Here is a 71,787-nt window from a genome sequence, read left to right on the forward strand (position 1 = left end):
AGCCCGCAACCCGGGCATGTGCCCTGACTGGGAATCGAACCTTGATATCCTGGATCCTAGATCAGCGCTCAACCACTGAGCCTTGCCTGGCCAGGCGAGACTTTATTTTTTAAATACCTTTTTAGGTGGGGAGTGGGGTGGGGAGAGATTACTCAAAGAACTTAGATGCATATATGCTAGACCTATGGACACAGACAATAGTGTGGAGAAGGCCTGGGGGGCCGGGGGGTGGATGCCGGGTAGAGGGGATCAATGGGGGGAAATGGGGGCATCTGTAATACTTTCAACAATAAATTTTTTAAAAAAATGAAAATAAATGCTTTTCTGCTTATCTGTTAATTTACTAGTACGAGTTGCCTAGTTCCAATTCCATACTTGATGTAACATTCCAAATACTGCTTGGAAATGTGACCATTTTAAAAATTTGGACACTCTTTCTTTTCGCATTTGCTGACTCAAGATACAGCTGCCTTTTCAAGCATTGCTAGAAGCTGGCCTGCCAGCCCTCCTGGATTTTCTCTCCCAATTGGTGAAAATTATAGGCCTGAAACTAATTAAAGAAGAAATTGAAACATAGCTAATTCCTTCTATGTCCCTATCCATAAACAAAAGGGACAAGGAAGAAGAAGATATTTACATGATTTAAAATATGATTATTACACTAAAAATAATTAGATCCTATCATTTGGATGCCACCTCTCAGGTAAAATTGTTTGAAACATGGAACTGTTGTAGCCCTTCCCTAGAGAAGTTCCCGTATTTGAGACAAGATGTCCCTCCAACCACTCAGCTGGTCTATGGCCCAAAAGAAAACAAACATTCCCTGTACAATGTTCTAAAAGACCCAAGGAAGGGCTGAGAATAGAGCTGTGGGATTGTGACTGTCATGGCTTTCTGCTCTGGACAGAATAGCTAAGTGACCAAACAAGCAGAGAAAGAGAGACCACAGGTCAAGGGAGGCCCCCCAGCAGTAAGTGAGGGTTTGCTCTTTTGTTACTACTAGTGAGCCAAATTTACTTCAAGGGATTTCCCTACTTCACTTTCCCGACCTGTTGCTAAAGAATGTTGGGTTCCTCATTATTTCCAGATTTAACTCTTCTGTCCTCAGGACAGTGTCACATCTTACATGAGGCTTTCCTTATTGTCTTCTGCAGGCAGTGGCCAGCTTTTGACATGATCTAAGGCCATGGTTGAAAGATGTAAGAATCTCCACGGTGTTCTATAAAATCCATTGGCCAGATTGCCCAAAGAAGTTTTCCCTCCATCCCTCTTGGTTCACTATGTGTAGGAAGTCTTCAGCTGTATGAGTGACTTGTTTATTAAAGCCAAGTCTCCAAACCTACAAGTTGCATTAGGCAGGAAGCCACTCGAAAATGATGTGTGTTCTAAAGAACTATACATGTATTTTTAATTCAGCCATAAATACCGAAGACTTGAAACTATATCTACATATGACTTTCATTGTTATTAGAAAAAACCTACCGTCTTTTTGGCTTTCAAACATAATCTGAATTCTCTCAAGTTTTATCTGCAGAGCTTCAGTATAATAATGCTATTGCTCTGTATTAGGGTACTCCAGGGAAAGAGACTAATAAGAGAATATTTACATATAAAGGGATTTACTATAAGGAATTGGCGTATACAATTATGGAGGCTGACAAGTCTAAAAGCTACAGACCTGATATCCCAGTTAAAGTCCCAAGGCTGGCAGGCTGGAAAAAGCTGATACTTCAGTCCAAAGGCCATCAGGCAGGAGGATTCTTGCTTACACAACACGGGGTCAACTGTTTTACTCTTTTTAGGCCTTCAGCTGATTGGATGAGACCCACCCAAACTGCAGAGAGCAATCAGCTTTACTCAGACTACTGAGTAAGCTCATCCAAATACACCCTCAAAGAAACAACCAGAATAACATTTGACCAAATATCTGGGTAGCCCAGTCAAGTTGACGCATAAAATTAACCATCCCATGGCCCTAGCCGGTTTGGCTCAGTGGTTAGAGCATTGGCCCGCAGACTGAAGGGTCCTGGGGTCAAGGGCACGGACCTCGGTTGCAGGTTCGATCCCAGTCGGGGCCCGTGCAGGAGGCAACCTATTGATGTCTGTCTGTCTGTCTCTCTCTCCCCCGCCCTTCCACTCTCTCTGAAAAGCAATGGAAAAATATCCTCAGGTGAGGATTCAAAAACAAACAGAAACAAAATAAAACTATCACATGCACGGAATAGTACTTTAGGTGCTCTTCTGGTACCTTTTCTTCACATTTTAGTTTGATTCATACCCAAGGTGCATCTGATTAGGAATTAGTGCGGGACAGAGGCCAAAGCAGACAGGGGGAGGAGGGAGAGGAGGCAGGCTTTTTAGGATTTATCACGACATGAGGAGGGTGGCACTGGGTACCAATGTCTGCTTTAGTATTCAGTTCTTCCCTCAGATATGTGAGAGTGCGTGCTTCTTACACTATCTTGGAAATAAAGCAAACAGTTCTTCCCATTTTACATTTGAGGGGACAAATGTCTCTAAATTTGACTGTCTGAAAGGCAGCTGGTTGAATCTGTAATAAAGCCAAGACGTAACTGCAAGTCGTTTAATTCCCCATCTTCATTCTGTCCCTTAGGTTTCCGGGGAGCATTTAACCTGGAAAACCTGTTTTAGAAAATAAGCTCAGAGAGTTAGAGAAATGGAGCTGACCCCTTTTGGGTTCAAAACTCTTGATTTGTGTTAGATCTTGAGACCGTGTTCATGTGTGGAATAGAGAGTGTGTGTAATTAAAATTGGAGCCAAAGTAAATGCAGTTTGGAGAGCATGCAGTATAGAAATATCGTAAGATGCTTAACTGACAAGTTCCACTTACCTTAGCATGTCACCAAAATTCAGTGACCGTCATTTAATTTTGAATATCAGCTCTCTTGTTTCCAAGTACAGGGAGTGTTGCCATAGACCAAGTATTCTGAGCAGTTCACATAGGTTATTTTTATTTTCCCAATGGCGCTATGATATATATAACTAAGGAAACTGAGGCGCAAAAAATCAAGGCTACTCAAGGTGAGACAGCTACCAAGTGGCAAAACTGATTTTAAAGCTTAAGTAGTGTGACCCCAGAAACTGAGCCCTTTACTACGATACACTGCCTCCCATTTTGTCTGTGTGTGTTTTAGTGGTGGCATCCTTGAAGTTTTTCCATATAACAATTTTTCAGTATGGTGGAAACAAAGAGTAATTTATTAAATGGGCATACAGGTATTCTAATACCTTATAATAATTTTAAAAAATTCTTTTTAATACTCACCCAAGGAGTGAGGGTATTTTTTCCATTGATTTTTAAAGAGTAGAAGGGGGGGGTAGGGAGAAAAGAAAGAAACATCGATGAGAAAGAGACACATTAATTGGTTGCCTCCCACAAGTGGCCCGACTGGGGGCGGGGATGGAACCTGCAAGAAAGAAAGATTTCTTAAAGGGAAATAGGACTAGATACGAATTGAGGAAGAGGTGGGATAAGATTAAGGGTTGGGAAGAAAGGGAGTTTCGAATTCTTACAGAAGTTTGAGAAGTCGCCAGTAGGCCAAAGGGCTCATACTGCAGGGTGGTGAGAAATGAGATTAGAAAGATTGACAGATTGTATAGGTCACTGGTTAATTATGCCACTGGTAGTGGCATACCTACCATGTGCCAGGTAGTCTATTACATGCATGGATGAAGGCCTGGAGAAAAGAAGGTTCCTGCCCATGAATGGCAGTCCAGAAGGGAGTCGGCTAGGGAGGGCCGAGTCTACTTCTTTTAGGGATGGAGGACTGGAGGGAGGTCAAGAAAAGCCTCCTGAAGATAGGGGACTTCCACTGGGTAAGTGTCGCCAACTTGGAGGACTACAAGAGGAAATAAATGCATCTTAGACAGTAGACAGAGGAAAGTAAATAAAGGCATGGGGTCATGCAGTAAATAGCTGAGTTTGCTCAGAGAACAGTGGATGTTCACACAACTAGCTGGAGATGCCAGGGGGTGGAAGAGGGGACTGTGAGAAAATAAGGTTGGAAATTGGGCCAAATCAAGGAGAGCTCCACCCTGGTCAGGAAGCTCAGTTGGTGAGAGCATCATCCCAATATACCACAGTGGTGGGTTTGATCCCTGGTCAGGGCACATACAAGAATCAACCAATGAGGCCTGGGGCTGGGTGGCTCAGTTGGTTGGAGCATTGTCCTGTACACCAAAAGGTTGCAGGTTCCATTTCCAGTCAGGGAACATACCTAGGTTTTGAGTTTGGGGGCCCTTATGAGAGGCAACCGATCAATGTTTCTCTCTCACATTGATGTTTCTCTCTCTCTTTTCCTCTCTCTCTAAAGTCAATAAAAACATATTTTCAGCTAAGCATTAAAAAAAAAAGATTTAACCGATGGATGCATAAGCGAGTGGAACAACAAATCAATGTTTCTCTCTCTCTTTCAAATCAATACATTAAAAAAAAAGGAGAGCCCCCATAGGCCATGCTGAGGCGTGACCTTGTAATGGAGAACTATTAAAGGGTTTAATTTTTTAAAGTTTTTCTCTTATTGAAAAATACATATACATTATTATCTTTTAAAAATAGCTTTAAAACAGCTGAATTTCATTATTTTATAGTTGTGGAGGTCAGAGGTCCAAAATGGATCTCACTGGGCTAACATCACGATGTTGGCAGGGCTGCCCTCCTTTCTAGAGGCTACAGAGAAGAATCATTTTTTTTATCTTTTCTAGCAGGGAGAAGCCACCCACATCTCTTAATGCATGGCCCCCTTCTGCCATCTTCAAAGCAAGTAATGGCTGGTCAAGACTTTCTTACCACTCTAACCTTTTCTGCCCCCCCCCCACACTTCCACTTTTAAGGACCCTTGTCATTATTTTGGGCCCACTGAGATAATCCAGGTTAATTTCCCCATATCAAGATCAGCTTATTAGCAACCTTAATTCCTCCTCCCATATTCACAGGTTCCAGGGCTTAGGTCTTCGACTTCTTTGGGGGGGAGGGGTCGTTACTGTGCCTGCCACAGGTGGGAAAAGTAAGGATTAGTGGGGTTAAGGAGCTTGCCCAGAGTCACATAACTAGTTGGTAGTAGGGCCAAAACATTATTTTTTTTAATTCAAATAATAGACATTTAAAAAATATTTTATTCTTTCCATCACCTAATATATTTTTTAGCAGACAGAATTCCTTGAGTATTCTTGAGGTTTTTCTCTACACATGCAGTCCCAACTATACACCCTCTTTGTTTAAAAAAGGCTCATATATATGGCTTCCTGCAATTTGCTTTTTTCTTTTCAATGTAACTTAGATATCTCCTCATGTATGAACATGTAGTCCTACCTCATCCCTCACCCGAGGATATGTTTTTTAAATTATTATTATTGATTTTAGAGAAAGAGAAAGGGGGAGGGAGAGAGAGAGAGAGAGAGATTGATATGAGATAGAAACATCAATCAGTTGCCTCCCATACTTGACCTGACCAGAGATCAAACCTGCAACCTTTTGGTGTATGGGAGGATGCTCCAACCAACTGAGCCACCCAGCCAGGGCTACTTCATTCCTTTTAATTACTGCATAAGATTGTATGGATGTGTTATAATTTATGCAACCAACTATCTATTAATGGACGTTAGGATTATTTCTTTTTCTCTCACAAATAATGTCACAAGCTACCATCTTTATATGTATATTTGTACACTTACGGGAAAACTTCTTTAGGAACTCCTAGAGGTGAGTCAAAAAGTATACACACTTTAAGTTTAAATATAATACCAAATTTCCCACCAAAATATTTATACCAATATACTATACTCCCACCAATTGGGCCTGAGGAACCAGTTTACCCATATGGTTAGCAAAACTGTTTTTAACCTTTACCAATCCAAGAACTAAAACATTTTTTTAATTTTTTCTTTCGGCCCTGGCCGGTTTGCCTCAGTGGTTAAAGCGTCAGGCTGAAGGGTCTCAGGTTGAATTCTGGTCAAGGTCATGCACCTTGGTTGCAGGTTCCATTGGGGCACGTGTGGGAAGCAACCAATCAATGTGTCTCTCTCACACTGATGTTTTTCTGTCTCCCCTCACCCCTCACTCTCTCTGAAAAACAATGGAAAAACTATCCTCCTGTGAGGATTAAAAAAAAATTTTTTTCTTTTGTTATGAGTGAGTGTACTTTTAAATGTATGTCAATTTCATTTGTTCTGTTAGTCATCTATTTGTATCCTATGTCTGTTTTTATTTTGTCTTTTTCTTAAAGATTTTGTAAAAGCTCTTTTTATATTAAGGATATTAACCTTTTGTCATACATATTGAAATGTTTTTCCCAGTTACGGACAGATTTTAAGCAGAGTGATATTAGATTTCTGTTTGAGAAATCTATCTGCTAGCAGCTTAAATACTAGTATAAAGCATTTAGACTTTATTGTGGAAGCTGTACAAGGTATTGAGCACCGTGCTTCAGGAAGGCAGTACTGTCTGTTGTAACTACTACAGATTACAAAAAAAAAAAAATGGAGAGAAAAAAAGCTGTTAGAGTAGTTTAAGCAGGAATGGTGACAGTGGAAATGGCAAATGAAAAGTCAATTTGAGAAATGCAATGAAGAAAGAATCATGAGGTTTCCACGATAAAGACTAACAGTGAGACGTGGAGGTGGAATCAATAGCACCAAGAATTTGAGCTCAGGTGATTAAAAAGACACTGCTGACAGAAATGGGGGAGTCGGGAGAAGAATGAAGACGGGGAGATGATTTGTTTGGCACAGATAAGTGGAGCTTGAGGCATCCCCGTGGAGATGTCTGTGAGGAACTCAGAAAGAGGCTCAGAGGCTGGCGGTAGCTGTGGCCACACGCCTGTCCTGGGTAGCGCTGGAATGGGTCAATCTCCCAGAAATGATCAGGACACAGTAAAGAAAGAGTGACACCGCCTTGGACATTCACAGTGCTGCAAGATGATTATCGTTCTCACTCTCGCCTTTTCTCCACTGCGAGCTGCGGGCAGTCTTGGTGATCTCTGTTCCCAGGGCTTAACAGTAGTTGTGTTCTGTGGGAGGAATAAACCAGCTGCTGGACGACCGTGAAGTGAAGACAAGGTGATCCACTCTACCGCCAAGAGTGCTTCACAGTGTACGAGCTACTTTCACAAGTGAGCCCATTTTTTTCTTATTATGCCAACCCCTGTAATTATTTCCATCTTACAGATGAAGGAGCTGAGGCGCAGGACTTTGAAATTTGCCGAAGGTCACCTAGGTAGTAAATCATGGTGTTCAGAGGAAAACAGTCTTGATTACAAGTTCAGGGCTCTTTTTGTTATAGCTTGGGGCTTCTCCTGTCAGCAGTGTTCACGGCACAGTATTTGTCGGTAGTTCAGATGCATAAGGCTGTGTCCCCTTCAGTGTTACAAGGGCAAGTTTTCTATAGATTTTACTGGTATCAACAAAACAGCAAATGTTGAGAAAAACACCAAGTATTAGTATTTTGTGGGGGTTCCTTCAATTTAAACTAGATGTCAAGCCCTGGCTAGTGTGGCTCAGTTAGCTGAGTGTTGTCCCGGGCACCAAGAGGTCCATGATTTGATTCCTGGTCAGTGTCACATGCCTGGGTTGTGGGCTCCATGCCTGCTGGGGACATGCGGGAGGCAGAAGAAACATTTGAGGGAGAACGAGTGGAAGAGGCAGAAGATAACTTTAATGCTTCGCTGGTGTACTGGGCTAGTCTCTTCCCTTAGAATACCCACAGTTTACCAGGGAGACTTTCCGGGGGCCGCTGTGGGCGGTGGGTTGGTTTGTTTGTGGTGCACATCTTCAGTTGGTTATTAACAGGCTGCCTGCGGCAGGGATTAAAGTCTACTCTACCTTGGTGGGGTAAACCTTCGCTGTTCCTGTGGGATCCTGAGCTCTGCCTCTGAGAGTTAAGGCATCCAACAAACGTTCATGGCTTTTAATGGGGTGACCCGAGTTACCCTAAGTTATTTGACTTGAGTCCTGAGCCAGCCCCACCCATCTCTACCCAGGGATCAGGTCATCTTTTAAAAATTGAATTTAACAACTTTAAGTGCTCACATACTGTTTATTGTGTGACCGAGGCTGTCCTAAACGTTTTTCATATACCAATTTGTTTAATCCCAATAACCCTATAAGTATTATGGACCCTATTTTACGCATGGGAAAACTGAGGCGCAGAGCGGTAAAGTTATACAACTATTAAGCAGTGGGCCTGAATTTCAAACCAGCCCCTCGTGGCCCCCGAGGTCACGCTCCTACTCATTAGGCCCCCGCAGCAACGTCCGCGATCGCGACGTTAATGACCCTGAAGTGGACCTCAAGGTCCAGAATGGAGAATGGAAATTGGGGGTGAAGTTTTTCCTTAGGATCCAGCCCTTCTGCTCCAGCAGCGGGGTTGGCCCCTGAGGGCTAAATGCTAAAGCCAGGAGACGGGGCTTATGGGTTTAAGGTCAAATTTTTTTGAATCTATGAAATTTCCCTCCAATTCTGAAGCAGCCCTTTAGTGACGAATCAGCTGCTTATCCCATAGGTTTTACTCTCAGCGTAGCTTCTAGATGATCAAGCAGGCGAAATAAAAGGTAATTAAACGAACACTAAAGGACATTATCTGCTATATAAATCTCCTTTTCTCGTCGGCCCAAGATGCGACCCAAGACGAATCTGCAACTCTGGAGTGGAAACCGGGCGGCGGGCTGCGCAGCGACCATTTTTGTTTTGCGGCCGTGCGCTCTCAGAGCATCTTGACTAACAGGACCCAGTGGGGGAGGCGGGGCCTATCAAACGACGGGGCGGGGCCTAGGGGGGACGTGATAATTCAAACGGACTAATGAGCTCGGCGTACCTGGCAAAAGCTGCCAATGACCGGGCGTTTGGGGGCGGAGTCCACAAGTCCTAGTGGGTTTGGTTGCACGGCGGCTTTGGCGCATTTTCGGCTGGTTTGATTCATCCATTTTGAAGAGACGGGGGAGCGGGGGGTTCGTCTGATTACGGGTCTCTGAACCGAGGAGCGGCGTTGTTCGAGAAGCCAGCAGCTCCGGGTTCTGCGGTATCGGCCCCCTCGGCCAAAGTTGGGGGGGGTGGGGCGCCGAGCGCGCGGGGTGGGGGGGGTCCTGGTCTTTGGCTTCTCAACTCGGTCCTGATTCGACAGCGAACATGTCTCGGCCTGTCAGGTCAGTGCGGAGTCTGAGGCCTGGAGCGGGTTGGAGAGGTGGGGGGGCGGGGGTGAATGGTGAAGGAGTGGGGGACACGGGCCTGGAGTCTGCTCTCCCCCGTGCCACCCGTGGCCTCCTCTTTTTCGGGGCCCGCGCGCGCCCTTGAGCGTGGGGGGCCTTGCTGGCGCGCAGTGCTGCGTGGGGGTGGCGGCCGTGCGCCCATGCGCGCTCCTCCCCGCCCGCTCCGCTGCAGGGCTCCGGGCTGCTCCGCTGCCTCCCCCACCCGCCGCACTGGAGCGGGCGGGGTGTTCCCTGAACCGCCAGAGGCCCGAGGGGGAGGGGTGTGAAGTCAGTGCCCCCACCCAGGCCCCACCTCCTCGGGCCGGCCCCTCGGAGTTCCCCGGGAGACATCAGCGGACCCGGGCTTGGGGCCCCCACCTAAAGTGAGGACGAGCGAAGACACCCGTATTGCCCCTTCCCCGTCTCTGCTTGCGTGGGGGGGCAGGGGGGACTCGGCTCTCTTTCTCCAGCAGACTGGGGTGTTCCACTCCGAGGAGGAGGGCAGCACTGTCAGTCCCGCCTCCGTTCTCCGGGGTCGCTGTGGGGCCCCGCCTCCCAGATCGGGCGTGGGCGGGGCCCGTCCTTTCCCCCTCTGGCCAAAGTGAGTTGGGAACTGGTCCCTGGGAAATGACTGCTGCCTCTGCCCCAACTCGGGGTCCTGAGTGGGTTGAAGCCCCCGAGGTCGCCCTTTCCCTCAGACTAGAAACGTCCTTCCTCGGGGAAATGTCCTTCCTCCGGGAGGTGCGGGTTAACAGCACGACCCAAATCCCGTGTGGTTCTCGTTCCCGCTAGCTCTACTCTCATGGGCGTGCACGTCTCGATGTTTTTGTAACCCCCTCTTTACCCCGAATAACTTTAATAATAAAGGGGTTATGTTCAGTTAACCATTAGACTTATTCTGAGAATTTCAACAAGTTTGCTGTTCCCCCGCGGACGGTGGAATCTTCCTTTGCCGTCCTCCTGGCTATTGTACGGAATGTGCCATTTCTGGAGGGGTGTGGCTTAATCCAGTCTGTTGAGGCCTTAAAAAGGAGAGCTGTTGCAAATAAATTCTGCTTTTCATGTGATGTCCATGACGTTTTCGATGTTAGGAATTGGTTACTTTGCATAGTGTCTTCTGGGTAAATAGGTAAAGGTATAGTTTTAAAATGTTAACAGTTGTTGCTTCCTCTTCTTCCTTCCAAGTGTTGTGAGAAACGGAAGTGTTTTGACCTAGAGCTCTAAAGAGGGGTTTGGAACCCCGGAAAGGGTTTCGTTCCACACTGTTCTATTTCCTGACTAGACCATCCGTCTCCAACTGGTGGTGGTATAGGACTGCACACCCTGCGCTCGGGTGGCGAGTTCTAACTCCCTGACTGCTTTTCTGCCTTCTAATTTCAACCCGCATCTCTGATAACACCATCGCCACGGGGAAGAATTTTGCTGACGTTTTGCAAGGAGTTTGAATAGCTATTTCAGGTTATATATACATACTTGTTTTGGCATAAAAATTGACCGATGTATCCCATCAGTTTATGTAGAATATTTTCTTTAGGATCAGGTAAAATAGACAGTATCAAATATTCCTTTCATTTGAATTGGATCTTCTGCCAGTAAATTACTGTGTGATGAAATTGGACTATTTTTCTCTGCTTTTTAACTTGTTTACTAGGTTTTGATGACTTTAATGTGACTTTCTTATACTCATATGCCAGAATTTGTGTTTCCAGATTTAGATTCTGGAACACGAACAGAACTTTATTTTACTTGAAAACTGGGTTTTTAATATCACCAGGTGGAGACAAATATATTAAGCACATTCTATAAGTTTTTTTGGAGACATTGGGATTTCTGCACTTTTTTCTTGCTCAGTATGTTGTTAAAATAATTTTAACTCTGTTTATTTGCTCCTAATTGATGAATGAAGTTAATATATTGTGGGCTTCTTTTGGTCACTTTAAAATTATTTCAAAGCAACTTGGTTTTTTATTATATATTTTAGTGATAAAGTCTCTTTGTAACTACTTTTAAAGTCTTTAATATACTCATGACCAATAATAAAGCAGAAATAATTAAACTTGAGTTTGGTGGTTTGTTAAATTTACAATTAAAAAAGTCCTCTTAGGGAAGTGCTTTTACTTCAAGGTGTAATTGAAGATCTATGTACCTGAGGGCATTTAACAAAAAAATTAATAGTTGACATTGATATCAGAAATATCAACCTTGTTTAAAAACAAACCAAAAAAATTTATTTTGGAAAATAATAGTATCAGCTTTTGGAATATGTTTCTTCACTTAGGCCTATGTGTACTTTTGAAGTGTTTCAGGTTTTCAGAATACTGTAAATACTATTCATTTTTATTTTAATATTAACCTAAGCATTTAAAGAAGATTTAGAAATGGCTGCTTGACACCAGTTTTCAAATGAAGGGAATAATAAGCTATAGCAAGGTTTTCCACAGATACATGTAATTTACAGTATTATTATCCTTACCTTTTACAGTATCTGACTCATGTAAATGAGAGCTTTAATATTTTAGGCCTTGGATTCAAATTTATAGCATAAAGTTACAGCCTTGGAGCTAGAAGAAATTTAGGCAAATTCATTTTTTAAGGGACTTAATGGGAACCTGAGCAAATGAAGTGCCTTGTATCGTACACTAGTAGATTCCAGATTGGGTCTATAACCTAGATTTCCCACTCAGTCTTGCTCATCCCCACTCTCCCCCTTTCTGTACAATAATCGCTTTACTACCTTCCTGATAAGTATTGATGTTATTGTAGTGTATGGGACTTTTAACTTTTCAGAGTGCTTTCATGACTCTTAACCTTGTGAGGGAGGAAGAAAAATGCTGTTGTAAAAGATGAGAAAGTTTAGAGAGATTCACCGACTTGCCCAAACTAGAAACCAGGTTTCTTGAAATTCACCTTGGTATGTTCTCCAGAGATCTTCCTCTCTTCCCAAATTGTAAATGATCCACGTCATTCACACCAATTTATTTGCTCCTTTCTTTGTGGGGTAAGTGTGTTTGATACCTTGTCCTTTTTTTTTTTAAATTGATTTTTAGAGAGAGAGAAGCATCGATCGGCTGCATGTACCCCTACTGGGGATGGAACCTGCAGCCTAGGTATACGCCCTGACTGGGAATCAAACCCGCCACCTTTTGGTGTATGGGATGACGCTCTAACCAACTGAGCCACGCCAGCCAGGACAATATCTTGTCTTGTTTTGTTTAGTACTTGAGACTGCCGGAAACCTTTAACATTGAAAGTTTATATGTGAGAGCATAGGCTCTTACATGTTGATATAAAATTACTTTTATTTTTTGCCATGTTTATAATTATGTTGAGAATTAACAGCTTTCCCATGATCCCAGATTGCTTTCTTTTCCAAGAAAATTTTATTTGAGATGTGTATAGATTTTAAAAGTTGATATTCTCTCACCAGAAAATTAGTTTCAAAAAGTCTTCAGTTAAAGGGAAAACTTGGAAAGCTGAAAGTTCCCAATAGCTTGGGATTTATGATATCATGTATGCATAGGAAGACATTAAAAATTTAGTATTCTAGTAAATGTGGTTGAGACTGGTCCCTTATATCTCTCCCTATTCTCTGCTTCTAGGTTGGGGATAGATTTTTTGTTAACCTTGGATCTGTACATTTTATTACTACTTACATGTCACTTTCCTCTAAGAAGACGTAAACTCTTCTGTAGACTTTACTTTCAAAGATTCTCACATAACTTGCAAAGCCTGAATAAGAGGGAGAGTTAATTTTATAACACTTAAGTGTTCAACATTTCTCAACATATATGTAGTTAATTAAGCTGAAAATTATAATACAGTGTTAAATTGTGGTTTTTAGAGTGGTTTACTGAAAATACAGAGTCACTTTGCTAGAGGTTTTCACTTACCTTGTTTATCCTTATTGCAACCCTGTAAGGTAGGGTTTTTAAAAATTCCTATGTAACAGATAATGAAATAAGCTTAAAGAATATGTTACTTGGGTCATAGACCTACTAAAGCAGGGCCAAGATTTGAACCCACATTTTCTGAATGCAAACCTGGTGTTCTTTCCATGGTACCAGTCTTTTCCTTCCTAGTATTTGGCATGGAGATGGTCAGATATTTTTAAATTTAGTAATCTCTTCAGTGGTGAGTACATTCCACACACATAGGTTTTTTGTTCTTTATAGAAAATATTTTATGGAAAATGTGGCCCAGTGTTGTGTTTTTTGTTTGTTTTTTATTTTTAGAGAGAGGGAAAAACATTGGTGTGAGAGTAAAACATTGATCGGCTACCTCCTGCATGCCCCCTACTGGAGATCGAGCCTGCAACCAGGCATGTGCCCTGACCATGATTCAAACCTGCGACCTTTTGGTGCATGGGACAAGAAGCACCCAACTAACTGAGCCACACCAGCCAGGGCCTAAATGTTTTAAATAGGAGTTTTATTCAACTCAGTATTTCAGATAATTTTCAGAGATACTTCTTAATTTAAAAATTTTCTAAACTAGAAAGAACTTCAGAAATTAAGTTCACTTCCTTCAATTTATTATTGATGACTTTGAAGCCAAAAGAATTAAAGTGTAGACATAATAGCAAATTTGGATTTAGACTGCATGAATTTTAGCTGTTCTCCTTTCTATTAGATTTACATTTACTGATAATTGAATCAACATAGAATGTATTACAGGTAAACAATCCCTAGTTTGAAACCATTGGGGCCATATATGTTTGGAAGTTGAAATTTCTGCAAAATTTTTAAAAAGGTGACAGGGTGCCTATACTGTATTAATGTACCATCACCAGCGAGTCTGGGGTAGTGCTCCTATCAAACACATTACTTTGTAGTAACACTTGGGAATTTTCACACATGCACGCAAAATTAGGAAGCCCCTCATTGTTTAGGTCAAGTCAGTTTTACCACCATATAAGTTATGAAACAACTACAGGGTGCTTATACTGTATTAATGTACCATCACCAGCAAGTCTGGAGTAGTGCTTCTATCAAACATTACTTTGTAGTAAAACTTAGGAATTTTCATGCATGCACACAAAACTAAGAAGCCCCTCATTGTTTTGGTCAAGTCAGTTTACCACCATATAAGTTATGAAAAACTAGGTTTTCAAAACTTTGAATTTCTAAATTGTGCATAAGAGATTTTGGTCCTTTAACAGAAGTCCCTTTCTTAACCTTCGGTTTTAGAAAAATAAAATGTTGAAACTCAGTGGAGCTATCACTTACTAAGCAACTCTTTAAACCAAAATATTCTGCCAGGTATGTTACACATACTTCAAAATCTTGGAACAACTCTTTAGGCAGTGTATATATTATCCCCATTTCATATGTGAGGTAGCTGAGGCTTGGCTAAATTAAGTGACAGGTCCAGTTAGCCTAGCTATCAAGAGGTAAAGCAGTAATTCAAATCCAAGTGTGGCCAACCGAAAGCCAGTATGATCTTTCCTCTGAGACACTGCCATGCATGAGTCATTACTCTTTCTCATGATAGTAGCGCACTTTGCTGTCTCTGGAGAGGGTTACAGTTCATAATAGGACTTTTGTTGGGAAGACCAACTTAAAGTGAGCTTGGGGAAGGGGAGGGTAGTGGAGAAAAGGACAATTTTTGGAAGGAATGGGAGAATATGTGAAGGGATTAAAGGAAGATACTTCAATGTAGAGGGAAAAGCAGTGAAGTGTAGTGTGAGGCTTTGTGGGAAATGTGAATGTTAAATAAGTAGCATTGCTTTAAGTGTGTACATTTTATAGTTACAAGGACATTTCCCCATGGCTAAAGTGAATAGATTCCAAATCCACCTAAAGGTTACTACAAGAAAATTAATGGATTTGTTTTATATATAAATATAGATACAAAAATGCCAAACAGGATATTAGCTAACTGAATACAATGTGTATTAAAGTATATATGATTGATTAGGATTTGTCCCAGGAATAAAACTTAAAATATATCACTGTTTCGTCATAAAAAGACTAAAAGACAAAAACCACGGCATTTGAAAAGGTTCAACACCTATAACACTCATTAGTACATTACAGTTAGAAGGAAATTAAGATAAGTGGAGTTGATTGAACTTGACAAAAGTTACAAGCTAAGGTAAGTTGTTGCATTTTTAGTGTTTCAATTAGCAAGGAAACTATTTCGGGAAGGAAGGTAACTTGGCACAGCAAAAGTAAACCAGCCTCTGCTTAGGTTTATATAATGGAGATGGTGAACTCCATTTGAATAATAGTACCTTGCATTTACAAAGTGTTTTATAATTTTAAAGCTTTGTCTTGTGGGTTTCGTTCAGCTCTAAAAATTAGTTTAAAAGAGAAAGTAATTTCAAATAAAGGAAGATTGGTTTTATTTACTTATTCATTTATATATTTGGTCTGTTATTTCCAGAAATATAAAACAAGGCCACCATATTGTATAACTCCGGGACATCGTCCGTATCTGTATTATAGTCCGTGGGAATGGTGCCCCTCTGGAGTTAATAAGATTTAGAGTCTGCACAGCCAGATGGGTTGTATTACAAACTTGGTTACTTGAATTTAGTAACAATGAAGTTACTGAGCATGCTGTGAAGTGTTACTTATATGCATTTTTAAAAATCCTTAACTGCAAACTCTAGATGAAGTATCTTTTTAGATTGTTGAGACTAGAGATAGTCTTAATTTAGGCAACTGCTATATTGTACACAATAGAAGAAAACATTTACTACTTGACCACTTGGATCAAACTGGGGCATCAACTACTATATAAATAGCCATCATTATACGCCTTCGAAATACTTAGGTGAAGAGACCCCAGGTTGCCAAAAAAGTGTTTCAACTAGATATAACGTTTTCAGGTGCTTTTAGTGTGTATTTGTTTTTTGAATTGTGCACCTGTTCAGTTATTGCTAAGCAAGGGTTTCTTCTGTCAAGACAAAATGACCTAGAAGATGAACTACTTGAGAAACTAAAAATTAACTTGATGGAGAAAAATCCACCCTGCTTGTCATTGGGTCAGGATAATAGACACAGCTCTCTGAATTCCACAGGCATGCTGCATCTATAAAGATTTATAATGATTCTCTAAAATCAAAGACTATCAAACTTGGCCTATTGAAGTATCAATAAGAATGAAACATCACACGTTTGTCAGAAAGAGCTAAGTCCTTCTGACATGGAGAACCAGCCTCAATTTACAACCTCAGAGGTTCAGAGGAGGGGTTGCTGGACACAAATTTCACATCTACCTCTGCCAAGAAATAGGATGAGAGGTCCACTTTGCAGTTCAGACGTAATGTTGACCCATTTACACACAGTCCTATTGTCCTATTGAGCCTATCAAAGCACTGCTTCATATAAATTTCACCTAAATTCTACTTTTCCCCAGATCATGTTATTTTTCCTTTTTGGTGAGATGCTCCACACTTCTGATGAGTCATCACCTTCACTGTAATGAGTCAATAAACGACGTAGAGCTACATATTTGTCCCTGGGGGTAGGGTTAAGCCACTGGGGAGACATCGTCTCTACTACAGACAGGACTCTTGGTAATGTGCACGTCTGAGACCCCTTCAGTTTGGTCTGCTTGAGGTTTCTCTGTCCCTAATTGCATAGGGTTTACAATAAACTTCTGTGGGCAAAAATCTCGCCCATTTTATTTATATAATTCTTGGTCTTCTACTCACTAAAATTTGTGATTTAAAGTATTTTCCTATATGGAGAGAATTTAAATATTTTGCGAATAAGGAGTGAGTGCCACACAAGAGTTAGTATTTATTCATCTGGACTAAAACATTAGCATGTTGATAAAAAAGATTTAGTAGGGGATTTTGACAGTTACCTAATCGATGTGCCTCGATCATCATTCACAACTCCTTCACTCTGTTCCCTTTTCTGCAGAAAATAGGAACTTGATTTTTCCATTTGAAAAACTTTAAGAAACTCTTTCCTGTAATTTTTTTTGCTTGTTTTACTTTTTGCCTTCTTATATCTTGTGGCTTTTAAAATTTTATGTTTAATTATAAGCAGCAGAAATATGAGTTGCAGTGAGAACAATATATCTTAGCCAAGAGGAACTTAAAACTCAAGATAAATGAAGCATTTGTAATAAATTACCCTGAATTTAGTTCAAGTATCCTAGCTTTTATGAACTAATATTCTTATATTCTCAGAAAATCTGGCATACAAATAATCTTTTGAGGGATAGAAGAATGAAGAAAGGTAAATGTCCTAAGTTTTAAAGGGGAAAATATTTAATATGCAGAAACTGTAATGACATCAGTTCTATAGGGTTGATAGATTTGTGTGAATGTTTAGAAGTTTTGAGAGGCAGCAAATAATCAACAGTGCCCTGTAGGGTGTAGAGTTTGAAAGTTGACTTTACCACTTTGAAGCTTGTGCTGTAGTCAAGTTACTTAGCCTTTCTTAGATTTAGATTCTTCAGATAAGATAAAATTAATGTTAGTTAGCTCCTCAGGAGATTATTGTGAGACTTAAATGAGAATTTTTTATTAAAGTTTATTTAAAAAGTTACAGAGGTAGTAGAAGTGAGCCAGATGGGCTGCGTAGGCTCAGGAAATAAGTTATAGGGGCAGAATAAGGGCGGGGGCCCTTGGAGCATAGGAGAGAAGCAAAGGTAACAGGCCTGGAGGTGAGAAGAGGTGGAAAGGACAGGTTCGGGTGTGCACCCGTGAGGAAGAGTGCTCTTAAATGAGAATTTAGGTGAAGTATCTGGCACATAGTAACTGCTGTTGATAAAAATCAGCTTGGATTCACAAAAAAACAAGTCTCATCAGTATTTTTTATAATCTTGGTTTTCAGGGATATCTCAAGCATTTGATTCAAATTTTGTTTTTACCACACATGTAATTGAGCATGTTTCTTTAATGCAGGTCTTTCAAAACTTGAACTTGTTAGAAGAGGTGATCTGACCAGGAAACCTTTAGAAAACCTACCTTTACAGAGCACAAGTTGGAAAATTCTGTAATGAGAAAAATTTTTTAATTTTAAGTAAGACAAATTTATGGTCTTAAAATTATTCTTTTAATGAGCTGTGTTTCATTTTTGTAGTTCCTGGGAATATTTTGTTTGAACAAAAAAGGTTTACTTCTAAAAAGTTTTAACTATCATTGATTTAAACCATCTAATTTGCTTTTTAAAAAATTTATTAGTGTAAAAGAATACTGTTAAAAACTGGGTTTCTCTTTCAACAGGAATTTTGACAGAGCTTCACATGAGGTCCTTGTGGGGAAAATGAAGAAATGTGGGCAGAATGGTAGTTCGCTGTGATGGACTTGTGCCTCAGTAGCCATATCCAGAGAAGGCTGATTAACAGATTGATATCAACCTGGAAGAATATTTCCACTCCTGCCTTAAAAGGCTTGTGCTGATTAAGTTTGCCGATAATAAATGAATTTAAGAAAGATAAAAAATATGTTGAAGTATCAGTATACAAAAAGGTTTTAGATTTTGGGGAAAGGAGGCTTTAAGTAATTGCAATAACCAGTCCATTGTGTTATTTAACAGTCCAAAAGGCAACTGAGATCTTGGGTTGCATTAGTACAAATGTAGAGTCAAATAGGAAGAGTAAGGTCATTATTCTGATCTCCCCCCCCCACCTCTTAAAAGCCCTATTGTTATATTTAGATTGGGGCACTGCTTCATGGACTGTAATAAATCTGAGGTGGTGTGGAGGAAAGCAGCTAGATCGTGAAGATGCTCAAAATACGTTGTAAGGAAGAGTTAAAAGGAACTCTAGTATTTAGCTTTGAAGAAAAAAGTGGAAACTGTTATATAAATTTTAGGGGCTGCTCTCTGGATTAAGGGTTAGATTTAGGCCATGGTACTCCTAGGAGGTAGACAAGATAGAATCGGCGAGTGGACTTCAGAGGCAGATTTTACCTCATTGAGAAGAACTGTTAAATTATTGGAGTTTTCTTAGAATAGGCTGCCTTGGGTGATCAGGAGAGGTTCTCAGTCATTCCCTTTTTGATAGGATAAGCTCTGGGTAAGGCTGGATTCAGTTGTCTAAAGTCTAATGGCCAAGTACATATAATACACATAGTATCATTATCACATCACCCTACCACCAACACGCCCCCCCATAACGCGCCACCAAACTTCGATAGATTTTGTGTTTAAGCTTGAAAAAGTGATCTTTTAGAAAGATAGGAGCCCTGCCTAGCCAGTGTGGCCCAGTGGTTGAGCATCCATCTATGAACCAGGAGGTCACAGTTTGACTTCCTGTCAGGGCACATGCTGGGATTTGGGGCTCTATCCCCAATGGGGGAGGTGTGCAGGAGGCAGCTGATCAATGACTCACTCAGCATTGATGTTTCTATCTCTCTCCTTTCCTCTCGCCGAAATAAATTTAAAAAAAAAAAAAAAGGATATGAAACCTACTCCTGGCTGGTGTGGTTCAGTGGTTAGAGTGTCAGCCTGTACATCGGTATTTCTCTTTCTCTCTCCCCACCCTGCCTCCCTCCCACTCTCTCTGAAAAGCAATGGAAAAAATATATTCTCAGGTGAGGATTAACAAAAACAACAACAAGAGACAAATCTAAATAGGAAAAGTTTTTCTTTTGTGGCTATGGATCAATAACGAGTAGTTTTTTGTAAAGAGATTTTGGGAATCTTTTGCAGTCCACTGTTTAGTCTAAAGCAGTGGCTCTCAAACTTTTTTGATGAGGTTCCAGTAAGAAATTAATTTGACATCACAATTTGCTACACACAAGTACACAAACACCTAAAATAAGTTTCAGGAACTTATCATTATTTAGGTACAGTTTTCTCTGATATTTTCTATTTTCCCTTTCTCTGAAAATGCTGGTTATACACCAGTAAGTTGATGTCAGGACCCAGTAGTGGGTTGTGACCTATAGATTAAAAAACATTGTTCTAGCCCTGGCTGTGTAGCTCAGTTGGTTAGAGCGTTGTCCCCAAACCTCAAGGTTGGGGGTTCAGTTGCCGGTCAGGGCACATACAAGAAGCAACCAACAAAATGCATAAATAAGTGGAACAAGTCAATGCCCCCCCCCCCCACCTTTCTCTCTAAAATCAGTTTTAAAAATATTAAAAAACATTGTTCTACAGGGTCTCCTTCATCTGATGAAATGAGATTTTTACCACTTAGGTGACTGGTGAAAAGATCTATGCTGGCTATTTGGGGTTTCTGAAAACTCAGATGTCACATGCACTTTAAGTACATAATAAGAAACTTGTAAACTCTATAAAATTAGCAAGGTGGGTTGGTTCTTCCCTGCATTGACCAGAACAGTATAAGTTCTTCAGGGTGAAAAAGCTTGATTGAGCTAGATAAAGTAGTAGATTGTCTAAAACTCTCTGATTTGCTTAGAGAAAATGGTTTTGTGTTCTTTAAGTGGTATAAAGCTTACGGTTTTTAAAAGTTCTCCTCACCTGGAGCTTGCTAGTTATCTTTCTCCATATTTTGATGTGCAGGTTTATTATAAAGTAGAACCGGATTATGGGGTTTTAGTTGTTTTCTCATCTAAGTTAGTGATCCTTTCCTTCAGAATGTTGGCTTTACATTTCAGGAATATCATGTTTTGGTCTCACCCATCTGCTGCTATAAGAAAGAAAAAGCATTTGGAGGGTAGACTTATCAGTATTTAGTAGAAAGAAGTTGATTGTCCTTGCTGGTGTGGCTCAGTTGGTTGGAGAGGCCTCCCATACACCAGAAGGTGGTGGTTTGATTCCTGGTCAGGGTCCTGGTCAGGGCACATACCCAGGTTGTGGGCACCTGCGAGAGGCAACCAATCTCCCTCCCTCTCTTTCTCTCAATTCAAATTTTTTTAAAAAGAAGATGATTAAGAATGGAAGAAAAAAATCCTGTTGCTTCAGATTGCTTGAGTTATCAATGTTTGGTGCTCAAAACAGATCTTTTAGTGTTCTGCTTCCACCTTTACCTTTCTTTTTTGCATCTTAGACTCATATAAAAGTTGGGCCTTCTCATCTCAGTCCTCTGGTGATCATCTAGGAGTTGTTTCATTGTGACCAAAGTGCACTTAGAATCTAAATAGATTATATCAGCTTTTAAAGTAAGAGTAGGCACATAATTGACATTTTAGTGTTCCTATATTTTGTATTTAAACATTTATTTTCCTTACAGGGTTACAATTCTGTTCTCTAGTGCAAACTTTTAGACTTGTTTAGATGGAACTCCAGTTGATATGAGTGATAGAAATCTATCTAACTTGTATAGTGGCTTTAAAATAGCTACTACTGCTACTTTTTCTGGCCTTAGTGGTTACTTGAAAACTTTACCATAAAGTTGGAAATAATAATATAACAACAGGGCATTTTAGTATTGCTTTTTACCCGAGAATACTTTTTCCATTGATTCTTAGAGTGGAAGGGAGAGAGAGAAACATTGATGTGAGAGAGACATACCGATCGTTGCCTCCCGAAGGTGCCTTGACCGGGGCTGGAGGTCAAACCCACAACCCAGGCATGAGACCCCTCGGGGTGCTGGCCAATGCTCTAACCACTGAGCACACCAAGCAGGGCTGGTATTGCATTTTAGTGAAATGACCCACAGACCCTTTAAGACAGTCTCTAAATGGTACCAGAACCATGGTTTAAAACATTGTGACTTATGTTCAGATAATTAAGAGTGTTACTTACAAGAGTTCAAGATTGCAGTGATATTCTGGGTAGAACAAGTTAGTGCTTACAAGTAATAATAGCTGCTATTTATTGGGTAGTTGTGTACCTGGCACTCACAACAATCTTGAGAGATAGGTATTGTTATTTCTATTTTACAGGTGAGAAAACTGAAATTCAGTGAGGGGAGGTAAATTGCTCAAGGACATAGAACTAACTAGTAAGTGGCAGAGTCAGGATTTAAGCCCAGTTCAAAAATCTGTATTTTTAACCTTTATTCTATATTGAAATCTTGTTTTGTTCTCCCAGTTCTAGTTGTTGATGCTCATTTTACTGAAGAGTTGGCTTAGCTTTGGCATTTAATTTGTGGTATTTTAAGGAAGTAGGAATGTTTCTTTGTTTTCAGCTATAGAAGTAAAACTTTCTATGCCCTTAGACTTAAATATTTTCTCTTAAGGATTTTGCTTCTTTCCCAGTATATCTTGTCTGTTTCCAGTTTACATAGGAATAAGTTCATCAGAAATACGTTTCAACACTAAATAAGGTAAATCTCAAAGTAGTGGAAATAGTATGTTGTTTGGAATAACAGCCTTAGAGGGCAGGAAATGAACCAAACTATTATTATAAATCATTATACGTAATGACTTATGTGAATGAACCTTGTTATCACAAATTTTTTAAGTTATGGGTGGATACATTTTTTTACTACTCGTGAAACAAGGTTGCCTCTATATTCATATTTTGCTTTACTCAGGTTTTAGAGTTTTTGTGATAAATGTAAGATAATTCTGGCCATTTTTACATCTTTGAAAGTTAAAATATTTAGTGTTTCAAAGGAAGGAATGGTGTTCTAATTTGATTTTGAAAAATTTAAATTTGTGTATATGTCAGTATAGTCTATGTGGCATTTTTATAGTTCTTGTTGAAAACTAGGATAGAAAAATATATACTAAATAGTTGCCTTTTAAAATTTCTTAGATTTAAAGTAACAAGTTTTTTTTTTAATTTTAATTTTTTTTATATGCCTTTATTGATTTCAGAGAGAAGGGAGAGAGAGAGAGAAGTAGAAACATCAGTGACGAGAGAGTCGTCATTGATTGGCTGCCTCCTGCATGCCCCATCTGGGGATCCAGCCCGCAACCCAGGCACATACCCTGACCGGGAATCAAACTGTGATCTTCTGGATCCTAGGCTGATGCTCAGCCGCTGAGCCACGCCCAGCCGGGCTAAAGTAACAAATTCTTTCATATGGAAGAAACAAGATTTTCTTTCCTCATTAAGGGCAGTGGTAATTAAATGTCTGATAGGGTGAAAACTCCAGTGGCACATACATCCTCTCTGCTGATACCCTTTCTACCCTAATCCTTTGCAGATGCCAAGTCCATTCACTCATCAAATGCATCTCTTGACTTTGGTGTTCCAAGTGAAGGAGAGACACCCCTGTCCTCAAGAAGTTCACATTTAATAGAGAAGACAGACATTTAGTAGATTATATAGTATCAAAGGATTAAAGGTGTTGAAGTGAGGTGGAATCTATTATGAGTGGGAGTAATATGAACAGCATTCTAGGCCAAGGAGCAGCATAACAATAAGAAACAACATGATTGGATGAATTACAAAGTTCCTGGGTTGTTTGATTGTTAACTGGCAAGAGATAAGACTTTAAGAAGATGGGATTTATCCTCTAACATAGCTTATAAAATTAGGTTTCTAGCAAATCTCTTAAATTTGGCCCTAAGAGCAAAAAGTTCAGAAAACATTTGAGTGCCTACTTTTTACTTGCTGTGTACCAGAAATGTGGGTATAAGATATGGTTGTTACCTTCAGGAAGCTCAGATTAGTGATGAAAAAAGTGGTACAGCGATGTGTGTTAAGATATGTTGCATGCAAAATAGTTGACCATTTACAATTAAAAAAAAAGACATCTTTTTCATTAAACTTTAATAATGTTTAATTTCTAGAATAGCATCTTAGATCTGGCAGCAACTTAGGTCGTTAATTTCAACAGAGAAGGATCTGAGGCCCAGAGAAATTGAGTGATTTGCTTAAAGTTCTAGAACCAGGACCCAGGATTCTTACTAACAAAGATTCTCTACTTATTACTATATAATTCCTTTCTGGAGTGTTCCCCAGTGATACACTAAGAAACTATCACTCTCAAACTGTTAGAAAGTTATTTATGTTGAATCCACACTTAATCGGATAACCAAAGTTTACTACTACTATCATTTCAAATCCCTAAAGTAGCTAGCATGTTTTCCCTTATTCAAGTTTAAAATCTAATTTATTCCGTTGTTCTTCACCATTCTAGTTTGCATCCTTTATATAGTCTCATGGGACATATTTATTGATTTATGGTACCCAGAAATTGTACCGATATTTGAGTTAGGATCCCACCAGCATGGATAAACTGGAATAATTATGCCTGCAATTTCAGAAACTGTTCATTAATTATTAGTGATTAAGATTTAAAGTTCCCTCTTCTGGATACTTTCCTTTCCCTGGTTCCATGTCCCGTAGTCCTTGATCCTAAATAATGCAGAAAATGGTCATCTTGCATTATTATCATAATACTGTTTCTCATGGCAAGTATCATTTAAAATCACTATTTGCCAGGCCGGTGTGGCTCCGTGGTTGAGGGTCAACCCATGAGCCAAAAAGTCACTGGTTTGATTCCTAGTCAGGGCACATCCCCAGATTGCAGGCTCGATCCCCAGTAGAGGGGGCATGCAGGAGGCAGCCTATTAGTGTTTCCCTCTTATCGATGTTTCTCTCTCTCTCTCCCTCTCTCTCTCTCTCTCTCTCTCTCTCTCTCTCTCTCTCTCTCTCTCCCTCTCCTCTCTGTCTAAAAATCAGTAAAAACATTTTAAAAATTATTTTAAAATCAAATCACTATTTTGTTTGAATGTGGAAGGCATTTGATTACCAGCCCCCCTCCCAATAGTTTGTTTTTAGAAAGAAAAAAGTTATTTTTTGTTTTAAAATAACATTTACCATCCTAATCATTTTTAAGTGTACAGTTCAGTAATGTTAAATAAATTCACATTGTTTTGCACCCAACCTCCAGAACTCTCCTTTTGCAAAATTAAAACTATGCATGCCATTAACTCCCCATTCCTCCCTACCCCAACTCCTGGCATCCACCATTCTACTTTCTATGAATTTGACTACTCTAGATACAGCATATGAGTGAACTTAACTGTCATATTTTTTAAATTAACTTTTCTAATAGAATGATGGTATCTTTGATATATAAACTCAGCTTATAACAAAGCTGAACTACTAATAGCCTGCTGTTGACCGGAACCCTTACCAATAGAATAAGCAGCTGATTAACACATTTGTATGTTACATGTATTATAATACTGTATTAATGCAATAAAGTAAGCTAGAGAAAAATGTTATTAAGAAAATAGGAGGAGAAAATACATTTACAGTACTGTACTATATTTATTGGTGCTCTAAGTTTATATCATCTGTTTACAAGATGAAAAAAATGTTATAAGTGGACCCATGCATTTCAAACACATGTTGTTCAAGATTCAACTGTAATTGGAGCATATTTTTATTTTACTTTATTTATTTTTAAATATATCTTTATTTCAGAGAGAGAGAGAGAGAGAAACATCAGTGATGAGAGAGTCACTGATCGGCTGCCTCCTGCAGGCCTCCAACCAGGGATCGAGCCCGTAACCCGGGCATGTGCCCTGACTGGGATCCTAGATCGATGCTCAACCAGTGAGCCACGCTCGGCCGGACTGGAGCATATTTTTAAATCTTGCATCTTGACTCATTGAGGCAATAAATTGAGAAGATAATTTATTGTTGGTAGACTAAAGAAAAACAGAAGGCAAAATTCCTTAAGAGCCTTTTCTCTCTACAGCCAAGGGTGTGTCTATACCCTCTTCAACATTGCTCTAAATACGTTCTCAGAATTCATTCGTACACCTATCATTTTTGTATGTTGTATAGAAGTGGTACTTGTGCTTGAATTCTGGCCTTACTATCTTTGAATTTAAGTGATGTTTTTATCTTTATTATAAAACCAGGAATATCCTTCTGCTCAGGTTTAAGTAGAATTGGTGGCTTGTTTCTCTTAATCCTTTCAGTTCACTTGTTCAGTATCATTTTGTTACTTCCCATCTAAGGCTCTTTTGAAAGCCAGGCTATCTGGATACTTACGTGGAAGCTTTTATACAGGGTGGGACAAAAGTAGGTTTACAGTCGTTTGTATGGCAAATAATACAATAATAATAAATAATACAAGAACAACCTTTCCCATACTCAGAACTGTAAACCTATTTTTTAAAAATTTATCTTTATCATTGAAAGTATTACTGATGTCCCTTTTCCCCCCTCAGTTACCCTCTCCACCCTGAATCTGCCCCACCCCCCCCCAGGCCTTCACCACGCTTTTGTTCTAATTCTGTTTATGAGAAAGAAATGTGTGTTGTAACATCTTAGAAATCACATTTTTATGATCTTAATTAGAATCTTTTCTTTCTACAGAAATAGGAAGGTTGTCGATTATTCACAGTTTCAAGAATCTGATGATGCTGGTAAGTTTTGTGATTTCAATAGATTACAAATTGGACCCTACTAGTGGAAGAATCTCCAGCTTATTTATTTTTTATAATGCTTTGGAATAAGTTTTATTTTTAATTTTATGTATGTAAATTACATCAAGGTCTGTGTCACCCAAAACAAATGTTGAACTTGCATGGATTTTAACTTTTCCTTAGTAAATCATTGATACAAACATTTGAATAATTTTTTCCTTACTTGGTTTTGGAGACCAGAGTTTACATGTGCAATAATTCTGATGCAGTGTTTATTAGTTAATATATCTACTCCTATAATCATGGTTTAAACTTGTACCTTTTAATAGGGAGTATTTTAATTTTTTGCGTAATAAAGTAACTAAGATGACAGTGTTTGTGAAACAACTTCGATTTGTGAACTGACTCATAGAATGAGTAGTGTATCTTAAATCTTAGCCATAACTGGTTTTTTTTAGAATATGATGTTTTTAATCTCATTTTCCAGATGCATTTACTACTTTTTCCTTTTTTTAATCTAATTTTATTTTATAAAGATAATATGTGCACTTTGGGAAAACTTAGAAAATGTAGAAATATATAAGCAAGAGTAAAAACAAAACAAAGCACATAATCCAACCTCCCAGAGGGAATACTAACATTTATTAAATGCTTGCTAAATGTAATCCCCAGAACAATCCTGTTAAAATAGGATGTGTATTATTATTTCCATTTTGCAGATAAAGAAACTGAAGCAAAGATATTACTCAAGATTTCTTAGCCAGAAAATGGTCATTTTCAACATTTTATTGAAAAAGTTTTTGAGTTTTTTCCCCCCCTTTTAAAAATCTAGTTGAAGTCTTGTAGGATTTTTGGGTTCTGTCCTTCTCCCACCCCACCCCTACTTATGAGTATCTTTCTCATGTTATTTAGAAGTTATTTGAAAAATTCCTTTTAATGGTTGTACGATATTCAATAATGGAATTTATAATGATCCGACCATTTAATAATTGCTGAAGCTTCATGTATAATTGTGTAGTAAACAGTTTTGGAAAAAATCACCTTTTAAGGTGGGGTAATTTTCTTCAGTTTAATAGGGCTTTTGAAATTGGAGTTATTTTGCATAAATAAGTGGAACAACAAACTGATGTTTCTCCTCCTCTCCCTTTCCTCCTCTCTCAAATCAATTCTTAAAAAAGAAAGAAATTGGAAATATTTTTCTTAAGTGCCAGAGTATACCATACTTAATACTTTAAAGGTAATTTACTTGATAACAGAAATTGTATTAGGATTGTAGAATTTTACATTCTAAAAATGCATATGCCCATATTACTATAATAGTTTTAAAATAGATATGAAGATGTGGAACCATGGGAAAATCTGTAATAAATTAAAAGGGTAGGATATAAAATGATAAGAGATATTTGGCTGTGAATATGTTAAAATATACACATGAGGACTAGAGGTTAATATGCAGAAGTGGAAATGATTAAGTTAAGGTAGCAGGACTGGAAAAGGAGAATTTACTTTTTTTAATGAAAAAAAATTATTTGGAAAATCCTGTTCCTCATCATTTAAATAGCATGAGACATAATTATCTCAGAAAATCCAGTGGTAATTTCTACATGTACAATTCATGATATAGTTTATTGATTTTTGAAAAATGTTGTGTAGATGAAGATTACGGAAGAGATTCGGGCCCTCCAGCTAAGAAAATTCGATCATCTCCACGAGAAGCTAAAAATAAGAGGCGATCTGGAAAGAATTCACAGGAAGATAGGTGAGAGGCATTGTTAATTTGTTCCTGCTGCCACTGTCAACCACTCTGAGATGAGGGTAATTTCTGATCTCCAAGTTAGAATCTTCATTTCTTTTGCGAAGGCTCTTGTGGTTCAGTTAAAGTTGTTTTTGCATATTTCATCCTAACTTGGGCAGGCTGTCTGAGTCTAGACTTTGGCCTCGTAAAGGTCATGAGGCTTCCTTGGACTCAACCTGGAGTCCACGGTGATCTCCGAGAGTGCCTTTGTTGCTACCTCAAACCTCTGAATGTAGCCAAAAGGTTGTTTAAGTATGCAGTTTGTTACCTGAGGTTAGTATTGACATTCTCATTGTAGTAATTGCAAAGTATGAGTGACCTTTCACATTCAGTCACAAATCACTTGTAGAATGATAACTAAAGCTTATAGAATTTTACGTGTATAGTCTACCTAGTTTTATCTCCTATAATCAGTTCTCCTTTGTTTAGATAACTTACTCATTTGGAGCAGTTTCCCTTCCCTTAGTTTTATAAAGAGTTCAGATGAGTTGTAATTTTAACTAAAGTTGCCACATGAGACCAGTATATTGTAGCTTTCTCCTCTGTTCTTACAGGTAGGCACATACATTCTCATATTCAATGTGGCAAGATCTCCTTGATGATGGCAATGATAGTACTACCATTTATGATTGTTATGTGCTGGTCTCTATTATGTGCTAATTTATATTTCTTATTTTCACAACACCTCTATTAGAGAGAGCAATATTAACTTAAAGGAGTTCTGTGATTTGTCCAAGGTTACCTGGCAAATGGACCAACAGGTTTTGAAACCATGGTTATTGGGCTATACCACTTCCCAACAATACTATTAAGCATGAGCAGTTCAAAGACATGAAATAATATTTCTTACTAGTTCTTCAAAGATATTTACCGTCAAACACTAAAGTCATTACAATAAAGCTACAGGCAGAAGTCCTTTCATTCTGAATTTACAGGATGCTAAATTTGCAGAAATAACAATACTAAATACATACATTTACCTAGTAATTTATGTTTGCTTATATTGCTAACATCTAATATTTTCTTTTCTGGAGAATTTCAGAGATGTGATTTTGAGGAAAAATAAGAATTATACTGTGGAGGAGCAAATCTTCCATAGTTTCATAGTATATATCTCTAATTTGGTTTTTATATAGCAGCCCAGCTTAGAATTATCATTTAATATTAATTATATTTCTCCTAGGAATGAGCTTTTTTTGTAGCCTATTACAATGTCTCCTTGATGTAATTAAATCTAGCCTAATATTGTCCTCGTTAGTCATTTGGTTTTAGTATTGTCTCCAGAGTGTCAGAGTGGTTGAAATAAATACAGCTTTTATTGCCATTTGTACTACTTGTATGTTTATTCCCTCAGACCGTATTATGTTGATTTTTCCATTGGTCTCTACTTAAAGTTTAGCTTTTACTTGGCTTTGCTGTAATGGGACTCAAGGATTAATGGTTTCTACAAACTCAATAATAAAAGAACTAGAGAAAAATGATATAATTCTTCATCATTGTCATACACTTGTGACTTAAATGCTTATTTTGCATAAAAACACTTCTGTAGAACAGTCACAGATTTCAGAATTACAGTGTTTCTTGGGTTAGATTGCTTAGTAAAGAATTGTTTGTTTTTTTCTTTGCTTAGGAATCTTGGGTTCAGTAGTTTGTCATTTGAGTGTGGTCTAGATTATGGGAAATAGCAAAAGAGATTTACAAGACCTTCTGTTTAAGAAAGGAAAGCTATGAAGATAGTTTTTATGTATGACTGGGTTTTTTTGTTTGTTTGTCAGAATTTCTCACGGAATCATAAAATTTTAGCACAGAAGAGTACCAAGTGATTTTCCTAAGATCATAAAACAAATTAATGACAAGGACAGGACACTGGAACCCAGATTCCTGAGTTAAAATTTGTGAGGAGATAAAATGTATGTCTTTGTGACTTTAAAAAACATTGTTTTATAAACCTTTTCATTGAACTTTTTTTTTTAATACTCATCCGAGGATATGTTTTTATTGATTTGAGAGAGAGGAGGGGGAGAGAGAGAGAGCACGAAACGTTGATATGAGAGAAACAGTGAGGTACATAGATCAGTTGCTTCCTGTCTGTGCCCCAACCAGGATCAAACCCACAACCTTTTGGTATATAGGACAACGTCTAACCAACGGAGCCACCTGGCCAGGGCTCATTGAACTTTGAAATTCCTTATTTTATTTTGCAGTGATATTGAGCTGATTTTTATTTTCTCTAGGATACAAGGCAGGTCTGTGTGCTCATGTTTCTGATGTATAGAAATATTGGAGGCAAAAAATACTTAGTTAATATTTTTATTTTGTTTTAGATAAATATTTAGGCATATTGTAATTTATATAACTGAATTCCAATTTTCTTTAATAATTATATTTAGTGGTTTTTTGCACCTGTATTTGGTGCTGTCCATTTATTTGCCTACTTTACCACCATTGGCACATCTTATAATTGTATTTTTATATTCTGCCTCTAACAACAAAGAATTTTTTTTATTAAATGTTTTTGTGAACTAGGCCTTTTCTGTAGGTGAGAAATTTTCAGCCTGTGTTGAGATGCTGCCTTTTTTCCCTTTGAGTTTTTGGAAACACTATTTTCCAAAAGTAGATAAAAATTGTGCTTATTCACCAGCATCCCTGTAAAGTAGGTAAATAATGGAAACAACTTCACTCCTCAGCATTGTTTAAATTTCATATATATAGGAGGTTTTCTTTAGTATTCTTCAGTCAGGTATCAGAGATCTACATTCACTTAGATTTTGATCTAATAACGTAAATTTTTTTATTCCTTCCCCTTACAGTGAAGACTCAGAAGAAAAAGATGTGAAGACCAAGAAGGATGATTCTCACTCAGCAGGTAATAAACAATATTTCTCTTGTGCACTTATTTAGTGGACATTTTAGTAAGTGGTTTTATAGTAATGCCTGGCACTGTTATAAATACTGGCATTACAAAGATGTTTCTGTCTTTGTAGAGCTCATAGTGATTTTCAATCCTGGTGGCTTACTACATTCATTTGTGAAGGTTTTCTTGTTTTTAATATTTTTTTAATTCATTTTTAGAAAGAGAGGGAGGGAGAGGGAGAGAGAGAAACATCGGTGTGAGAGTGAAACATTGATTGGCTGCCTCCTGCACACTCCACACTGGGGATGGAGCTCGCAACCCGGGCATGTGCCCTGACTAGGAATCAAACTGGCAACCGTTCAGTGCACCAGATGACGCCCAACCAAATGAGCCACACCGCCAGGGCAGTTTGTTGTTGTTGTTTTTAACATACTTTTGCTCCTTCCCACCTCAGTATTTCTGAAATAGATCTAGGTGGGATATTAGGGGTTTGTTTTTAAAAAGTGTTTATAGGTTATTCTCATGCATAGTCAAGATTGAAAATCATTTATATGAATAAAAGACATCACACTCAGTAGAGTAACGTATAATACTAAGCGAAATAGAGGCATAGAAAGGGGGAGTGAATAACTCTCGGTTGAAATGCAAATAAAGGTTAGTTATCCTTTGAAACAGTAGACACAAGGAAAGTCTTTTCTGTAAGAATTTTAACTTAAAAGAATTGATGGGCCCGGCCGGGCGTGGCTCAGTGGTTGAGCATCGACCTAGGATCCAGGAGATTGGGGTTCAATTCCCGGTCAGGGCACATGCCCGGGTTGCAGGCTAGGCAGCCGATCAGTGACTCTCTCATCATTGATGTTTCTATCTCTCTCTCTGAAATCAATAAAGATATGTTTAAAAAAAAAAGAATTGATGAGAACACTCAATGGCCGAATAAAATATTAAATCTTGATTACTTATTGTTGTTAGTTTTTTTGTTTGTTTATTTTTTTAATATAACCCATCTCAGAATTAAGAGTTTATTCCACATTTTTCCAAACCACTTTAGTTTTGACCTGTAGTCCCCTACATTTGCCTTCCTGGACCTCCCTTTAAATGATACTGCTGTGAGGGTAGACAAAGTTCCACTGAATTCACTCCACTGAGCTGTTTTGCTTTAATACTTTTCAAGTGTGCCATCTGACTGCCTAAGTTGAGAAGAGATGATATTAACTGTAATGATATTACAGTCTAGTGATGTTATGGTAATATAATGGGCACTTTTATTCATCTGCCTTGTATACCTTAATTTGAATCTCTTCCATTTATTAATTTACTGAGCACTTGAAGATGAATAACTTTGTATTAGTGTTAAGCATAGCTCCTTCCAGGTGGGTTTAGTTTTGAGTTTACCAAAGTCAGCTTTGTTCCCTGTGTCTCTTTGTCTCTAGATGAAGTTTTTGGCAGTGAAAGTGATAACTTGAACACTGACCAAGGCAAGGCTAAAAGGACTATGAGTGTTTCCAGAAGGGTAACAGCTTAACCTTAACAGAATAAGGGAGTCTCAAAGTCTAGGAAAAGGGTTGTAGGTAGAGACTAATAGAAATATACCTTGATCTAGAGCCAGTAGGCTGGCAGCCTGCCCTTTAACTGGATTTAGTCACAGACACAACTATGTGTTGAAATTTTCAAAAATTGCCTATATATGTGAAAGCAGTTTAAAATATTTTTTGATTGATTTTAGAGGAAGAAGAGAGGGAGGGGGAGGGGGGGAACATTGATTTATTGTTTCACTTATTTATGCATTCATTGGTAGATCCTTGTATGTGCTCTGACCAAAATTGAACCCGAAACCTTGGTGTATCAGGACGATACTCTAAGCAACTGAGCATTCTGGCCAGGGCTGAAAGCAGTTTTTTAAATAAACTTGTGTTAAGATCTAATTGGTCTAATATGTGTTTTAAAGATGGCCACACCTCACTCATTCAAAAGGATAGTAGTTTGGCATTATTTTTGGGCCTACGTGTTTTGTTTTGTATCTCACAATAAATATGATTGGAAGACAGCCTTCCCCTTTTCCATTTAAAAATATTTAACTTTAGTTTCTAAAAACTGTGAACATAGATTTGAATGTAATGGAGGATTTTAGGGCAAAACAATTATGTAAGTTTAAAGTATGCTATAGGAAGCATGTGTTTAAACCTAAATTCAGCTTTATTTTTACTTAAAACTACATGTGTAAGTTATTTTACATGTAATAGTGAGGTACATAATCTTATTCAAGTTCAGTTTTTGAATTTTAGCTCTTTTGTAGGAATTTTTAAAGATAGACTTATCCTTTTTGAATGAAATGAAGCATGGCCACTGCAGTGGCTTTTCTAGGTGGTTGTCAAATACACACAACTCTTAGATCAGTGCACCCTAACTTTGATATTGCAGAGGACAGTGAAGATGAAAAAGAAGATCATAAAAATGTGCGCCAGCAACGGCAGGCAGCCTCTAAAGCAGCTTCGAAGCAGAGAGAGATGCTCCTGGAGGATGCGGGCAGCGAGGAGGAGCCCGAGGAGGAGGACGAGGCTCCCTTCCCGGAGAGTACGTGAGGCGGTGGCCGCCCGGGTTCCTGGGGCGTGTCGGGGGTGCTGGGTGCTACAGACAGCCCCTCACGGACTCACCGTGAGGAGGAATGGCCGCCTCGACATCTGTTCATATTGTAATAGGTTCAGAGATTGTCACGCCCGGGCTGTCCATCATTTGTACTCCAATACTTAAACAATTGTCAGAATAACAGCTGCATGGCAGGCGTTGTGATTAAGATTTGTATTTTGGCCTGTGGAGAAGGGTATAGACCTCCTCCCCTGACAAAAAGTGTTAATAACAGAATTCACATGTTTCACAGATTACTCAGATTAATTAGTTACATGTATGATTGCTTTGTATGTAGTTTTCTTGTTTCATCATTGGTAGTTGGACCAAGCACACCAAGTCGATTCAGTTTCGTTTTCCTGGTCTCACCAGTACTGTATGGGATGATATAACTACCAAAAGTTACTTGATGGCTTCAATTTTTATTCAGATTAAATTTTATCCCTTCCTGTTTTCATTCTACTCTTCAAACGAGTCAGTCATGTAACCTCATGTGCGTGCTAAACCCATTTTACAGGTGGGGCCAGTGAGCACTCCGACCAAACTGGTAGTATATCTGCAAATAGAAGCCAAGAGTGTTTGACTCACAGATCCCATCGTCCAGTCATTCTTAGCGCTCTCTCCCTTTGTTCACTTGGAAGGATGTGTACATTAAGTTGGACGTTGAAATTCTTCTTTCCTCTCAGAAGATTCCGGCAGCGATGAAGACTTTCTAATGGAAGACGATGATGATAGTGACTACGGCAGTTCTAAAAAGAAAAATAAAAAGATGGTTAAGAAGCCCAAACCCGAGAGAAAAGAAAAGAAAATGCCCAAACCAAGGCTAAAGGCTACAGGTGAGCTGCAGAATGAAATGACACCTACAGTGTTCCATTTAAGTCCTGCGTTCTAATCCCCTCACCACTCTCTGCTCGTGGAATAAAACCACTCTTGACCACGTGCATTTATTTTTCCTGAGGCATTGTGGTTTCTGGCAGATACTCCTAATCAGAGCTAGTTTGTCATTAAACCGGAAAGCTAGATTTGCTTTTTAAAAAAATACAACAGCCCGGCCAGGCGTGGCTCAGCGGTTGAGCGTCGACCTAGGATCCAGGCGATTGAGGTTCTATTCCCAGTCAGGGCACATGACCGGGTTGCGGACTCGATCCCCAGTCGGGGCATGTAGGAGGCAGCTGATGAGTGACTCTCTCATCATTGATGTTTCTATCTCTCTCCCTCTTCTTTCCTCTCTCTGAAATCAATAAAGATATATTTTTAAAAATAAATAAACAAAAAAACAAATACACACATGCCCAGCTGGGCGTGGCTCATCGGTTGAGCATCGGCCTACGATCCAGGAGACTGGGGTTCGATTCCCAGTCAGGGCACATGCCCCCGTTGCAGGCTCGATCAATGACTCATCATTGATGTTTCTTGCTCTCTCTCCCTCTCTCTGAAATCAATAAAGGTATATTTAAAAAAATAAATAAATAATAAAAAAAACAAACATTTTGTTGAGAATATGAATATGAGGGTTTTTTATTTTTATTTTATTTTTTTAATCATCACCCAAGGGCATGCTTAGAGGAAGGAGGAAGGGCAAGAGAGAGACACAAACATCGATGTGAGAGAGAAACATCAATCAGTTGCCTTCCGCCCGCTACATGACCAGGGGTCCAACCCACACCCCAGGCACGTGCCCCCAGGAGTGGAACCCACAGCCCTTTGGTGCACAGCATGGCATTTGACCAGCGGAGCCACTCCGGCGGCTAGATTTGCGTTTTTATCCTGACAAATGGAGCTGGTGCTTGTTAAACCTTCTATTCACCACTTCTCACTGTTGGGATTCCTGGAACTGTCAAAGTTATTTGATGGCTTCAGTTTCTGCTCAGGTTGTCATATCATAGTCTTCTGCTTCTTACCCCACTTTTTACACAAAAACACCATTTAGTGTCCCAGGCCGCGAAGGCTGGTGACAGTCCCCGTAGCATCCTGTTTCTTGGTTATAAGCATGACAGCTAACAGCATTACGGTGCTGGTAAAGTGATTGGGAGTCAGTAGGTTGGGAGTGTTGTCTTAGGGATTTTATTCTTGTAGACTTTTTAGCTGATTTTTACTAAAGATATTTTCTTCTCTTCCCTTCCCCAAATTGTTGTTTTTCTTCTCAGTGACGCCAAGTCCTGTGAAAGGCAAAGGGAAAGTGGGTCGCCCCACAGCGTCAAAGGTATCAAAGGAAAAGACTCCTTCTCCCAAAGAAGATGAGGAGCCCGAGAGCCCTCCAGAGAAGAAAGCCTCTGCCAGCCCTGCCCCTGAGAAGTCTGGGGATGAGGGGTCTGAAGATGACGCCCCATCTGGGGAGGATTAAAAGTGATGATGGTTTGGCAGAGATTTTATTTAAAAAAAAAAGGAAAAAAAATGGAAAAAAAGAAAAAAGGGGGGCAAAAAAAGAAAACCTACATAAGATAGAACATGGTTTTGGCTATGGCTTTGACTCGTGGGCTTTCAGTGCTTTTTTTTCCTTTTGTTGAAAATAACATTTTCTCTCTCTTTTTTTTAATTATTTTTTTTTATTAAGAAAACCTATGTATGTTTAATTTACCTTTTTGTCGATTGGTCTTTTCTTTGCCACCGCCCTCTCTTCCCTCCCTTCAATGAAAGCCGTGTCAAATTAATCACTGGATTGACTGCTTCATCTTTTTATTTTTAAAGGATGGTATACCACAGTTGTAAAGCAATAAGATTTGAGATGAACACTATGGAAATGTTGCTTTTTGCTAAACAGTAGCAAGTTGAGCAGTAATCAAAAAAACATAGAAGGGTTTTAGTTAAAAAGGATTGCTTCTTTCTCTACTTGGACTTTTAAAAAAATAAGTTGTCATCTAATACAAGTTTATTTCTTTCTTTGGGGGCAGGGCAGGTAGCGAATTACCTGACCTTGTTTGAGAGTGTGGGTTTTTGTTTTTTTTCATTTCATCATTTGTTATCTCAAAGAGATTCAGAGCCAGTGATCTTTTTATTCTATAATCTTTAAGGAATTTTAAAAAAAAGAGAAAAGAAAAAACAAGGACCGCCAAAACTTAAATCACGCTTAATTTCCTATTTTATTCTCTAATGGTTCATGTTTTAAAGTATATATGTGTCCTGTTTCCTGGATAAATTTTTACCAAGGGTAAAAAAAAAAACAACTTAAAATTTAAATGGCAAGATTGATATATCACAGTGGATTTCTTCTCAAACTGACAATGTTTAGGTTTTAAGCAAATAAACTACCGGTTAATGTGAAACTCATTCACAAAGACTTGAGATTTTTTTTTTTCCGTTATGAAAGCAGAGAATTGAAATTCTTCAATGCCATAAACTTGTATGCATTCAGATTCCATGAACTGTGCTCTGTTTTTATTTGGGGATAGAACATTTTCCTCATACACATCTCTTCCCATTTCTTCATAGAAGCATGGTATGAAGTGCATCTCGGCTTTCTGCTACTACGTAGGATGCCGCTGCACCCCTACCCCCAAAGCCTACCAGCCCTGCTGGAGGACATGATTTCTCCTGGCTCTGTCTTCACTTCACGTCTTGTGTTTGATGGGAGTGTGTTAAATGCTACTCCCACACATTCAGTTTGCTTTTTTCTTTTTACTGGTGCGCCTGCTTACTGCTCATGTTGCTTAAAATAGGAGTTTAAGGGGTTCAGCAGGGCTAGAAAGCATGCATTTAGGAGACCTACGTGCAGTTGATAGCAGACTTTACATGCCTTATGAAAGCAGTCAGGAGCTAGATCTGTACGTTGGATTCTCCACATCCTGATACCATGAGCTTCTGGGAGCAAGGGTTAGGGGCCTTAGTGTGCTAAGAAGTTGAAAAATTAGTGAAATTTAACCTCTGCCTTTTTATCTAGATTTGCTTCCTCAATATTTTACTTATGCAGTTTTCTTTCTTTTAATTACAGCATATTTTTCTCTCAGACAACATGGCTTTCTTGCAGATGTTCCTAAAACAAAAGGTTATTTAAGGAATATTTTTACTCTGATTATTAAGACACTTTAAGAAATATTCTTACTTTGTGATTTCAAAACAAACACACCCAGTGACAGAGTTGTTTCACTGTTGCACTATGTGTTAAAGAATGAATTTGAAGATTTTAGTACTTTGTCAAAAATGCAAAGCTTGAACATAAGTAGCAGTTGGATTGTTACCTAAAGATTATTCTGTTTGCTTTAGTGGGTTTGTTCAGGCATCCAATTTTAACAAGGTTTGTGTTCTTCTAGCAAGAGACCTATCAGTGTTTCCACCATGCACTTCTATTTTTAGGGGTTTATAACTTTGTCTTACATTCCTAGTAACATTGGGCTTTTCTTAGATTATGTTTTGTGAAAATTGGGGGTGGGGGGATCTTTTAAAACTTTAGCCTCAGTATTTTATGTAACACAGTCTAATATATTAATCTGCACTAACATCTCTGTGATATAGGCACATACTTTAGAGGTAATCCTGTCTTCTAAGTTCCTTGTGTGCATTTGGTTGGGCTTTTGTTTGTGATCCCTTTTTTAAAAATTAATTCATGAGATTGAAAGATGTATTATATATTTCTAATAGACTGGACAAAAGGATCTGTGTCCCCAGGTGAGAGACAGGCTCTGAATGACCTTTGTTTTCTCTACTTTTTATTGATTTAAAACACTCTAGTCTTCCCCTCAAATCATGCATGCAAATGGGAGGGTAGCTGTGGTGTCTCAACTGGAAACCGGTGCTCAATAGTCAGGCTTGATGGTGATGTCACGATGGGTTACAAGCTATAAGCTGATGGTGACTGGCCATTGGCACCACCCTTGACTAAATGCCCTCTCCCTCTGGCGTGCCTGTGGTGAGATGGCAATAGCATTCACGGTCTTGTTCTGCTGTGCTCAGGAAGTGGGACATTAACCTTGAAGGTGCTTGTTAGTGTTAACTGAATTCTCTGTTCTGTTAGGTTTACCTCTGAAACATGGATTTCGGCAGCTATGCTGACTGACACTACATTCTAGTTCTTAAGTTTTTTTTCTAGACTTCCCAACACACATACAACTTGACATGGGTAGTTTACACATTAAACTATTTGTGACTTGCTGCTGCTTTTAGCCCTCCCCACCTGATTGGAATCAATGGAGTAGACCTGAAGGAGACATTTTAATTTTAGTAATGGTAGATCCATCCTGCTTTCTAAAAACCTCCCTTTCATGTCTCCATTCCCCATTGAGTCCATAAAGGAAAGTTAATGGGTGTGTCCTTTAGGGAGGTAATGAGTGGAAATCTTTTTATCTCAAAGAATAGTAGTTGATTTCCTATGAAGGAGGATTGATACTGCTTTTTTTCCACAGAAACGGTTTGCCCCAGCTTGAATCCTCAATTCAATACTCATTCTGGTACTAGTTCAAGTAGCATCTTATAGGTAACTAATCAAGAGGAATTGGAGGTTATAATCCAGTAAAGTTTTTTACACTCTTGTGGATATATATATGGTCAGCTAAACTGAACTGAACACCTTTTTTTTTTTATCCAAGCATTTCTTTTTTATCCATGACCATTCAGGTAACAAGTGAATTTTAGAGTACTGGGTGGGGAAAGGGAAGAGTGCTTTTCTTTAAAGAAACCAGTTTAGAAGATGTTTGAGAGTGTTAGAAAGGCAAGAGCAGCAGTTCATAGCTGGAGCAACAGGGAAAGCTTTATAAAAAATCATGTGGCCATTGTCACTGTGGTAAAAAAGGGAGTTTGCGTGGTTCTTTCTGTGCCTGCCTCACCTATAGCTGCACTGGAAGCAGAAATGACCACCTCAGGAGTTGGGAAGGAAGAAGCCTGTGGGCTCTGGCACTCAGATACTGCAACAGACCGAGTAATGCGCATTTCCTGCCAAGGGGTAGGGAAAATCTAAAAGTCTGGTTGCTCTTGAGGTTAGAAAATTGTCCTGTTCTCTGTGCTTGGAGCTGGGTTTATTTGGAAAGGAGTTAGTTTATTTGAATATTGGGACATCAAGCTATCTATAGCCAAATTTCAATTTGCAACCCATTTTCCCTTTGTCTTGGAATAAACTTGATACAAAATAACTCTTGAATCCCCAGTCCCTCAGTTACACTTTTTTTCAAAGCCTAATTCACAAAATCCAGTGGTGCTGACTGTATATTAACCACTATTGGGAAAAGTCCCTTAAACCTGCCTGTTGCCATGCCAATGGAGTGACTGACCTGGTGACATCTGTGGGAGCATGCTTTGTGTGGCTGGTGGAATGCCACCATTGTGCATACACTTTGTACATCAGGGGTGAAGGGAGGGTTTTCTAGATTTATGGGGGGAGGGTAAAATTGGGTTGGTTTGTTTTTTTGGGTTTTTTTTTGGATGGGGAATGGGTATAGTACTTAGCTTATGCCCTAAATAACATGTATAAAAACCCCTGGAGTATCGTGTGGGTGTGTGTGTGAGTGTGTGTATATGTCTGGCAATTAAACCTTTGTCTTCTGGAAATTAGTGAATTCTTTTTTCCTCCAGAAGTATTTGTTACAAGATTTGTAAATAAGAGCTCTACTTAGTTTGTTTACCATGACCATGTTGCAGCAAACCTTAAATACCTAATTCCTGCAAGATTTAAGGAAAGACTTTAAGACTTGTCAGGTTAAGCAGCAGCCAAGTTCTCAGTAATTGTTTGCCTTGATTCATCTTTCAGACTTCGTTTTGCCAGCTCTAAAATTCCCAGTCTTCCTTCATTTTAGTCCTTAATCTTTTACGTTCTGAGCAGGAAGGGCAAAGAGGAACCTGCGTAAATGTATTTAATTGTAAGTCCATGGGCTGAGACCGGGGCAACCCTTTCTTAATACTGCAATGTTGCTAGATGTGTTATCAGACACCAGAGGGTTGGGCATTCTTGCAATACCTTAACAGTGCTGAATCTGTCTGCAGCGTGGTACTAAGGAAGTTAAAGTTTGAATGTAACCACTTTATTTAAAAGGTTTTTTTTTAATTTAAATGAAATGAGGTTGAAGTGAACATGATTTTGTTCGTGAATTATAGATGCAACATGCATTGGTAGACTTGTGTGATGGTCTTTTGTGATACTTAATTTTACATATCCCAGTCTCTGTATGTACCTGCATAGACAAAGAAAAAACAAACTCCTGCTTTCTTTTATGGAAGGGTTTCCAGGACTGCGCGTCTGCTCCTGAGCTCTGGTTTAAGTATGTGTATCCTTTGCTTGTATTTTGTATTAAAAATAAGAAAAGAACCCTTTATTGTTGAGCATGTTGGCATTGTCCCCTTTATTTTTTTTCTTTTTGGGACATGAAGCAAGTTATTCTTTTTCTGTATCTTTTTTCTTTTGTAAACTTTGTTTTGTTTAAAAATGGCTTTATAAAAGGGCTTTTATAACCCAGATTTGTGCTCTGTGTCCTTCTTGTAATACTTTCACACAAATACACTGACATAGAGCTGATCACCTTGGCCTGTCAGCTCCCAGTCCAGCCTGACTTTGGGAGGGAATCTGCTTCCTGAATGAACTCTTTAGGAGTTACAAGTGACCATCACTCTTGTCTCAAGTCAAAAGGAGAAATTAATACTTGGCTCATCAAGAGAGCACTGACTACTTACTGGGTGCATGAGCTCCTAGTTAGCATTTTCCCTCCTGTTCACATCCAAGGTTATGAAGTGTTGTGGAGGGCAAAAATCTTTCACCAGTCATAATTTAGGATAATGTTTATACTCATATTTGCATTCAGTTTTAAATAACCATAGGAGCTACATTATATTGCAATTTTAGAATTAAAGGCTACTTTGGTGGTGAACATGATAGAAGGTCCTGTTTAGAATGGGGCCGATATTGGAGCTCTTAGGGTTTTATTTTCAGCCTTGCCCCTTTTGTACATTCTTGCCTTGTCATGCAAATATTTAATTAACATGTAAACTAAGCTTGGCTTGAAATTAAATGCTTTTTGCATGCTCTTGTCCCTCAATGTCTAATTTCAAGATTATTTCTTAGAGTTATTTGTTCCAGGTCAAAATTGACTTTGGAAGAAAGTCAACCAGCCACTTTCTCATAATAATGTGGGTGTTTTATGATTAACATACCAGATTTCTGTTTCAGTACAATGCTGAAAAAATAAAATCTGGTTTAAAGGACTTCAGAACCCAGGGGACAAACAGTTTTGGTTTGGTAAAACACATTTGGAGCTCCCTCGACTCTTGCCTGTGAGCATTACTGTACAGTAATTTAAGACTGTAGCTGTGCCGTGCTTGGCAGTTCACAAAGTGCGTATTTACTTATCTCCTTCAGTTTTCCCAACAGCTGTGAGACTGGCTAGATGTTTGTTGTTCCTCCAGTTTTGTAGAAAATAAATTGGTTCAGGTAGGACGCTTTTTGATGTGGCTGGTATGGTACAAGGGTTTGAATCAGGTCGTACTGTGTGCTTGAAGTTGTCACAACTCCCGTTATCTTGTATAAATGGGTCGCTTAAACCTTCTTAAAACTTTTCAAGCATTTTGCTGCTGTTCTTTAGCATCTCTAAGTAACATGCTTGAACCAGTCCAATGACTTATATCAAAGACAATGGGGAAAAATTCTTTTCAGTGAGATATAAAAATTCTCATTAAATAAAATTTACTCAAAAATTCCTGTGGTCCCTAGATATGAAGATTCAACTTATTTAAAAGCTTTTCTTTTTTGATGTCTTAAGACAGTGACTATACAGGAAAATTAATACCAGTCAACTTTGATTATACAGCCCTGACCCTCCTCCAGCAGAGGGCAGTGTTCTCCATATACCTTACTAGTGAACCTGTTGCTCACCCCATCTCATTTTTAGATACCTTCCCCTGGGCTCAATGTCCACTGAGTCAGGGCACCCTGCTTGGGTTAGAGAGGTCCTGTGATCAGTGTGCCTGCTGAACATCCTAGTGTATGCAGCAGCAATATTTTCTGGATTTTAAGTGCAAAATAGGATCTCTTGGTTCATGTACATCTGTCCACTTATGTTCTTTTTACAACTCCCAAATCCTAAGTGGGTAACATCCCAAAATTACACATATGTTGAGATTTCAAAATGCAAGTGTAAATTCTCGCCCTAGTTTGACATAGCCCTCCAGCTCAAAAGCCTTGTGTCTTGCACAAGCAGCCCTGATACATGTCCGCATACTGTGAATACTGAGACTTGTTTTCAAGGTAACGTGGCAGCTTGTGTTCCTTTATCTTGATGGCATGCTTCCCTTTCCCTCCATTATCTTAACAGAGTGGACAGGTACCCATTTGACATGCTTTGGCTGGGCCACCACCAGGGGAAATCATTACTTGCGGCTGTGCCCCGTGTTTGAATATTAAAGCCCTGGACAAATATTGTGAAATAAATGCTGTGTTAATCCTGGGATCAGAGAGTGAGAGGGTGCAGCCAGAGTTTCCATCCTAGTAAAGCAAATAATTACTTAAAAATATGATAACATAAATTGTTGGAAGGAATAGTTTGCTTTGATTTAGGTCTAAGCTGGCACCCAGAAATGAGTTTAAAATGTATGTTTAAATGTATGTTTAAAAATGTATGGAATAAGTAGATCAAAGAAGATTACACACACACAAACATATAAACTATTATTGGTAATGTTTTAGGTATTAAGTGGAATATATATGTGTCTGCACACACACACACACACACACACACATGCACATCCTTTTATTAGAATGTCTGAGGCCACATCCTTGGCTAACATTGGATGTAATGTGTCCAGTACATACACGTTTCCACCGTGGGTAGGAACAGGAGTGTGCAGTCTATGTGTCCTCAAGACTCTCCTGACTGCAAGAGATGAGGGTGGATGGGTTAGGGTGAAGGAAATAGGAAGTCATTTGGAACAAGAAAAATGATGGCCTACATTTAAGGATAGCTACCATTTTGGTAACTCTGATTGGGTGTGTGCTAAGAAATGATTCTCACCAACAACAAACTGAATGTATAGTCATATAATTAATAAAAATAGACGGTGAAACACTTGTCTTTACCCAAAGAGTGTGCAGAGACAGTGGCACTGGATCCCCCCTTTGTGACTATAAATTGGTTCCCTTGTAATTCACTAATTTAGCGTATAGAATAAAATACTAAGTATTTTTTAAATATGGCTTTACTTCTAAAGTATAACGCTATAGCAAAGCTCTATTATAAGATGCTAGATGTCTTTAGGAGTCACAGAGTACTCAACTGATACTCTACTTAGATCTTGGAACATAATCTAGGGCTTCAGTAACCTAACTTCATATCTAATGCATGCCACATCTCAGTTACAAACTCCAAGCTCCCCGTTTAGTCTTTTCCTCCTGCCTCTGACCTAATTTAACTATCTCCCTCCCTCCCTCCCTCCCTCCCTCCCTCCCTCCCTCCCTCCCTCCCTCCCTCCCTCCCTTTGTGAATGAACAGTTTCCATGAGGTTAGTGTTTTTAGGCAAATATTGTTTATACATGAAACGAGTAGTTCTAGAAGAGGTTGGGGAGGCTGCTGTCCTGTAGATAGCCACACAGTTGGCCCAAGTCCAAGATAAATAGCATTTCTTGGTAAACCTGGAACAATGCAGAGCTTAGATTGCAAAGCTCCATTGTAGGGAAGGGCTGGGCTGACTTCGGGCACACAGGATGTACACAGCGACCAGTGAAACAGGGTGGCTGTTGTGCTAGGCCTTGCGCAATGCGCCAGTCTTGGGCTATCGGCAAAGCATTCTTTTCCTCTCCTGCTTTTCGCTCACTGTCTTCCCACACCTCAAGTGAATAAGGAGACCTAATATTTGTCTCGTGGGTCACTAACTTGTTTAGAAGCCAGCACCAGTGAGCCCCGCTCTGGGAGATTTAAGTCTAAGCGGGACACACTGATGCCAGACAGTGGAAATGGGAGTTCCTAAAACATGTCACTTCTAGAGTTCATCTCTGAGTTAGGCAGCAATATTCACTGACGACAAAAATCATGGCGACTATATTCCAAACCAAAGTCAGGGCCTGTGTACAATGAAGTTTTGTGCTACTCCCCAAAAGGAAAAACAGTCTAAATGGAGTTTGGATCTCAGGATATTGCCATTTCTGCGATATTTTTATGGTTTGAGGAACTAAAGCATGAAATATTTAAAATGGGATTATACCGGGAAATTGATGTGACGAGTATAAAAAGTACAGCAGGTGTTAAGCAGCAGAGTTGAGAACAGCACGGGACGCTCGCTGCAGCAGGGCCGTTGACTTCACCGAAACCCGCACTGGCCTCTCATCCTGTGACCTGCTCTAGAGCAGCTCGGGGGTGAAGATCAGTCTACGGGGTGGTCTTGGGCACCCGCACCCATCTCCCTGCCTCTTGCCTGACTCCCCTTTTATATAATGGGGACACTACGCAACCGAGTATCCTCCGAGTAAAGGGACACTGGAGCGGGAGCGAGGCTGACCGCACCTGACGCCTGGGAAGCCACTCTGCACCTCGGTTGCGGGGCTTTGTAACCAACGGGCCTCGAACAAAAGCGGCGACATCCCCCTAGGCAGGGACTGTGCCTGTGAAGCGTCCTTCCTGCAGAACTGAAATCCTCTCTCTCTGTCTTGAGTACAAGCGAGTTATTTATTAGTAAGAACACTCTCGCCAAAGGGTAAACTTTAACCAGCCCACAATTTAGGGCGGCTTTCAAGGAGAGGAGAGGGTAACGGACTCCCACGCCACCTGCACCAGCAAAAGGGGTTTTGGATAGTGCAAGTGCGCAGGACTGATCGCAGTTTGAATATTTCTTCAGCTTCTCATAGGAAAAGTATTTTCATCCAGTGGTTACGAACTATTCCTAGTTATGGGACATACATTTCAAATGAGGGAACGCTCATTGGGACTAGAAAACTGGTTAGGAATTCTTGTCAGTGGCACATTTTTGGTGTATGAAATCACTTTCTTTTTGTGTCTCTGGTCTTTCAAATTTAATACCAGAAAGGAAGCCACGAAACTTTCTGTTGGAGCCACCGTCAGGGACAACCGAGAGGCTCATCTGAAATGTCTGACGGATGCCGGCCATCTCTCGTGTTCTCTTCACGTGAGCTAGAGCCTCACTCGAGCACTTTTTGTAGGAGCCCCTATCAGGAGCCCCTGTTACAGACAAACAGCATCTTGGCAACTGTACCCCAGGGACGAGCTACGAGATGGATGCCTCCTCCTCCCCCACAAATTCTCTTCAGTCTTTGGGGGAAGAAAGACCCAATTTCAGCAGATAGTGAGGAGGCTTTTAAAAAAAAAAAAAAAGTTTGATTTATGTAAGTGGAGTAACGGCCAGACTATATAAATACTGAAATTCTGGTCAGGAGCCTGTTGTAATCGCCTCTTCCATCTGATTTTTAAGAACATCCTGTGTGCTGCTTGTATAGATAAGATAACTCCCAGGAGTCGAAAGTCCCTCTTGTCGCGTAATCTTGCTTAAGGAGATAAAGCTGGTCCTTTGGCTACAGTAAAATTTTCACTTTTCTCAACCCGCTTACCACCAGCGAGTTCTGTTAATGTGCCTGACACATGCTTCCCCTTCGTTAGACATTTCAGATAAGTGGCAGCATTTAAGGTCGTGAGAACTGGAGTGTTGTTCCCTCTTAGAAGTGTGGTATTAAAAGAAAACTTAGCTGAAAGCTAGGGTAGCCTTCTCCCCCGGCTTAGCTCTCACAGCATTTTGGGGTCCACACCCAGCGGCTTCCCCGTGCTGAGCATCCGATGGGGAAGGATCAGCCTGCGGAGCCAGGAGTCGCTTCTCCAGGCCCCTTTCTCTGCGCATTTGACAGGCCGCTTCGGTTCTGCTCTATGTCCATCACACTTTCAAAAGACATTGATTTGGGGTGGTTTTCTGTTGTTGTTCGTTTTCTGTTTTCAATATGAAATTCTTAGTTGAGAATACAGGTCACTTTCTAATCAATGTGATAAAAGAGAGTAAAAGGCTAATAATTAAATGCAAGTGTTGTGTGTACTGAAAAGCAAGTTACTGTATTGAAGTTTGTGTTTGGTACACCGTGGCTGTCCCCAGAAGAGTGCCTTAAACCAGTGGTTCCCAAAGTGTGACCCCCGGACCGACAGCTGGGAACTTGTTCAAAACGCCTTATCTTCGGCCCCGACCCAGACCTATTGGGTCAGAACCTCGGGATGGGCCAAAGGTTTGGGTTTAACAAGCCTTCTGGTTGGTTCCGATGCACACTAAGGTTGGAGAACCACTGCTACGTATCTCAAGCCCTCGCCCTTCTCTTCATGTTGGAAAGGTGGGTGGGCCTGGGTGATGTTATGGAGACAGACCCACTATTGCACCCGTTGGTCTGGCACGACAGTGCCAATGAAAGCCTGTGGGGGGATCCTTTGTCCTTCCTGGAAACCATTTTCTTCACTCGTATGGATGCTTCACGCCTGTGCAGGGGTCGCCAGAGATGACACTGACCCTCTCTCCTCCAGGAGCTCCGGTGTCACGTCTGCTTTTTATCCTGTGACTTAGGGTAAGAATTCTTACAGACTCAGGCCTTGGCTTTGAATTTCGTTTCGTTTTTCTTTTCATGCTCTCTCTGGAAAAACAACTGGACCCTGAAAATGTCTTTGACAAACCGCAGGTGTTCGTGTAAGACTGGCGCAAAGGGGACGTGCAGACAGCCTCCTTCAGCGCTCTGCACCTCCCCCGGCAACTCGGCTAACTTGTACTTCTTCCAACGTTCTCTTAATAACAGCAGCTTCTGTTTTTTAAGTGCTTATGTTTGAGGAATCGAATCATCTTTAACATTTACCATGCCTCCGACCATTGAATCCTCACAGCAGTTCCATGAGATACAGGCAATATCACAATACCTAATTACAGAAGAAGAAATTCAGGTCTAGAGACATTTAAACAATGTGCCCACATCCCATAGCCTGACAACCACAACACTCTGCAAACTTTTTTTTTTTAAATATGTTTTTATTGATATCAGAGAGAGGAAGGGAGAGGGAGACAGAGATAGAAACATCAGTGATGAGAGAGGGTCATTGATCGGCTGCCTCCTGCACACCCCCTGCTGGGGATCGAGCCCCCAACCCCGACATGTGCCCTGACCGGGAATCAATAGAACCGAGATCCCCTGGATCCTAGGTCAACGCTCAACTCCTGAGTCAGCCGGCTGGGCTGCAACCTTTTTATTGACACCAATCAGTTGCATTTTGGGGCCCTTCACTTGCTTCCCAGAACATCCAGCCTCTAGCAGATGCATAGGGAGCACTGAATTGCCCAAAAATAGGTGAAAAGAGAGAGATGATGAAGAAAGAAAAGCCTCTTGCCGGGAAGTCATGGAGCTGCTTTTGAGCTCTGGTAACCAGCGAGGCCCACGGGAAGACGCTTACCCGCCTGGAGCCTCGGTTCCTGACGGTCACGATGTCAGTAACATATACTGCGCTCCTGGGATCAGAAGCGAAACCGCCAGCAAGAGGCCTCACAGTCGTTCCTCCCAACAGGGACAAGAAGGTGAAAAGGCCACTACGTGAGCAAGGAGCAGCCCCAGCTGCTGAACCACGGGGCCTTGCATTCTTGTTGCTGAGCGAAATTACATTTCTCCCACTGTTTTGTCTTGACAGTAGGCTGATGGTGCAACCCAGGTAAATAGGGGATGGGAAAGGAAGTTGTAAGCCGCCCGGCCAGCTTGTCTCAATGTTTCTGCTGCCTCCTCTCTGCGCCTCTCCAGGTGCCTTGCTCCAGGCACTCTCAGTTTACTTACACTTGTCCCGGGAAATAGCTGGCAAACAACAGGCTTCTTACGCACATTTTGGTGTTTGTGGATGGAGCAGACATGAGGAAGGGCACGGAGCAGGCCTGCCTCAATCAGCATTCTCTTGGCCTGTCGCATCCCCCTGTAGGTGGTGGGGTAGTGCTTGGTGGAAGGGATAGACAACTGGCATCCCTCATGAAGCAGGAAATATGGGAGCTCTGCCTAGGAAGCGAGCAGAGCTGTAATAATGTGGGGTGGGGAGGGGGAAGGTCGAGAGTGCCGTGAACTCCCACGGAGCCCTGCCTCTTCAGGTTGCAGTGGATCCCTATAAAGGGGGGGTGGTGGTGATGGGAGGCCTGGAATTTACACCCACACCTAGGTGGATAGACTCGCTGCCAGCCTAGGACAGACCAACGGTGGCTCAGTCTCCGGGGAGAGAAAACAACCGGCAGTGAATGGAAAGTGAACGTGAAACTTAAAGTTGGGAAAAAAGGGTGAGAAGCTAGTCCCTCTAGGAAGTGGCTCATGCCAGGGGTGGTCCTGCTCCTAAGTCAGCAAAGTTCAAAGATATTCCGTGTTATGCTAAGACATCGAGTGTTTCTCTGTTTTTTTTAATAGCAGGATTTTCTTTTAAGCCTCAGCTGAGGATATGTTTGTTTTTTATTGATTTTTAGAGGGAGAGAAGGGAGAGAGAGAAAAACATTGATGTGAGAGAAAAATTTCAATCAGTTGCCTCCCATCTGTGTCCCAACCAAGGATTGAACCCACAACCCCGGTATGTGGCCTGACTGGGAAGTGAACCCACAACCTTTTGGTGTACTGGACAACACTCCAACCAACTGAGCCACCCAGCCAAGGCTAGTGTTTCTTTTTTGAGTGTGGCCTGTGTCTGTGTATAAGACAGAAACAGGCAGAGTATTACGTGTCCGTGTGCTTTGGAGGGTGGGAGGCTGGAACAAGGCTCCTCGTCCCTCTGGAGCCCCTCTCGTCAATGCAGCCAAAGACAGTGTTCACTCTCTGGGTCTCCCATTTCCCCAGGCTAATTACATGCCTCTTTGTGAAAGGAAATAGTTTCTCAGCGGAGCTGGGAAGCCCGAGTGCCTGGTGCCCCTGGTCCTGGGTATCATGGGAAGGACAAGAAAGGAGGCAGCTGCTGGTGCTCTGCTCCTTGCCTTCCCTGCCTTCCCAGGAGCGCCCAGCCCACTGTGGAGACAGGGACCGCTCCCTCCTTCCAGCAGGAGCCTGCAAACCTGCCACTGGGCATGACTGTGACATGGCTGCTTCGAGAAAACCCGAGGAAAGGATGAGATTAGGTGGTGGAAACAGGCTGTTTGTCACAAAGGCCCCTGGGGAAGCTGAGATGTTTATTCACAGCCCCTCAGCTGCTGCCTGGGAGTGAGAGGGAGTGTGACTGTCCCACCCCTGCTGTGTACAGCTGCTGGGGACAGAGCTGGCTGCTTCAAGCTTGGCTGGAGGGGCGGGGGGGCTGGGACACAGTGTGGGAGCGGGGGACATTGGCTGAGGTCCTGGGACAGGGCTGCAAAACCTTCCTCTCCCCTAGGGCCTCCCTCAGTTAGCACAGTCCCTGGGAGGTGGCTTTAGAAAATAGGCCCGAGAAGGACTATAGGTGAGGAGAGGAGGAGGGAGCACTAACAGGGGCAGGAAACAGCTGGGCTGCTGCTTCCTTAGAAAATAACTCACGAGGCAGATTCCAGGGTAATGTGAGGGTTATGGGCACCTTTCCTCTTTCCACTATTGGAGAGAGACGGAGGGAGGCAGGGTGGGAGGTCACCCCACAGTGGCTCAGCAGCCTCTTCAGTACCTACAGGGACTCAGTGCTGGCCAGCTGGGAGGGAGCAGGGCCTCTCTGTCGCTTTCTCTGGCCCCTGGTCTGGGGGCTACTCCAAGGTTCTAAGCGCCTCCCCCCACCACCCCAATTCTCCTTTCAAAAATGCCAGAGTTGAGGAGACTGGCGTTGGGAAACAAGGAAGAGGAGTGAAGATTAATTTGAGTTTATGGCCCTTCACTGCCGACTGGGCAGTTTCCTCCCCGAGGGAAATCATTCACTCTGCGTCCACCGCATCCAGCCTGGAGTTAGAGAGGCAGAGGAAAGAAACGGGGACACAGTAGGGACTCTAAGCCCCTGAGGACAGGAGCTCTCTTAAGTCCTTTCATTTTATTTTTGAGATCATTGTAAATTCACATGCAGTTAAAATGATGATAGTACAGAGACTGCCCTGTGCACTTCTCCCAGTTTCCCCCTGGTGATGTTTCCAGAGCTACAGCAGTGTCACAGCCAAGATGCTGGCGCCGACAGGCCCCGGGCTCACTCCCAGTCCCCCCTTTGCGTATTTCGCTCTCTGTGAGGTTATCACCTGTGTGTGTCTGCACTGTCACAGGCCTGTTCTGAAGTCACGACTGCAGGGAACAGGGACCCCTCAAGTTGCCCTTTAAAACCACACCTCCATCACCCATCCCTATTCCCTGGAAACCGCTATCTGTGCTCCATTTCTGGAGTTTTATTTCAAAAATGTTATATAAAAGGAACCATCTATCCTACGATTCTTCGGGTTTGGCCTTTCTCTCGGCATAACTCCATCCCAGTTGTTCTGTGCAGCGGTGGTTCTTTCCTTTCTGTTGGTGAGTAGTCACTCATGGCGTTAGGACCAGAGTTTGTTTAACTGTTCACCTATCGAAGGGCATTTAGTTGTTCCCGCTTTGGGGTGATTACACAGAAGGCTGCTATGGACATTCATGTCCAGGTTTCATGGGAAAGTCAAGTGGTCTCTTTTTTTTTTTTTTTTAATTCTCACCCCAGGATATTTTTTCCATTGCTTTTCAGAGAGAGTTGGAGGGGGAGAGAGAGAGAGAGAGAGAGAAACATCGATATGAAAGAGACATATCGATTGGTTGCCTCCCACACTCACCTCGACCAGGGCCAGGGATTGAACCTGCAACCGAGGTACCTGCCCTTGGCCAGAATCAAACCCGGGACCCTTCAGTCCGTGGGCTGACGCTCTAACCACTGAGCAAACTGGCTAGGGCAGTCAAATGGTCTCTTTATCCAGCGACAGCATTGCCTGGGTGTGGGCGTGGGCGTGGGCACACAGTGGCCTCTCAGTCCCTGTTCCTCGGTAGTGACGCAGGACAGTCTGCCATGGTGCTCTGTCCAGGTGGGGGTGAGGGCAGAGGAGAGAATGGTGGTGGGTGACTGTGGTTACCTCCAAACCACCAACCAAAAACCAAGGCACCGTCTGAAGAAAGGACTGAGCAACAGTCACAGGGTCATCATTAGCATTAAGTGGTCGGGGTGGCAGGACAGCGAGGTTGAATGTAGTAACAAAAGGTAGGAGGGTTCGGTACGCAGGTGAACGGGACTAGGCGCAATCCATCCACAAGTAGCCTGTGGCAGTGCAAGGTGACACACGAGGGAGTCACAGGAATGCGGGGACTCTGCAAGCAGACCTGATTCAAATCCTGCCTCCGCCTGTCGGCCGTGTGTTCCGGGCAAGGTACTTCAATCTCTCTGAGGCTCCACTTCCTGATCTGTAAAATGAAGATAAATATCTTTCTCTAAGAGCCATAGGAATAAATAAAACAGAATATATAAAGTCTTCACTCAAAATAGCCCTGAATAAGTGTCAGTTTCCTTCCTCCCTTCCTTCTCTGTTGGAGTGGGGCTAATCAGGAGGGACCTCGGGGATCTGGCTTAAAGCGAGCCCCTAACTGGCCTAAGAGTAACGGGGAGCGTTTGAGCAAAGGTTGGGAGGCAGGACTCAGCAGTGGGCCACCTCTCTGCAGCATAGGTGTCGTCTCAAAGCACAGCAAGACTGGACAAAGGGGGGTCACCCGCTAGGAGTCGCCAGCTCTACTACCACTTGGCTTTTTTATATCCAGGGTGAGCTTTTCTTGGCTTTATTAAAGGCCTGAGATGGACAGTGGGCATCGTCCTTTGGGGTGTACTGGGTAGGATGCCTTCCCCTCCACACACATGCAAAATGCCCACAAACCCACCCCTCCCTTCAAATTCTAAACCCCAAGTAGCCGAAGTCCTTGGTTCCTCCACCGCCTTCCAGAAACTGCCTGGCCCCAGCACTGCCCTCCCTCCAGCCTCGCCTTTGATCTGACAAAGATGTTTAACCTTTTGATCCCATCGTGGAACTTTCTCCAGCTGTAGGCAGCTAGAAAAGGAGAAATAGAATCCTCCTTTCCTTGTTCCCACTCTTGTTTCTTTTGAACAAGAATTACTTCCCTTTTGGGTCTCCTCTGGAAGGGAGATCGCAGTCTCTTGACACCCCGTTCCCGGTTCTCATCTACTCGCCCTGCCTCTGGCGCCTCCCAGGTCCAGGCCCAGGCCGGAGACGTGGCCTTTGAAGCCAGTAGCTGGGAGGACAGGGGCAGCAGGCCATTACCCTCCCAAATGCCTTGGTCTCCTCACTGCCAGTTCTCTCTCCCATGGCCCTTTGGGTCTCAGGGGGCTGGCTCCCTCTAGTGTGGGGGTGGCTATAGGGAAGATAAATTACAGAAGGTGGGGACAGAGTTCCCCTTGCACGTGACCAATCAGAAGGAGCATCCCCACTCCATTCAGGGTCCTCCATGTAACAATAGCGGTCACAGAAAATGTCCTATTCTATTCTGACCCAAACTTCTTTGTTCCCATCATCACTTTTTTCACTGGATTTATTGAAGCTCTTCTCTGCCAAACTTATACCTCCCAAAGTGATCTTTTATTTTCTTTTATTAAAATTTTTAAAAATTGATTTAGAGAGAGAGAGAGATCAATTTATTGTTCCACCTACTGATGCATTCCTTGATTGTTTCATGTATGTGCCCCGACCAGGGATTGAACCCACACCTTGGCATATCAGAAGAACCCTCCAACCAACTGAGCTACCCTGGCCAGGGCCCAAAGTGATCTTTAGAAACATAAGTTAGATCATGTCACTGCTCTGCTTCCCTCCTAGTAGTTTCCTGTTGCACAAGAATAAAAGCCACACAATCTGATTTCTGTTTACTTACCCAATCCCATCTCTGCCTCCTCATCTTGCTCTGGCTTGCTTTTAATTCCTGGCACTCACCTTTCTTCCTGGCTCGTCCTGCCTCAGGACCTTTGCATCTGCTGTTTCATTTTCCTAGTGCTTTCCTCTCAGATCTTCCTGGGGTGGGTTCCTCTTTAATTTTCAGGATTCAGCTCAAATGTCACCTCCTCAGAGGGTCCTTTCTATCTTGTCTTCCTCCCCAACCCCTCCCACAGGCCCTCTAAGTCATCATCTTGTTTTTCTTCCTTCCTAGCCATCTGAAGTTATTTAGTTATTAGTGTGGTTTCCCTACTAAAATGTATACTTCAAGATGTAGGGACTTTGTCCCACTTACCAGCGTACCCCAGCAGCTGGAAGGGGCTCACCCCATGTTTTGTTGGGTGCTAATGAATCCCCCTGAGTTTGATGTGAGGCAGGAAAGGCCCATAATGAGGGCCGAATGCTGGCCACAGAGAATAGAAAACCAAGTATAGGTTTGGACTTCAGCTTAATCGGGTGTTCATTGTACGGCCCCAGAAAAGTGACTCTACCTCTTTGCATTTATTTTCTTCAGATGTCAAAGGAAAGTGCTTCCGGTTGGCTTCATGAGATTATGGGGACAATGAATTATGCAAAAGCACAAAATAGATAAGGAATAAGCACTGGTTTGAGAAGTAAATCCACAGGGTTATCCAAGGATAGTAAAATAGAGCCAGCGTGCTGTTACACACCAATCTCGCCTCCACTCCTTTAATCAACTTTATCGTCACACACACACACAAGGCTGCTCTGATGGAGGGACCCACAGGAAACTGCCACCCGCAGGCCAAATCCAGGCCACCGCTGGTTTGCCCATGGCCCATGAGCGATAAGGGTTTGCACATTTGTAAGCGGTTGAATAAAAAAATCAAAAGAAGACTATTCCACGTGAAAATTGTATGAAATTCAAATTTCAGGGTCAGTCCGTGAAGTCGTATGAGCGCTCAGCCACACCCACTCATGTCGTGTTGTGTCTGTACCTGTTTGTGTGTTACGAGGGCAGAGTTGAGTAGTTGTGACAGAGACCATGTGGCCCCTGAAATATTGACTATTTGACCCTTCACAGAAAAAGTGTGCAGACTCCTGGCTGATTCTAGAAAGCAGGTGGCAAGGAAAACAGCGTGGCCTCTGGGACTGGGCCCTCGGGCTTTCCACTGCAAGCTCTGGGAGGCCCTGTCCCAGCCTCCTGGAGTCCAGAGAGAGACTGAGGGGAGGTGCACCCCCATGAAGCCTTTTGGGGAAGGGGCCCCCAAAGAGGTGTTCCGTGGCAGCCCCATGCCCTGTTGCAGCTCATCTAACCCCCCTTTTCCCTTAGTTTTTTCTAGAAGGTAGGAGGTAGGGTGGTTAAATTGGCTTAACCTCTCCAGGACATCAGCTCTCAAAGACAGTCAACCTACCCAACAGAGGAGCCCTAGGCTGCTCCACGTCCACACTGCAGGCCGTACAGGAGGGAGAGCCTGGGAGAGAGTCGTCAGAAAACAACAGGAGAGCTAGCTGCTTCGCCGAAGTGGAGTCTGCTCTTAATGACAGGCCTGTCTCTCTGGGGAGCTTATAATCACCTTGTCAGGCTCCCCCTTTGTGTGGCAGACACGCCGGCCCATGGAGCCCAGGAGATCCCCGGAGGCGGCTGTGTGGCCTTGAGGGTGGGGGGGTGTGCAACAGCCTCTGGGGTGTGGAGGGAAGGAACAAAAATCAAAATGTGAATACAAAGCTAGGGTGCTGGGGATGAACAGGAAGCTGGGAGCAGGAGGGGCCACGGCTGGTGGCTGGCGTCCAAGCTCAGGGTGAGGGCACGGTGCAGAGCTGTGCCACTGCAATGCCCCCGTCCCGGGCTGGGGTGAGGGCACGGTGCAGAGGTGTGCCACTGCAATGCCACCATCCAGGGCCTGGGGTGAGGGCACGGTGCAGAGGTGTGCCACTGCAATGCCCCCGTCCCGGGCCGGGGTGAGGGCACGGTGCAGAGGTGTGCCACTGCAATGCCACCTTCCTCCCCCTCGTCCTTCCTCCACCACCTCAGGGAAGTCTGGAAGATTGGGGCTAAGACCCCACCACTGTCCCACTCCCTCTAAGGAAGAAGAGGTCCTTTTCTCCAACGACTTCTCAGACAGCAGGCCTCGTCCTGTCTTCCATGTGTTCAGGTCTGGGCACCCAACAGCCTTTATCCCCTTGGGTCGCCTCCCTTAGAAGGAGACGTGGTCGGAGGACTAGAGGTCAAAGCCAGGCTCCAACACTTGGCTGCCGTGTGGCGCTAGCTAGTCACTTCCTACTTCTCTAAGTTTACAGTCCCTCCTTTAATAAAACCTGTCTCCCAAGGTCACTGGGAGGACCAAGTGACACACTACATGAAACCACTTCGAAACCATAAAGCCCAGGAAGAGGTGTCCGTGGGAATGAGCTGTGATCTTTGGGCCCACACCGTCCCTATGGACAGCGAGCCTGCACACTGTACTGTCGGTGAGCCAGGCCCAAAGCGACTGAGTCTGAGATGAAGTGAGCACAGCGTGGCCCAAGCAGAGTGAGAGGGGCTGCAGGCCTCCAGCGCTGAGATGTTATGGAAACTCTAGGAGAGGTGAGTGAGGGATGGAAGGCCTTGGAGGTGCTATCACGGGCTCTCATCGCAGGCTCCCCTCATGCCCGGCTTGTGGTCTGATCTCAGCATCTCTTCGATAGGGCCCAGCCTTCCTGTGTCAGCCCAGCAGTTAGCCCGAGACTAACGGTTGCCTGCTTCCCGCCAAGGCCAGTGCGACAGCTCCTCCTGGTTCTCTGCCCTCCTCTGCTGTTCCATCTGCTCAGGGCTGGGAAGGTGGATTTCAGGTGTCACCTGCCTCCCCCTTCTTTTATTCTTGGAAGGTGTCAGTAAAGTTCTAGAAACCACCATTTGACACCTGGGGAGCTCAGCACAAAGGGAATGGGCTTGAGTTCTTTTTTAATTTTTAAAATGTTTTTATTGATTTCAGAGAGAGGAAGTAAGAGGGAGAGAGACAGAAACATCAATAATGAGAGAGAATCATCCATCGACTGCCTCCTGCACACCCCCTACTGGGGATTGAGCCCACAACCGGGCATGTGCCCTGACTGGGAATCGAACCGCGACAGCCTGGTCCCTGGTCAATGCTCAACCACTGAGCCACACTGGCGGTCTGGGATTGGGTTCTAATCCAGCTCTGCCACTCTGTAGCCACATAACCCTTGGTAAATCTGACACCTTTCCTGTCTGCAGCTCAGAGTGGCAAAGGGCAAATGGGAAGTGTCTGTGCAAGTGCCTTGCAAATGATGCTATTTACCTGCAAGGGACTGCTGTTTTTGTGGACCGAGTACTCAGACATAGACTGGCAGGGTGATGGGACAGAACCGGTAATGGCCCTGAGCGGGTGGTGGGAGGCAGGGGATGGACGGAAAGGAACCAGGACAGTAGTTATTTAGTGCTCTGTGTCAGGCACTAAACTAAGCACACTCTGATTCTCACTCGGCCCCGTGGGATGGGAACTATAATCCCCACCTTACAGAAGGCAATCTAGGCTCTGCAAAGTTAAGCCATTCGCCCCAAATTTACCGCTGATAAGGGCAGCGTAGGTCAGCGAGCCCAAGCCTGTCTGACTTCAGAGTCCTGATCTTTGCACACCACCAAGTCTCTAGAGCCTACTCTGGGTGAGGGCACAGGATTAAAATGGGGGTAGGAGGAGAAGAGTGAACCGAGTGGCGGCAGGGGGACAGGACATATTTCTCAATGCTGGGCACAGCGCCTGGCCCCCAGAAGGTGCCAGGGCTACTGCCAGCCCATATAGTGCTTTTATGCAAATTAGAAAAAGGTAGGAATAGCCACGAGCCTTGCCTAGCTGTGTTTGTGAAGTGAGTAACACATACAACTGTGCATGGTAGCCCTGGTAGGCACTCTGAAATTAATTAAGAAAAGAAAAAACAAACAAAGCCTAGGAAACAATGGAGTCTAACAATAACTAATAACTGGGGGTGGGGAAGAAAAAAAAAATGTGGGAAAAAATATGCAGATCAAAGGAGTGTCAAAAGGGGCTGTCACAGGCAGGAGGGAGGTGGAGGGAGAACGTTGCCTCACTGCTCCCAGTGCAGACCACAGGCCTCTGTGTGTCCTCTCCGTGCACCTGCTAAGCACGCCTGGGGGTGCTGCTTGCTCACTGCTGTTTCACCTGCTGGACGGTCCCCTCTGGACAGGCGGGGGACAGATGTTGAGGCATCCTATCTCTTCACTGAGAGAAGGAGGCATCTCTTGGCCAACATGGCTAGATGGTGCTCAGTCACTAACGTACATGGCAGCCCTGAGAGGGAGTCTGAAATTAATTAAGAAAAAACAAAACAAACAAAATCTTGGTTATAGATTTTGTGGTTTGTTCCCTCTCCTGTTCCTGGCCTTGGAGCCCAGTGAGAAGTGTGGGGGGTTCCCACCAAATCCTTCTGCTCTTCTGGAGCTCCAGAGTCTGGGGCTGGTGGCCCTGCCCAGATCCCTGGACTCAGCCCTGTCCTCTCTTTCCTGCACGCCTGGGGATAGATTATGCAACAGGTTAGTTCACAATCTAATTACTAATTACTCACTTGCTTAATATCTTGAGCATTGCATCAGGACCGTGAGAATGACTTTATAGCCACTTAAATTAGTATCAGCTCCCCTCCCCCCCCAGACACACACACAGGTCCAGGTACAGCAGTAAATCCTGCCAAAAGTCACTCCAACTCCAGCCTATTCCCCACAACTCCTGGCACATTCAGGCCATCCCTTAAAAGCTGCCCACCCTGCAGGATCCCCAACATCAGATCGCCAAGATGGGGCCCGCCACGGGTCATTTTACCCATCCCTTATCCCTGGGCTATATTGCACTGGACTCAGAGAGCTTGCAGGGCACACTTCGGGAAGGGAGGTTAGAGATTTTACATCGTATCTCAAATGCCCAGGGAAGTCCTTCCTCTAGTCTGACTCCCATTCCTTCTTGCTGCAGTTTTAGTGTTTTCCCTCTTGTTTGGCCCTCCTTGAGAGCACTTGATGGTGGGTACAGCAGACTCATCCCCCTGTATTCCCGCCTCACAGCCTAGAGTCAGCCATACAGGAAAAGTGGCAGCAAGACCATGGGTCCTCTTGCCTTGCGCCCTCCTGCCCCTCGCTTGACCCCTCTATTTTCCCCACTCTGAAGACTGTGCAGTCACAGCAGGCAACAAAATCCCCTTTGAGCTCCTCTGCCTCCTGATCTGGGCTCTGTCTGGGCCTGCTGCTGCTGCTGCAGAGCTCACCAAGGTGCAGCGCTGATTCCGTGAGAGCCGCGCCCTGGCTTCGCTGCCGCACAGGGACCGCGGGGCTCTGAGCACACGCAGATGCGAGGGCTCCAGCTCTCACTGCTTCAGCTCTGCCATCTCGGGCAAGTTACTTGACCCCAGTTTCCCCATCTGTAAAAGGAGGTGGCACCTGCCTACCTTACAGGTACTTGTGAGAGTCAAACCGGATGATGTCTTCGAAAGTGCTTTGTAAGCTGTTAAGTACAGCACAGAAACGAGTAATTATCATTCACGGTCACCAGCATGCTGGCCTCAAAAACTCAGTTCAGAACTTCCCAGCGCTGCCCAGCTTCCCTGGGTTTATCCCACTGAGCTCCGATCATTTATGACCTCTGGAGTTGGTTCGGAGCCTTGAGATTTTGCACTTGCTGACATGCTGCTGAATAATATTTTTGTACCACTTTCTATTTCCCAGGGAAGACTGTAACCTCCATGAAGACAGAGGATATATCTTGTATGTCCTCCTGCATCTCATGTAGGAATCTGTACACAGGACAGAATGAACAAACATGCATTGAGATTCTCCGTTATTTATGCCATAGCTGCATTACTCCCAACAAGTTTTCTGCATACATTAAAAAAAATTTATTGATTGATTTTTAGAGGGAGAGAGAGAGAGACATTGAATTGCTGTTCCACTTATTTATTCATTCACTCATTGCTTCTTGTATGTGCCCTGACCAAGGGTCAGACCTGCAACCTTGGCACATCAGGACAATGCTGCAACCAACCAAGCTACCCGGGCTCTGCATAAAAATTGAGACTCAGAAGTTAAATAATTCACTTGCAGGGTAAGGTTAGTATATCCTAGCATCAAGCCTGATTCATAATTGTTACTTAATAAATGTTTGTTGAATGAGAGCTGAATGACTGGATGCATAGTAAGTGGCATTGAGTCTGTCTGGTCCCAGAGTCCACACTTTTTCTACTATAACACAGAGCATCTCATTGACTAGCTGGTAAAAGATCTCCGTGGGGGCGTGGAGCTGGCGAGCTCTGCTGCCTCTGGCTGTCCCTCCCCATTCTCCAAGCCACCCGGAGTTAGCCCCTCAGGCATCTGAGCTCCAGAGTAGAATTCCAGGTATTCACAGTGAAGCAATCACCTCCTTGCTCCAGGCATTTCACAGCCCAGCCCTGTTAACTAAGTGTCTTTACCATTTAGAGACTTGGAGGGAGATTGTCTGCTTCACTCCTGAAGCCTTCAAGGGAAGGGACAGCATTACCATCTTTGCCTCTGCCTCACTGCCCCAAACGAGTCCCATGAAGCACCTAACCCCAGTCCCAATCTGTCCTGTTACTTCCATTTCTAAAATTGAGCAGCTCCAGTTCTAGGCTTTGCACTAGGCTCCCTGGCTCGAGTGTTCTGCTGATGCCCCCCAAATATGGGAGGCTAACAGACACAGTTCTGGCCTTTGAGAGGAGAGTGGGTGGGTTTCACTGACTCTCAGAGATGAAAAGAACTATTGTGCTCACCTGGTGCCTGGGAGCCCTGCAGAGACCCCCACCCTTCACGCTTAATCTACTTAAAGCTGCTTCGGACCTGCCCCTTAGTGAACTCACCTATGATCTGGCTCCCCATGACTCCCTCCTCCAGGTTGGCCCTCTGAAGCCATTCCCTTTCTCCACAGACTTTGGAGTTGCCTGTAGAAAAGTCCTCTTTCCACGGGCAGAGACCCCAGCTCTCTGCTCAGCCAGATCCCAGCGGTGTCGTGGGGGCCTGAATTTACCAGCAATACTAAGCAATGACAGTCAGGGGGCTCACTGGCGACCTCACAAACCAGAGGCCATGGCCATTCCCAAGCTTGTGGTTTGAGGGGGAAGATGCGGCTTATTTCAGGAGTTTCCATTTCTCTCCTGTGCCCACAGAGTGTTGGGCGATGGCGGAAATATGGCCGGGCGTGTGAGGACAACCCTCCAGTTCCTTCTTCACCTTCTCAAACCCTGCTCCATCTTATTTCTTCACCCAAACGGTTCCAAACCCCTCCCTCACAGAGGCCCTGAGGGGCTGGGCTTCTCCTGTTCGGCCCTGACCTCCCTCGCCCCAGCCCTCTGAACAGAAGTGGGGTGTAGGAGTCCACGCTGGAGCAGCCCAGGGGTGGTTTCTCATTCCATTCTTCCTTGGCTTTATTTTCTTTATCTCCTTTAAAAATGATACTTATTGATTTGTTTCTTTCTACTTACAAAGGCAATTTATGATCCATATAGAAAACTCTGAGACACAGGAAATTTTCTCTAGGGCTCCCCACCCTCACCCCCACTCCCACCCCACCAGGGGCACTCTCCTCCACTTAAATCAAAATCATCCTTTCCAGTCACAGAAAACCAGTATTCAGCCCAGCCGAGCGTGGCTCAGCGGTTGAGCATCGACTGAGAATTCAGGTGATCAGGGTTCGATTCCCGGTCAGGGCACATGCCCAGGTTGCGGGCTCGATCAATGACTCTCTCATCATTGATGTTTCTCTCTCTCTCTCCCTTCTTCTCTCTGAAATCAATAAAGACATATTTAAGGAAAAAAAAGAAAACTAGTATTCACCTTTTGGTTATGTCTTTTTTTTAAAAGTTTATGTTTTATTCAGATTATCTTAATTTTTTGTTTGTTTTAGAAAGAGAGGAAGGGAAAGGGGGGGAGGGAGAGAGAGAGAGAGAGAGAGAGAAACATTGATCAGCTGCCTCCTCCATGACCCCGACTGGGGATCAAGCCTGCAACCTGAGCATGTGCCCTGACCAGGAATCGAACCACAATCTCCTGGATCATATAGGCCCACGCTCAACTGCTGAGCCACTCTGGCCGGACCTTTTTTTTTTTTTAAGTCATTTCTTCTCTCTCTTTGGCTCTGCTGGTGGATTTTTATACATTACATATAAATTTAGAAAATTTTAACCCAGCCAGGATGGCTCAGTGGTTGAGCATGGACCTAATATGATCCTGGAGATGGCAGTTTGAGTCAGGGCACATGCTTGGGTTGCGGGCTCGATCCCCAGTAGGGGGCGTGCAGGAGGCAGCGGATAGATGACTCTCGTCATTGATGTTTCTCTCTCTCTCCCTCCCTTCCTCTCTCTGAAATAAATGAAAACATATTTTTAAACATTTTTTAAACTTTAGAATGTTAGATTTACAGAAAAGTTTACCCTTCGACCAATATCCCCTGATGTTAACATAACCATAGTACAGTGATCAAAACTGAGACATCAACGCTGGTGGAGTGCTATTTACTAAACTGTACACCTTATTCCATCTCCACCAGTTTTCCACTAATGTCCCTTTTCTGTTCCAAGATCCAGTCCAGGAGATCACTTTGCACTAGTATATACCTGCTTTTAATTGATTTTTTTTTAGAGAGGGAGGAAGAGGGAGGGAGAGAGAGACATCGATGTGAGAGAGACACATCGATTGATTGACTCCTGTACCTACCCTGACCGAGGATCCAGCCAGCAACCCAGGTACGTGCCCTGACCCGAAATCAAACCCGAACCTCCTGGTGCACGGGACAATGCTCCAACCAACTGAGCCACACCAGCCAGGGCTATACCTATTTTTTTAAAAAGGTGTATCCCACTGTAATTACTATTTTGTAGCTGGCTGTTTTCCTCGGTAATATATCATAAACATTTCCCCCGTCAATTAAAATTCTCCTGTCATCACCACTTTTAATGGCAGCATAATGTTCCATAATTTGCCATAATTTGCTTAGCCAATAACTTATTGTTCTATATTTAAATTGCTTCTAATTTTTCACTGTTATGATGAGATGACCATCATGCACATACTTTTGATATACGTATCTGATTATTTTGGGACAAGTGAAATCCCAGAAATGGAGTTGTTATGTCCAGGGGACCCATCCCTCCCACTTCCAAGTCCATCGCCAGGATTTGGCCCTGCTCTTTTATACTTAAAAGACTGCTCACCCCTGACCCTAAGGCGGGCAGGGGAAGAAGCAAAGAGACCTCAAAGGGGACCACAGCCTTTGGATGGTGGAGATGGCAAGGAGATGGGAACATCAGGGGAACTCCAGGTGCCTCATGGCTTCTCAGCCTTCTTCCAGGGTAACCAGCCCCAGTTGGGTAACATATTCTGTAGAAAGAGAATAATGCTTGCTCTGAGCCCAAGGATAATGGGAAGGGGCCGTGGAGGGAGGGGGAGTAGAAGCTGCTAATGCACTTTTGCCAGCATCTTTGGTTTCTCCAATATTCAGCCAGACTATTAGCAGTTCCCCAAGGATGGCCTTGCTCCTCGCGTCATCCCCCATTTCCTATAAATGGTAAGTAGCAAGGGAGTAGGGTGTGTGTGTGAGTGTGTGTGAGTGTGTGGTGAGGGAGGGAGAAGGGAGGAAGGGGAAGGGACATAATGGTTTTTCTACCACTGACTTCGTGGGGAACTGAGACCCAAAGAAGCATTTACTTGCCCAGAACGGCCCAGCCTGTGAGGAGCAGTATGGGTGCTGGGACTTTCTCTAAGGCTCTGAAGTCACTGACCAGGCTAAATGAGGGATTGCTGCCTCTGCCTTGTTTCTGGAGCCCAGAGGCTGGGTGGGGGTGGGGGTGGGGGTGGGGGTGGGGGAATAGTAATTGAACTGAGGAATTACCTCACTTTATCTGAAAATAGTACCCATCTTTTGAATGTCATAAGGATTAAATGAGTAAATATGTAAAAAGTATTTAGAACAGTGCCTGGCACAATCAGTAATAGTTTATTATTATTATTATTATTATTATTATTATTATTATTACATGAGGAGGCTTAGCCAGCAGAAGAAGGGGGAGGGAGCATTTTTACAGCACCTTGTACAGGGCACGGCCTGGAGGGTGCATCCACCTGGCTTGGTACAGAAGGGTCACCTGCATTAGGGAGGTGTGACCTGGCACTTATCCAGGTGAACAGGCCGCTGGGTGGGGTCCAGAATCTCATACCATGCTGTTTGCTCACAAGGCATAAGGCTTCTAGGCCTCTGGCAAAAAATGAGGGAGGGAAGAGGGGGGCTCCTACTGCTCTGAGGCCGAACAACTCCCTCTTGCTCCTAGGGTTCTTTCCCCAAGCCTGGGAAAATACCACGTGCACTCTCTCTTGGCTTTGTAATTTTCCAGCTGACCTGGAATTCCCCCTGACTCCTGCCCTCCTTTGTGGGGCAGTGGGGACACCAGCTCAGGGACCCAGTCTCTCTGTCAGCCACAAATGGGTATGCCAAAGGCTTTGGAAAGCTACTGGGAACCTGGAGCATCACCTGCTGGAGGGGTAAGTGCTTCCTAGTTTTCAAGTTAAACTTAAGTGACTCAAAAGAGATTTTTTTTTTTTTTTTTTTTTTTTTGGTAAAAATTGAGTTTTAGAGAGAGAGGAAGGAAGGGAGAGGGAAAGAGGAACATGCATGTCCCCTACCAGCGATGGAGCTGCAACTCGGAACAGAATCGAACCTGCAGCCTTTCACACATTGGAAGACATCCAACCAACTGAGCCACACAGGCCAGGGCTTAAAAGAAGGTTCTTTATCTTTCTTTTCTCTGCTCTCTGCTTCATTCTGTGTTTCCCAGGCCACCAGGGCTCTGCTGTTCCCCTGTCTCTTCTCTAGTTCCCATTCTTCTTGGCCTTCCAGCGGGAGGTGCCCTTGGAAATGACCTGGCCAGTCCTCCTTTTAACAGAGGCCCAGAATAATGAAGGGACTTGTTCCACGTCACACCTGGTTGGTGGAACGGCCAGCATTGGAAGCCAGTGCCCCCAACACGCAGTCCACAGCCAACTAGGCGTCTTCCTGTGATTTTGTAGCATTCAAGTCTACAATCCGCAGCAACTGGATTTATCCATCCTGACGAAACTCCATGGAGGAAGAAAGACCGGAGGCCAGCCTGGGCCTCCCGCTCTCTGCCTCCCGCCTGCATTGTTCCACGCTTGTCAAAGGCATTCTGCAAACAGGTATCTGTTGGGACCTTGTTCAGCAGCTGACAAAGGGAACATTTTACTGGGAAGTATCAACCCCTCGTCCCCACACACACCCTAAGAGAGAAAAAAAAAGGAATTTGGCTTGTAACTTCAGGAAGGGGGATTGAGTTAGGTATCAGGAAGCTCTTTCTGCCTCAGAGAATAGCAAACAGTGGAAAGAGTAACCCAGGGAGAATGTGACATCTCCTTTCAAAAGCTGATCCTAGGTGGGTGGGGTGCTGCTTTGCCTGGGGACAGGGGGATGGCCAGGAGGGCACTGCGGGTCAGGGTCACAGACTGGCTCCCGAGCCGGGAGGCGCCCCGCGGTGCCGGGTGGCTTTTACCTAAATGTTTGGGTGGCGAGCGGCGAGGGGGCGGTGCACTGCCCTAGGTAATGACAGGCCAGTCTGGGAGCCACGCGGGGGCTGCCCGTCGCGGTCGCGGCTACAAAGACAGCCTGGAAACCTGGCGCTGCCCGCGCTTGGGGACCACCCCACCCCTCGGACCCCCTCCGGCCCGCCTCGCCCCGCCCCCTCCTGGCAGCCCCAGCGCGCATGCTCTCTCCCCCCGCGGAGTAACCTGGAGATTTAAAAGCCGCCGGCTGGCGCGCGTGGGGGCAGGAGGAGGCCGAGCTCGATCGCTCGGCCCCGGTGACAGCCGCTCGCCTCGGCCAGGTAGGAGCGCGCCCCCTGCTCCCAGGGGACTGCGTCCCGGCGCGGGAAGGGGAGGGGCGCTGGCCCGGCCCAGCGATGTCGCGTGCTTCGCGCCCCGCGGGCTGGGACCGCGCGGTGGCCGTCTGGGCGCCGTGTCCCCTCGAGTCCCAGAGGAGGTGGCTGGACGGCCAGGCTGCAGAGTGCGCGGCGCCAGCTCGGGTCCCCGCGGGGCTGTTCTTTCTCGGCGGAAGGAGGGCTGCGCTGGAGGCGCCGGGGCCCCGCTGTCCCCGGCCGGGCGGCGGGTGGGCGGCCGCGGGCGGGCGGACGCGCGCGCGCTCCTGGTGCACCTCCCGCGTCAGAGTTTTCTTTGGAAAGTTGCAATATTTTCTTCCCTTGTCTCGGCTTCACCGGAAAGGGGCAGATGAGTCACCGCGGCGCGCACAGTCCCGGACTTGGGAGCCGGGAAAGGGGCCGTGGCCGGGGCGCCGCGGGAAAGGTGACTGAGCCCTTTGGGACGTTAATCTGGGGGCCAGGCTCCGGGCAGGGAGTTGAGGCTGGAGTGCGTGCGTGTGCATGCGTGTGAGTGTGGGCGCGCGCGTGGGTTCCTCTGCGCCTCCTCAGCCGGGGTTACCCCTCGGGGGAGGAGGGAAAGGAGAAGCTGGGCGCTCTCCTCTCCTGCCTGCCGGGGCTCGGGGCTCGGGGCTCGGGGCTCGGGGCTCGGGGCTCGGGGCTCGGGGCTCCGTGGGGAGCATCTGAGATCAGCAAACAGGTGTGATGAGGTGGCACCTGAGCCCCTGCTACAGCCCCTCCGGGCCCTAGGCTTAGGCTGGGGCTGCCTGCTGGAGAAGTCCGCGGGACCTGCGGGGTGTCTCCAGAATGAGGGTCAGTCCTTCCCATCGTCTCCTGGAGCCCTGTGAGTTGCTCTTGCCCTTGACCTCTGAATCAGCTTCCATCTTCCTGACGCACACTCTTGACCTGCTCAGCTTTTCCTCCAGCCCAGGGCCACTCCCCTGTGCTTCCTCTTTTCTCAAGAGGCCAGAGTTGGGGGTAGGGAGAGGTTTGGCCTGGTGGGTACCTGGTGAGGACTTGCCCTTCGGCTGTTATACAGACCTGGTCCCAGTGGAGCAGGGACTAAGAATAGCCCAGCTGCTGTCCTGCTGCCCTGGAGGCTGCAGCTGGGCATAGCCAGTGGACCAGGGCCCAGAGTGACCCTTGCTGGGCTCCTGGGAGCATTGATCAGGGATGGGGGTGAGACCCTGGGGGCTTCTGGCTGCTTCTCCTGATGCAGCCTTGGTGTGGACTCGCCTGCCCAAGCCTGGGGAACAGGCTGGCTTATGGGGGTGGGGAAAGGCAGGGGCCAGGAGGTGCAGGCTGGATAGAAAGCCCCAGGAAACCCATAGAGCAACTTCTCCTAGGGAGTGAGTGGGACCATTTGTGAGGTCACAGGCCCTTTAGTTGGATGGGTCCCATTCCCTCATTCCTCCCTTATCTCCTACCCCCAGGCCTGTCATGGAGCCAGGACTCTGTTGCTCTAAAAATGCTCAGAAAAATGGAGCTTGAGTCAGCAGAATGAGTCTGAAGATAAAAATACAGCTGTGGATGAACGTGCAGCTGTGGACATACGGGCCCCAATTTAGTGGGGAGTGGAGGGAAGTTTTCCTATGCACTCCTGGAGTGAATGGTGAACTCCCCTGCCTCTCCTGGCTCTCTGAGTTTCCCTGAAAGAGGAAGACAGGGAGGAGGAGGAGCTGGCCAGTGATCCTTGGTGGCCCACTGAGGTCCTTCTGGGCCACTGGGTGGTGGAGGGATGGTGTGGATTCCCCTTTCTCAGCCTGTCCAGGCCTCTGGAGAGAAGAGGCCGAAAGGCGGGGATGGCTGAGGACTCCAAAAGTGAAATTAAGCCCTAGTATCTGGACCATTATCGTCTAATAGCACAACATTATAGATAAAAACCCAGACTGTCAGAAAGACAGGGTTTATATCTTGGCTGCTCTACTAGCTATGGAATGTTGGACAAGTTACTTAACCTCTTCTAAGTTTCACTGTCCCTGGCTGCAAAATGAGGATGGCGATAACACTAATAATGACCATACCTACTGCGTAGCTTTATTATTTATTAAATAATAAATATAACAATGTAAGCATTTATAAATAATAGTTCTATATAATATATAAAACATAAAAACAATTATAGCTTTATTAAGTCACACGTATAGAGCACCGGACTGACTGTGTTCCTGCTAAGTGCTCAGTAAGTGTTCGCTAGTATTAACCATATCAGTATATCTATCACCTGAGACTGACTGGGCAGTGGCACCCGGCCTGGGACTCCATTCTTGGGCGCTGCTGTAGACCCCGTGTCTTTGGGAGCGAGGTCTCCTGGACTTTGGGGAGTCAGTATGACTAGGGAGGAGGCTGAGCTCTAGAGCCCAGTTGCCTGGGTTTGAATCCTGTGTCCTCTTTGGAAAGTTCCTTTACCGCTCTGTGCCTCTACTTCCTCCCCTTAGAAGAAGGATGCTGGTACCTACCTCACAGTATCACGAGGATTAAATGAGCTAATGAAGGTAAAGTGAGCTTGAGAAATGTCAGCTGCTGTTATCTGGTCACAATGGAGACGATCGTTGTGGTTTACAATTAGAGACCAGAGTTTCCTAGCAAGGGAATTACACCATACATAACTATATGCGAACTGTGAATGACACATATGCAGTGAACTTGTGGCCCGGTGCAAAGAACACACCAGGGCTGGATGTCTTGGTCTCTCCCTGTCAATATTGTGTGTGACTTACTTTTTAATCTGTCCAGTCACCCCTGCCCCACTTACCTCCTCTCGTTAGTGGTGATGGAAGTGAATCATGAAGTGATAGAGATGGACATATATTTTGAAAGGGTAAGAGCCTTCTGTGCAAAAGGTTATTTGTTGTGATTTTTAGGGAAAGTGTATGATAGGGAGGAGGTGCTCTGAATGTGGGTTCAGCTCTCTTCTCTCTCCACTGGGACCCTTTGCACTGCTTTCCCATGTCCCGAAGAAAACCCAGCCTCTCTTTCTTTTGAACAGTCAGTGGCCCTGTTTGCTGGACAGCGAGGGTAGAGGCTGGACCAGTTGGTACCAGGCCCAGTGTCTCGAGCGCCGATGCCACTTGACTCCCAGCAGTAGGGCTGGAGTGTGGAGCTTTGTCCAGTGTATTAAATGTCCCTGTTTGGGGGCAGGGGCTGGTGACAGAGCCATCACAAGATGATCCTGATATCTGGCCAGAACTTCCTGTTTAATCCCTTTTTCGACTGCCTGGTCTGTTTCCTCCCCGGGGAGAGAAGTGCCGCTGACCCTGAATAACTTGTTGGCCTCTTGCTTCTGATGTTGGAGATGGGCCTTTTGCACCTGTTGGCCTTGGTTTCTGTGTCTGTAAAATGGAGATGATAATATTCACCCTGCAAGGTTACTGGGAGGATTAAACAAGGTAGGCACATTTAGCAAAGTGCCTGCACAGACCAGGAGCTCGGTACATGTTTATTTCCTTCCCATTGTTAATTCTGGAGACAAGACTCTCTGGAAAGCTGGGATGAGACAGCAAGAAGGGTCCCATAGCCCCACAGTCCTTCAGTCACCAAAGTTAGGCCAGGCCGAATTCCTAGCCAGATAGGATGCCCTCAGGAGCATCCAGCCTGAGACATCAACCCCTCTTTCCCAGTGCTCTCTGTTGCAACCCCCTGCCTCTCTAATCTCAAACATCCTTTGAGCTGACAAATAGTGTCCAAGCTGGCAGCACCTGGACTATTTCTAAGGATGTGACAATATAGCTTCCTGCTCCTGGCTCCAGTCATTAGAGAGAGCTGAGCACTTGAAAACCTTGCGTATGGCCCTCCCATGAGTCCCAGGGACACTGTTAAATCAACATCAGGCAGGAACCCTGATTCAACCTCACCCGTGAGGCCTTCCGTTGAGCACCCCTCTTCTCAGGGCCTGGGCAGGGACTGTGCTCCCTGCTTCCTAGGAGCTGAAGGTCTAGTAGGGTGGGGGGCAGGGAAGGACTGCGAGCCAGACCAGGAGGACCCTGGGCTATCAATATCCAACCCTGGTGAGTGCAGGCGAGATCTGAGAGAAGGGGGATCCTTGACAGCTTGGGCGCCAGCCCTGGAGAAGGCAGGGGACTTGAGCTGGACAGGGCTCAGGTGAGAGGCAGTGGAGCGCAGGCAACTAGAGCACGATGACTACTTTGGAAGCAAAAACAGGCCTAGTGATGACGAATATCCTCATCTTGGACCCAGATCTGAGATCAAAACTCGTCCCATGATTTTGGGTCTAGTATCCTCTCCACCACACCTCACTGGGAGGGCCAAAGGACAGGTGGGTGGGTGTGAAAGTCCCAGGCCTCAGTGGCTACATTTTGCAGATATCTACCCTTTTCTGCATAGGTCCCACCAATTTATCTTTCAAGGCTCAGCAACATGGCTGCCACCTCCTCTAGGAGGTCCTAGAAGAACTGAACACACCCCATTCAAGGGACTTGTGTCTCTGCGCCTGTACCAGCTCACTGCACTCGGATTGCATTTGCCTCTTCCGCTAAAGGGGCTGCGGTCCATTGTTCCCAGCACCTTCACAGGGGGCTGTCACATAGCTGGGGCTCAGTGAGTGTTGGATGGATAGTGGGTGAGTTTTAGTGCTCTTTGATGCTCCTTTGGGGGAGGTTAGGTTGCACTCACTGAGGCATACTTCCTCCAAAGGTGGGCAAACTAGAGCTTAATAATAATAATAACAATAAAAGTCTTTTTTTGGAGCCTGCTTGCACCTGGTTCACCAGTGACTTTTTTTTTCTTTTTTTTTTTTAACCCTCACCTGAGGATATTTTTCCATTGATTTTTAGAGAGAGTGAAAGGGAAGAGGGAGGGAGGGGAGAGATAGAGAGAGAGAGAGAGAGAGGGACATCAACATGAGAGAGACACATGGATAGGTTGTCTCCTGCAAGTGCCCTGACTGGGGCTGAGGATCGAACCTGCAACCCAGGTATCATGCCCTTGACTGGGAATTGAACCCGTGACCCTTTGGTCCAGGGGCTGGTGCTTTAACCACTGAGCAACACCGGCCAGGGCTGAGTGACTGTTTTTGAGGACACATTTCCATAGGACTGAGTCTGGCCCAAGCCCTCTGATGATAAATGGGGCTGGTCACAGACCCTAGGATATCAGGGCTGAAAGGTCCTTAGAGACTGTCAAATTTGAGATCCTAGAGGCAGGACAAGGCAGAGCTGCGACCAGCACCCTGTAGGACTCCCAGCACTGCTCTGCTCATCTGTGGGTCTACCTAGGTCCTCTATCCCTCAGCCTCTTTCCTGTAAACCTTACCTGTAAGGGAGGCCAGGCTGCAGGTAAAGGACAAGGGTCATCTGTGCACAGATGGGGAGAGCTGCCTGGACTGGCTGACTGGCAAAGTTCAAGTTCACCAGGAGGGAGGCCAGTTCAGGTTTCACTTTGCAGGGGCTGTAGGAAGAAAAGGGAACAGGGGGCAGGAACCTCCCAGTGGCTTGGAGGATGTGCCCAACTCCTCATTCTCCCATGTCCTCTTTCCCCACCCTGGACTTAGGCATTTCTTGGGACCACTGCCCCACATTGTAGGGAAGCATTTATTGTGGCCCAAGTAGAGAAAGAATTTGGTTACTAATTTCAGCCAGGAACAGAGTCCAACTCTGAGAGGGCAAAGGGAAGAGGGCAATTCTGTCCCGAGATGTCATGGTTACTTGGCTCAGTTTCAGTTGACTGCTGACCCTTGGCACTCTGTTGTACTTGAGCAGTGTGAAGGCAGGTAAAGGAGGAGTTTTTGCGGGGGGGGGGGGGGGGGGAGTGGCTCTTCTCTACCTGGTTCCCCCTGTCCCTCAATGGAGGGCTATTACCCTCCCCCCCATGGCACGTGGCCTTGTCAGTGAACACTCACTGGGCACCTGTCCGTGGAGAGCACCCTCCCTGGGCAAGGTGGTGGTGGTGGGTGTGAGATCACATAGCTGTACAGTTGTAAAGACCCCGAGACAGCACCTAGACTAGTTCTCATTGTACAGGTGTGGAAACTGAGTCCCAGAGAGTTTCGTGATTGTCTTGTCCAGGCTACACAGCTATACAAGTTGCTGAAACTGGACTACACTGTCCTGGCTCCCAGTTCAGAGCACTTTCCAGAATTTTCAAATGGTCTGACTTTTTCATTCAATCCTTTTTATCTGTACATCCTTGGGCATGTTAATGGATTTCTCCGTTTTCATCCCTGGGCAATAGGAATATTAAGTAGCACCTACTTTGTAGGATTATACAGATGGCATGGATTAGAGGGAGAGGGTATGTCAGTTACCCAGCGCACTCCAGACACCTCCTGGACAGTTAGTAGGTATCAGCGGCTGTGATGAGTTCCCCTGTGGGTGGCAACCACCCTGTCTTATAATAACGGGGTGTTTATTCCTTCCTCCACCTGCCTTCGCGGCCTCAGCCTCCGAAAGCTGGCAGGTCTGCTGCAGTGACCTCTGCTCACCTGTTGGGGCCAACACCTGGGGAGGCATTTACATTCTTGGCATTCCTCTTG

General features: G+C 43.8%; 1 protein-coding gene across 2 annotated transcripts; it reads left to right on the forward strand.

Moving 5' to 3' along the window:
- Positions 1–8,939: 8,939 nt before the first annotated feature.
- Positions 8,940–41,001, forward strand: NUCKS1 (nuclear casein kinase and cyclin dependent kinase substrate 1). 2 transcript variants are annotated; one of them, XM_087827950.1, is made up of 7 exons: positions 8,940–9,158; positions 26,306–26,355; positions 28,009–28,114; positions 30,961–31,016; positions 33,423–33,575; positions 34,313–34,462; positions 35,774–41,001. In XM_087827950.1, the coding sequence occupies exons 1-7, from the start codon at positions 9,142–9,144 to the stop codon at positions 35,968–35,970; spliced, it is 729 nt and encodes a 242-aa protein (XP_087684076.1). In that variant the 5' UTR covers positions 8,940–9,141; the 3' UTR covers positions 35,971–41,001. The 2 variants fall into 2 exon arrangements, with proteins under 2 accessions (XP_087684076.1, XP_087684077.1); XM_087827951.1 differs by having other exon boundaries at positions 34,316–34,462.
- Positions 41,002–71,787: the final 30,786 nt, after the last annotated feature.

The sequence above is a fragment of the Miniopterus natalensis genome, chromosome 19 (assembly GCF_054644295.1).
Source record: "Miniopterus natalensis isolate mMinNat1 chromosome 19, mMinNat1.hap1, whole genome shotgun sequence".
NCBI lineage: Eukaryota > Metazoa > Chordata > Mammalia > Chiroptera > Miniopteridae > Miniopterus > Miniopterus natalensis.

Excerpts from the sequence above, each read along its gene's own strand:
- NUCKS1 (XM_087827950.1), top strand. Across the intron at positions 26,356-28,008 it reads TCAAGAATCTGATGATGCTG|ATGAAGATTACGGAAGAGAT; the intron begins GTAAGTTTTGTG and ends AATGTTGTGTAG. Across the intron at positions 28,115-30,960 it reads AAGAATTCACAGGAAGATAG|TGAAGACTCAGAAGAAAAAG; the intron begins GTGAGAGGCATT and ends TTCCCCTTACAG.